The following is a 72,089-nucleotide window of genomic DNA, read 5'->3' on the forward strand; positions in this document are numbered from 1 at the left end:
TCATTTATAAATTAACAGACATATATTGCTGTGTACTGTTTTTTTAAATTGAGGGTCATGAGAAAATTAAGTTTGGAGATAGGATTGGTCTAGATAGGTGGTCTTTACCTTGAGATCATTGACCCGTTTTGGAATGTGATAATATCTATGGATCTTTTGTCAAAATATTTCACATTTTATGTAATTTTATTTGGAATATAAATTAAAAGGAGAAAAAGAAGACATATTTAAATATAATATTTTAAGTACAATTTTAGCAGGTTTATAAAACATCTAAAGCCAAAATAATGAGAGTTTGATCTGCGGTTAAGGAAGTTTGGGGTGGAGAAAATAGAAAAATTAAAGAAATATTTATACAGTCAGCAGAGATTTGTTAATAAATTGGGTTTTGTGAGTGGCGAAAAGAAGTAGCTGTGGTTAAATCTCAAATTTCTCCTTTGAGCTTATATAGAGACAGATGGTGATATTACATTAGATAGAAAAGAGAAGCACGTTTTGGGGGTATATGAGTTGGGTTTGGGATATTTTGAGTTTGTGAAATTGAAGAATACCAGTGGGAGTGAAAAGATCTGGGATTTAGGAAAACAGTGAATTTGGAGCTATATATTTGAAAATGAATTGCACATATATGATAAAATCATGGACAAAGATGAGATCCCCCACAAACAAAAATGAAATGCCCCAAGAGCATGCAAAATGTGAGAAATGATGAGGGTTCTAGTAAAGAAACCTAGTAAAAACCACACTTAAGGGGAAGTCAAGTAGATGACCGAGAGTAAAAGACAGACAGAGACAATGCAGGGAAGGAAGAAGAGAAGTAGAGTAATAACATCATAAATGAGTCAGTAGAGTAGACCATCTGACAATATAAGGCCAGCATGTTCAAATGCATAGACATCAATTAGAAAGAAGCTATTAGGTTTAAGGATCCTAAAAAGAATATTCTCAAAACTTTAAAAGTCCATTTGTTATGACTAAAGAATAAAAAAGCAAACAGAAAATGTAGTTTATGTTTTAAGAAGATGGATGGTAAAGGGAAGAAATACATTAGGTTAGCACCTCAACAGAGAGGAAGAATCAGGTAATGTTTGTCTGTCTGTATTAAATAATTGAGCACATTATCCATGAGCTTTTAACTGTGAATCTCTGGATACATGACTCTTATTGATGGTACCTTCTCTTCACTCCCACAGCTTTATTTGATTAATGATGCTTATTCGGGTCTTAGCTAAATAGTTCATTCTTTCTAGGATGCCTTCCCTGACTTCTTGAAATGGGTTAGAACTCTAGAATCTCTTTGGTATTCACCTGCAGCTCCCTCTAGCTTGTCTTTCATGGAATTCATTATACTGGCCCATAGTAAGTTTTCAGTAAATGACAGCTATTACATTGAATCATAGGTGTCCTTGAGACTTCTAAGCAGAGCTGTCAAATACATAGTCGGATTTATAATCTTGGACCTCAGAAAAAACGGCTAGTTGGAGATAAAATTTGTGGGAGACAGACAAAAAGGGACAATTGGAGCCACTGGTTTTAGTAAGATCCCTAAGGAGACAGTGGGATATAAGGAAGCCTTGGATAGAGCCTCGGCCCGCACAATTAAGTAGCCCTGTAATTGAAGATGACTGTCCAAAGGAAGGGAGAAGCCAATGAGTTCCAATTCCCACTTGTTTATTTTTGTTTCTGTTGCCTGTGCTTTTGGTGTCATATCCAGGAAATCATGGCCAAGACCAATGTTATGAAGCCCCTCCCCTGCCGATCTTTTCTTGTAGGAATTTTGTAGTTTCAGATCTTATGTTTTAAGTCTTTAATCCATTTTGAGTTGATTTTTCTGTATGGTGTAAATTAAGAGTTCAATTTTATTATTTTGCATGTGGACCCCTGTTTTCCTACCATGATATGTTGAAGAGACTATCCTTTTCCCATTGTGCATTCTTAATATTCTTGTCAAAGAGCAGTTGACTTTATATGCATTCATTGATTTCTAGACATTTCTCTGTTCTGTTCCATTGGTCTATTTGCCTGTATTTATGCCAGTATCATACACTTTTGATTACTAGAACTTTGTAATATGTTTTGAAGTCAGGAAGTGAGTTGCCTTCAGCTTTGTTTTTCTTTTGCTTGATTCTTTTGGCTATTTGGGGTCCTTTGTGATTCTACATGCATTTTATGATGTTTTTTTCTATTTCTGAAAAAAATAACATTGGGATGTGAATAGAAATTGTATTGAATCTGTAGATGACTTTGGGTAAAATGGATACTTGAACACAATTAAGTCTTCACAATTAAGTCTAACACAATTAAGTCTAACACAATCCATGAACATGGAATGCCTATCTTTGTCTTAATATCTTTCAACACTACATAGTAGTTTTTAGTGTACAAATCTTTCACCTTGTCTTAGTCTGTTTTGTATTGCTATTACAGAATATCTGAGACTGGGTAATTTATAAAGAAAAGTTTATTTAGCTCATTGTTCTGTAGTCTATGAAGTTGAAGGGCACTAGCTTCTGGTGAGTGCTTTTATGCTGCATAATAACATGATGTAAGGTTAAAGGGGGGAAGCAGGTTTGTGTGAAAAGGGACCAAACACAAGGGAAAACCTTTCCTTATAACAACTTACTCTTGCAAGAACTCATTTATTACCACAAGAGTGAGAACTCACTCATTTCTGCAAGATGGCATTTAATTTATTCATAAAGGATCCACCTCCATGACTCAAACATCTCTCACTAGGCTCCATCTCCCAACACTGCCACATGCAATTAATTTTCAACATGAGTTCTGGCAGGGACAAATCACATTAGAATTACGGCACACATCCTGGTTAAGTTGATTCCTAAGCTGGTTTTTTTTTTTTTTTTTTTTTTGATGCTATTATAAATGAAGTTGTCTTCTTAATTTTCTTCTTGGATTATGTTATAAATTCATAGAAATTCAACTGGTTTGGTGTGTCAATTTTGTATTCTATAAATTTGCTGAATTTATTTACTTTTAAAAGTTTTTTTGTGATAGTTTTAGGGTTTTCTATGTATAAAATGATACCTGCAAAAAGTCATCATTTTACTTCTTCTTTTCAGAGTTGATGGCTTTCATTTCTTTTTCCTGCCTAATTGCTGTAGGATTTCCAGTGCTATGTTGAAAAGCTTTTAAATTGTGCACATTGCATATGTTAGCTGTGAACTTTTCAATATGGCCTTTATTATGTTGTGGCAATTTCCTTCTATTCCTAATTTTTTGAGGTTTTTATTATAAAAGAGTGTTGAATTTTGCCAAAGGGTCTTTCTGCATCTATTAAGAGGATCATGTTATTTTTATCCTTCATTCTGTTAATATGATTTATCACTTTGATTGTTTTTGGTATGCTGAGCCATCCATGAACCTTAGGGATAAATCCCACTTGGCAATGGTGTATAATCCTTTTAATATCCTGTTGAATTCAGTTTATTGACTTTTGCTGAGGATTTTTTCATCCATATTTATTAGGCATATTGGCCTGTAGTTTTATTTTCTTGTAGTATCTCTGTCTGGTCTAGGTATGGGGAAAATGCTAGCCTTATAAAATGAGTTTGGAAGTGTTTTCTCTTCTTCAGGGTTTTGGACGAGTGTGAGAGGATTGGTGTTAATTCTTTTCGAGTGTTTGGTGGAATTCACCAGTGAAGCCACCTGGTCCTGGGCTTTTTGTTACTGTTGTTGTTGGGAAGGTTTTGAATACTGATTCATTTTCATTACTAGTTATAGGTCTGTCCAAATTTTCTGTTTCTTCAAAATTCAATTTTATATGTTTCTAGGAATTTATCTGTTTCTTCTGTTATACAATTTGTGGGTGTATAATTCTTCATAGTAGTTTCTTATAATTCTTTATATTTCTATGTAACATCCCACTTTTATTACTGACTTTATTGATTTGAGTCTTCTATCTTTTTTTCTTAGCTAGTATAGGTAAAGTTTTGTCAATTTTATTGTTCGTTTAAACAAACTACTCTTCATTTCATTAGTTTTTTTCTGCTTTTTTTTTCGTACTCTATTTCACCTATTTCATCTGCTTTAGACTTTACTATTTCTTTCCTTCTGCTAACTTTGGACTTAGTTTGTTCCTTTTCTAGTTCCTCGAGGTGAAAATTATGTTGGTTATTTAATATTTTTCTTTATTAATGTAGGCATTTACCACTATAAACCTCCCTCTTAGTACTGCTTTTGTTGCATCCCATATGTTTGATATGTTGAGTTTTAATTTTCATTTGTCTCAAGATACTTTCTAATTTACCTTTTGGTTTCTTTTTTGATCTATTGGCTGTTCAAGAGTGTGTCATCTAATTTTCACGTATTTGTGACTTTTCCAATTTTCTGTCTGTTATTGATTTCTAGTTTATTTTCACTGTAGTCAGAAAAGATAACTGGTATGATTTCAATCTTCCTAGATTTTTAAAGATTTGTTCTGTGGCCTAAATTGTGATCTACAATGGAGAGTGATCCATGAGCCCTTGAGAAGAGTTTGTATTCTGTTGTTGTTAGATGATATATTCTATTTTGTCTGCTAGGTCCCTTTCATCTAGAGCATTGTTCAATCCTATTTCCTTATTGATCATCTGTCTGGATGTTCTTTCCATTACTGAAGCTGAAGTTAAAATCTCCTATTATTAATTGTCATTTATTTCTCCCTTCAGTTCTATTAATGTTTGCTTCATATATTTGAGTGCTCTGATGTTGGCTGCATGTGTACTTAGAATTTTTATATCTTCCTGGTGAATTGAACCACTTATCATAATATAATGTCAATATTTGTCTGTTGTGACAGTTTTTGATTTACAGTCTATTTTTTTCTGCTGTAAGTATGGCCTTAGCCTTTTTTGGTTACAATTTTCATGGAATATTTTTTCCATCTCTTTACTTCAGCATATATGTGTCTATAAATCTAAAGCAAGTTTCTTGCAGACAGCATATAGTTGAATCATATTTAAAATCCATTCAGCCTTTATATGCCTTTTAATTGGACAATTTTATCCATTTACATTTAAAGTAATTACTGATGGGGTGGATTATTACTATATTTTGTTAATTGTTTTATGTCTGTCTTAGTTTTGTTGTCCTCCTCTCTTGCTATCTTCCTTTGTATTTCATTTATTTGTCATAATTATGTGCTTTATCTTTTCCTTTTCTTTTTGTATCTTCTATAGGTATTGTCTTCATGGTTATCATAGGGCTTACATAAAATGTCTTATAATTATAACCATGTATTCTAAGGTGATAACAACTTTAATTACATATACAAGCTCTGTACTTTTAATTTTCCCCTTCTGGAACACTTTATATTATTGATGTCACAAATTACAACTTTGTATATTTTATATCCATTTTACATATTTTATATGCTATAGTTTTTTATACTTATTTTTAACTTCTATACCAAATGATTTATGCACTATTACTGTATGAGTATTCTGTGTCTGTCTATATATTTACTTTTACCAGCTAGTTTTACACTTTTAGATACTTTTGTGTTACTGTCTAGCATCTTTCAGTTTCAGCTTGAAGGATTCCATTTAGCATTTCTTGGAAGGCAAGTCTGGTGGCAATCACATTTCTCAGCATTTATTTATCTGAGAAAGTTTTTATTTCCCCTTATTTTTGAAGCATAATATTGCTGGCTATAATATTCCTGGTTGACAATTTTTTTATTTTAGCACTTTGAATTCATCACCCATACCTCTGTTTCTTTAGGGTTAGTTGTGGAGATTTATTTTATTCATTTGAATGGGCTATGTCTTCTGTTTCTTCATGTGCCTGATGACTTTGTGTTGCAATCCGCACACTTTAAAAAACAGCCTCCTCTACCAGTCTTTATGGAATGGCTTCCTACAGGAAAAGACCTTTACTAATCACCCTGGCTGGAGATTATGGGAACTTCTCAACTTTTTTCTTTTTCTTTTTTTTTTTTGTGGATGCATCTTCCCTGGATTGTGCAAGTAAATTCCTGATTTCAGCGATTTGCTGGTTCCCCTTAAGGGAATTTCTAATATCTTGTTCCCTCTGGTGTCTGTCTGTGGTACTGCGGTTATGTGGAGCTGTTACAAATTCTTTTGTTTGCTTTCAGTGTCCCCCAGGCTTCTAAAATATACTAGATCTCATCAGTGATACACATTGGGTGAGACAGAAAACAGTTTCTTGGGTAGTTATCCTAAAAGCTGGAATGATGGATCTGTACTCCACTCCCCTGTCCAATGGAAAGGGCCATTAATTTGCTTTAACTTCTGTCTGTTGTACTACACATCCTCTGGAACAACAGCAAATCATCCAGGTTTCTTTTGTTCTTGGTGGCTTCCAAGCTCCTACAGTATGCCAGGTCCCATCAGCACTCTGAGATAGATGAGACAGAAATAATTTCCTTGGACAGGCCCCTTGAAAAACTGGAATGTGGGATGTACACTCCAACTCTTTCCCTCCCCAGAGAGAAGCCAGGTTTGGGGATGTTCTCCTGACTATTCCACACTGAGCTGGTGAAAGGAACTATGGCAAACGAGTGCATACTAGCCCAGTCTGTTGCCTTTGTTATCAGTATCATCAACCCTGATGCCCTTTCCTGTTAGCTCTTAGATTTAAGCAAGATAGAGCCAATCCCTTGGGCAGTGCCTCAATTGCAAAGTATGAACACTGGATGTATGGTCTGGTCTTCATTTTTCTCCCCAGGAAGAAGTTAACACCTGGGAGTTTTCTCCCATATCAGTGCACTGTGGTAGGGGTAGGGACTATCATGAGTACCATGAATTTTTCTACCAGTGTTGATGTGGCTGGATTGACATTTGCCTGGGGTTCGGGAGCCTCTTAACAGGTTTCTGGATTTTTCTCAGAGGGAATCAGTCTGCGTATTGTTCAGTGTATTTGCAGAGGATCTGGGGTTTCCTATTCCACACTGCTGATATCACTCCTTATTTTACTATTTATATTTGGAAAATTTTAGCAATCACTTTTCAGGAAGCATATGATTAATATTTGGTATCACTTAAAAACTTAGAGTAAAAAATATTTTAAGCTGCATTTATTATTTTAATATGTTATAGTTTTTTTTAAGTACTTTAATTATCAGACAAATATTCCCAAATGCTTAAGGAGATTTCCTAATGTAATACATTAAGCTTTTTCTAAACATTAATTTTCCCTAAAGTCTTAAAACTTTTATTTTGTATATTATAACTTTATGAGATTTTAAAACTTAAACATCAATTATTTAATAATACGTTGTAAATTTGGAATCATAAGACTGATTAGCCAAATTCATTTTATATTGCATTTAAATATCAAATGCCTATCTTTTAGGACCACAAACTCATAATTCTACTTACAATTAAAAAATGGAAAGTGATTATGCACAGCTCTTTTAAGCACTTGTTATCGGATATTTTCTCAGCTATCTTGCCCCCTACCCACCCAAACTGTAACTTGTTCCTTTATCGAACTGAGCTTAACCTAGCATGACTTGGCTTTAGTGAAATGTGATGTTTTCTATTGATCAGAAATTGGTTTCCCATATCTTGAGATTGGATTTTCTCTTCGTGATGTTTTACACTTTGTGGCTTGAAAAGCAAGCTCCTTTGATTTCAGATTCTCAGGCTTCTTTTCTGCTGTCAGCCAGCGGCAGGGACTTCCGGTCCCTGCTGAAGGGGATCTTGCTCTTGTGACTGGCAACAGTATCCCTGAACTTGATCTCTTTCGTGGGATGTCAGTGGAATGGCTTAGGTGGTTTTGATGTTTTCAAGAGTAATATTCATCATCTTTCTGGCTCTTCTGGCACTGAAGAGTTTTGAGAGTGGCCACTCTCCCCTTCTGCCCCTTCAGTGGCAGATGGACTTCAACTCCTCCAGATTGAAGTAGGCGGAAACATATCTTCAGCATTCTTTACACAACTCTCCAATGTCATTTTGAAAATCTTAGCTTACCATAAAGCTACGCATGCAGCCCCATTATTTTCTTTAATATTTCTTTTTCTTTCATTTTAGAGTTTTTTCTACCATTTTCACAAAGTTTGGTTGACATTTGTTTCAGATTCACAATATTCTGTATACTCTCATATCATTAACCAATAATTATTTGTTGTTATAAATTAATATAAAATGAATATTTTAATTTTTGTTTCTTTTTCATGCTGGTATATACAATGGACTTTAAGGCACCTTAGGAATATACCTGATAGATGTGACTTTAGCAGGATTAGACCTTGATCCTTTCCCTCCACAGTAATTATATCATTGTTAAATTTTGTTTCTCTAAAAATTCCTCTGGTATCATTATCTGCAGCTTCCATATTTACAAAACTGGAGTCTTACATAAATAAAAAACTCTTTATCTCTTATCACATGTGAGATTTTCTAAATGCAGTTAATTTTTTCTCATTTGTTAAACAATCTTCATGTATTTATTCTCCTTAGCACATAAAATGCTAGTAGATAGTTAGAAAAGCAATATAATATTAGAAAAACAATTTAGGCTAATTCATTTTTTAGTATATGTAAGATTGCAATAAAAAAGATGTTTCAGGCTGAGTACGGTGGCTCACACCTATAATCCCAGCCCTTTGGGAGGCCAAGGTGGATGGATCACTTGAGCCCAGGAGTTCGAGACCAGTATAAGCAACGTGGCAAAACCCTATTTCTACAAAAAATCCAAAAATCAGCCAGGCATGGTGACACACCTGTAGCCTCAGCTACTCGAGAGGCTGAGGTGGGAGGATCACTTGAGCCTAGAAGGTTGAGGCTGCTATGAGCTGTGATCATACCACACTGCACTCCAGCCTGGGTGACAGAGTGAGATCCTGTGTCAAAAAAAAGAAAAAAAAATGTTTCAGAAGAGTGCCTGACTAATGTCCATGTGTTCTAAAATAAGTACTGTAAGGCATTTATAAGAAGGAGATACAGTATCAGGGTGAACTTGACATGTCTGGCCTTAAGAAGGAAGCAAGGGTAAAGCCAGTGGAAGGAAAGTGAGATGCAGAGAAGCAGAGTAACAAGGAATCTGAACAAAGACTTGAAGATCTGAAAGCATAAGGTGAGATTTGGAGAAAGCTGACCTAGTTGGCTAGACTGGAGCATTTGAAGTGGGTTGATGTAAGATATAAACCTGTATGAGTTCAGGTGCAAGAGGAACAGAATCCCAGAGATGGTTGAAGTATTGATGCTTAGAGTACTGAAGCCTGAATGACACCGATCCCTGTGAAAGGAAAGTTTGGTATGTAGAGAGACCATGTGGATAAAGAACAGCTTTGGCTCTGTGATATTTAACATCACCTGGTGTTAAGCCATTTTGTTTGAGATGGCTTACAAACTGGAAATAAGACAGACTGGATGAAAGAGACTGTTCAGGGGTTTATCTGTGAACGCACTGTCTACAGCCATTTTAATACACTCATTATGTCTTGCTAGTATAAATTTTTTTAAAAAAATTGTTGATACTCCTTGTCCTCATACTGCTTTGCTGCCCACCTGGAAGGTTATGGTACTTATAAAAAAGGGCTCATGTCATGCTCAGCATCTCAAGAGCCAAAGATGGATCTTATATTAGATCTGAGTTTGGCTTGCATGGAGAGATGAAGAGATGTTCTCGTCCAAGTTTGGCAGCTGCTTAGATGTTGAGGTCCCAATGTTTCAAACGCAGCTCAAAACCCTTTAGTGTTTTGAGTTTGGCTCTTGGCAAGGCATGATTTCCTGTTTCTAAGAAAAAAGACACATGAGAGAGCCTTAATAAAGCTTCTTGGACATCAAAACAACATTTTGATGAATTAATTGTAAATGAATCAGAAACATATGGATTCGTTCTCTTGAGACACACACATGTTTAAAAAGAGGGGGAAAGGATTGTTGCTCAGAGCTAAATGTGTTTTGGGTTTTATCAAATGAAGAATGCTTAGGGGAAAAAAAAGTAAAAAGGATGAATTGGAACTCCTGTTTTCTCTTTAAATAGACAGACCATTTACAATCTTATTTGCTGCCACCTATTGTTGTTCCTGAAGAAATTCAACAGTGATGACAAATCACAACCAGCCAGGCCTCACAGTTTATATCAGTACATTAGTCATAGAGGCTTGAAACCCAGGGCAAGGCTTTGGGAGTTTAGGAGAGAATAGGTTTTGTTTTCATGTTATTAACAGAGTTCAAGTCAGACTGTCTGATAAGGATTGTTTTCTCTTACAAATCACTTGTAAATCTACTAATCTTTTATCGAATACTTCTTTCTCCTCTTAAACATCCTCTGAAATACAGAACAGTTTTCTGAAAATTCTATTTTCAAAACAAGTGGAGCCACAAATAAGATATTACTTCACTTGCACTAGGATGACTATTATCTAATAAACATACAATGACAATTGTTTAAAAGGATGTGGAGAAATTGGAACCCTTCTGTACTGTTGGCGGCAGTGTAAAATGGTGCGGCCACTGTGGAAAATAGTACCATGTGATCCAGCCATCTCACTTCTGGGTATATACACAAAATAATCGAAAGCAGGGACTTGAAATGTGCACACCCATGTTTGTAGCATTATTCTCTACAATAGCCAAAAGGTGGAAACAAACCGGTATCCACCAACAGATGAATGGATGAACAAAACGTAGTTTATACATACAAGGGAATATTATTCAGCCTTAAAAAGAAATGAAACTTTGACACATGGTACAACATGGATGAACCTTGAGGACATTACGCTAAGTGAAATGAGCCAGTTCAAAAAGACAAATACTGTATGATTCTATTTCTATGAGGTACACAGAGTAGTCAAATTTATGGAAACAAAGTAAAATGGTAGTTCCCAGGGGCTGGCGTGGGGAGGGGGTAATGAGAAATTATTGTTTAATGGGTACAGGGTTTCAGTTTTGCAAGATGACAAGCATTCTAGAGATTTGTTGCACAACAATGTGAATGAGCTTAACATTACTGAGCTGCAAATTTAAAAAATAAGATGGCAAATTGTGTGTTATACCTCTTGACCACAACAAAATTTTTTAAAAAAAACAACGAAACTTTATTTGAATATTGTTGGACAGAGTAGTCTCCAGAATATGTGACTCCTGCAATCTCAGGAATTTTGTCTTATGGCCCTATGGAGTCTGATTTCTGGACTAGAAGAATTTGGTTTTACCTGTGAGTGGATGAATACACATGTGGGCACACACATACACATACAAACACGTATCTCCTGCCCCAATCCCCTCATACTACAAGTTCTGTGACCTTTCCCAGTACATTCCACTGGCCCCAAAGACTGTGCTTAGTGTCAATTTTAATGAACCATCGCCTGGAAATTGATTGTGTGCTTGGAGGAAGGAGCACACTTTGATTTGCCAAGTTCTGTTCATTTGAGTGTATTCCTATTTCTGCTCATTATCATGGAACATAGGTAAATTCCCAAGAAAATCCCCTACATCCGGAGAATAAAGGAGAATAGTACAGCTTGGTTAAACTTCATGAATAGCATTTTCACCACTGCATAGAATACATTTTCCCCTTGGGTTTTTTTTTTTTTTTTCAGCTTGTGCCCAGGAAGAGAAATGATAAAATGTATGGTTTGTGGATTATATGTTTAATTTATACTATTCCTCACTCCAAAAATGATTTGAAATTATAAATCACAAATAAGGGAGAGTGAAAAAGAGAAGAACAAGTTGGAGCTAGGGTTGAGATTAGAATAAAAATACATGCAATAGACACTATATTATTGCTAGAGAGAGGCCATAAATTTGACTCTGAGTTTTCTAACTAGTAACTCAAGGAGGAAAATACACATTATAAGATTTGTAGAGACGAATTTTTCTCTACCTGACAAAAAAGATATCTGGACACACAATGGAAAACTTAGTCTGATTTTTATTCTTCATCTTAATCCAGTTCAATAAAAAATTCATTTGGTGCTACCAAGTGGCTGAAAGACCCTTGGTTTACCAAGTTTGACTACACTGGAGTGTATACAGTCTAAACATTATCTAATTTTTTGAAAATGATCTGCATTTTTTATTTTCCTTTTACTTCCTATTTCTCCTCCATTTTTTATTAGTATCTCCTGGAAAGGAAATAAAGGTTGCATGAGAGGAGAAAAATTCAAGTGTGTTATTTTTTTTCCTCTGTTTACCTGATTCCTGGGAAAAAAGAAATCTCAGTTTAGTCAGTACTTGATTCTTCTTGCCTAAAGTATTTGACTTGAGGTCTAAACAACTAAGTGGTTTTAGGCATCTTCTCTCATCCTGATTCACTGCTAGGTCAGCAACTTGGTAGACTGACAAAGTAGAAACGGTGTTAGATGAAGAGTTAGCCGGGGCTAGTGCTTAAGTGACAAGTTAGCTTAGAATAGAATAATCTGACCATTGAAGCCTTGGCAGTGCCTCTTTGCTGGCCTTTAACACAGGAAAGGTGAACTAGACAATCTCTTTGATCTTTCTCAGCCCTGCATTATATTAGCTGTTTAATTTTTCTACTCAGAGATGACTCAAGTACATGGAAATATCCTTAGGTGTAGTGTTATCTTTCAATAATATCTATTCAATAATCTCTAGCTACAAAATGTTGGTAAGAAAAAGATCCCTTAAAAATGCTTCTGAGTTCTTTGGGGCAGAAGTGCAAGAAGAATGCTTTCTGTAATTAAAAGGGCAGGGGCATTGGTGAGGGCCAGGGAGAGGAGGCTGGGATGTCACCCTAGGCTGAAAATGACTACTATATACACAATGGAACTTGGCAGTCTCGATTGTTTTGGCTTTATTTCCATTCACTTAAAACAAGTATGTGTGGGAAGGAGCTTGTGGGAAATGGGAGTGGAAGAGATATAATTTATTTTGGGTATTGTGTATTAGTCATTTTTTTGTCCACGAAGTCACCACCTGAAAGAAACAAGACAGCAATAGACGTCATTCATAAGTAATACATTTTGTTTTAAGAGAGACTTTTATGGATGTGATTAAGCCCTGTTAAACATCCTATGCCACTGGGGCCGGAAGCATTCTCATTGTGTATTCTCACTTGTGAAACGCCGTGACTCAGGAAATACATGAACTTTTAAAACTATTCTGGCTGAATCCATATATGCTTTGGAAACTAGGAAAGGGCAATAGAATAATCTGATCATTGAAGCCTTGATTATGTAAAAACTGAGTCATAAATCACTCAGATAATTTCCAAAATTTGCTATATCCTTTTTTTGAAAGTAAATAATGTTGCTTTAACATTCAAAAGCAACTTTTTTTAAATTTAACTATAATACTTCAAATTCTGTCCACAGTAATTTACTGGTACATTTGGAGCAATCATTATACACACATTTACAGTAATTCTTCACATTGTTGCATGTAATGGTCTTAATCTAAAACTAGTGGACAGGATTATTTTTGGAGTAACCTCAGTATTTTGCTAGAAGGAAAATAAAAGCCTGTATAAAAAGAAAGAACAAATAGCTTTTTATTAAAGTAAAGCCCTGGGTTAATATATGTATCCAGAGAACTTACTGACTAAACAGATACTGCAGAGGACAATCTGAAAGGGTGACAACCATGGATTGGGTGTGTGATGTGAGTTTTTTTCCTTTTTCAAATATGGCCATAATTACAAAATATTCCAGACTACATTGACACTCCAAATAATGAAACCCATATTTGATTTACATTTTCAAATTTAAAAACACTTTAACATTCTTTTGAGAAACAGCACATGGTAATTAACACCATTTTTTATAAACTTGATTAAGTAGTGACTTGTCACTTCATTTGGGCATAAAAATCTCTCTTACAGCCTAGAGGTATATATGTATCACATGTTGTTTGTGAAATTAGTTCCAAATACTAGATTGATTTTTTTTTACAGCTGGTTCTATCCACAGGATATATAACTAAATGTAAAATACCAAAATATTTAATTTGACCTACCACTTCTGAGTTTAACAAACACCATCATGTAACGAAGATCTAAAACCAAATGGCAAAAGCCAGAACAAATAAATAAGGTCATGTATATCCAAAAATCAAAAGAAGCCACTTAACATGACTTGTAAGTTTAATGCTTTTATAAGTTTTTTATTGATTCAAAGAAAACCTCAAGTATAATAAGTTCTCGTAGAGGATCTAAGGTTGGTTGTGGCAGCACTTGTTATCTGGGTACTCTTTGACATACTCAAGATATAAAATTGATGAGTGACCGTGGAGAGTAAGATACAAGGTGCTCCTGGAAGGCTTATTTTTCTAATCTTTGTTAATTGACTTAACTAACCTTTGAATTTTAAAGGTTTCAGGCTATCTTCTGATTGATTTTTTTTTGTGCCAATCTCTCATTGTATGACACTTGAAGGTATAAAAAATTTTTCAAAAGTTTGTAAACTGAGAATGTTGAAAGATCTTTCTAAGAGTGAGCTTTGATTTCCAATGATTTGTTTACCTTCACCGTCTATTTTGGAAACATTGCATGTAGTTGAATTAAAAGTATACTTCATCTTATTTTTTAAATATTTAATTTTGTTAAAATATACATAACATAAAATGTACCATCTTAATCATTTTTAAATGCGTACTTCAGTGGTGTAAAGCACATTCACATTGCTCCAGAATGCTTTTTATCCTACAGTCAACCTCCAGAATCCTTTTTTTCCTAGAAGACTAAAATTCTGTACTCATTAAACAATAACTCAGCATTCCCCGATACCCTTGTCAGTCCCCATTCGACTTTGTTTTTAGGGATTTGACTATACTAGGTACCTCATATAAATGGAATCATACAGTATTTGTCTTTTTGTGACTGGCTCATTTCACTTAGCATAATGTCATAAAAGTTCATTCACGTTGTAGCGTGTGTCAGAATTTCCTTCCTTTTTAGGGCTGAATAGTAATATTTCATTGTATGCATAAACCACATTTTGTTTATCCGTTCATCTGTTGGTAGACACCTGGGTTGCTTCCACCTTTTGGCTATTGTGAATAATGTTATTATTCACAATAGTAGGATGTGAACAAGGGTATATAAATCTCTTGGAGATCATCTCATATATTTGTTTATTTATTATACTTTAAGTTCTGGGATATATGTGCAGAACCTGCAGGCTTGTGACATAGATATACACATGCCATGGTGGTTTGCTGCACCCCTCAACCCGTCATCAACATTAGGTATTTCTCCTAATGCTATACCTCCCCTAGTCCCCCACCAACAGACAGGCCCCGGTGTGTGTGTGATGTTCCCCTCCCTGAGTCCATGTGTTCTCATTGTTCAACTCCCACTTATGAGTGAGAACATGCAGTGTTTGGTTTTCTGTTCTTGTGTTAGTTTGCTGAGAATGATGATTTCTAGCTTCATCCATGTCCCTGCAAAGGACATGAACTCATCCATTTTTATGGCTGCATAGTATTCCATAGTGTATATGAGCCACATTTTCTTTATCCAGTCTATCATTGATCGACATTTGGGTTGGTTCCAAGTCTTTGCTATTGTGAACCATGCCACAATAAACATACATATGCATGTGTCTTTATAGTAGAATGATTTATACTCCTTTGGGTATATACCCAGTAATGGGATTGCTGGGTCAAATGGTATTTCTGGTTCTAGATCCTTGAGGAATCACCACACTGTCTTCCGTAATGGTTAAACTAATTTACATTCGCACCAACAGTGTAAAAGCATTCTATTTCTCCACATCCTCCCCAGCATCTGTTGTTTCCTGACTTTTTAATGATTGTCATTCTAACTGGTGTGAGATGGTATCTCATTGTGGTTTTGATTTGCATTTCTCTGATAACCAGCGATGATGAGCTTTTATTCATATGTCTGTTGGCCGCATAAATGTCTTCTTTTGAGAAGTAGCTATTCATTTCCTTTGCCTACTTTTTGATGGGGTTGTTTTTTTTTTTTTCTTGTAAATTTGTTTGAGTTCATTGTAGATTCTGGATATTAGTCTTTTGTCAGATGGATAGATTACAAAAATTTTTTCCTCTTCTGTAGGATGCCTGTTCACTCTGATGATAGTTTCTTTTGCTGTGCAGAAGATCTTTAGCTTAATTAGATCCCATTTGTCAATGTTGGCTTTTGTTGCCATTGCTTTTGGTGTTTTAGTCATGAAGTCTTTGCCCATGCCTATGTCCTGAATGGTATTGCCTAGGTTTTCTTCTAGCGTTCTTATGGTTTTGAGTCTTATTTTTAAGTCTTTAATCCATCTTGAGTTAATTTTTGTATAAGGTGTAAGGAAGGAGTCCAGTTTCAGTTTTCTGCATATGGCTAGCCAGTTTTTCCAATAGCATTTATTGAATAGGGCATCCTTTCCCCATTGCTTGTTTTTGTCAGGTTTGTCAAAGATCAGATGGTTGTAGATGTGTGGTGTTATATCTGAGGCCTCTGTTCGGTTCCATTGGTCTATATATCTGTTTTGGTACCAGTGCCATGCTATTTTGGTTACTGTAGCCTTGTAGTACAGTTTGAAGTCAGGTAGCGTGATGTCTCCAGCTTTGTTCTTTTTGCTTAGAATTGTGTTGGCTATGCAGGCTCTATTTTGGTCCATATGAAATTTAAAGTAGTTTTTTCTAATTCTGTGAAGAAAGTCAATGGTAGCTTGATGAGATAGCATCAAATCTATAAATTACTTTGGGCAGTATGGCCATTTTCACGATATTGATTCTTGCTATCCATGAGCATGGAATGTTTTTCCATTTATTTGTGTCCTCTCTTATTTCCTTGAGCAGTGGTTTGTAGTTCTCCTTGAAGAGGTCCCTTCACATCCCTTGTTAGTTGTATTCCTAGGTATTCTATTCTCTTTGTAGCAATTGTGAATGGGAGTTCACTTGTGATTTGGCTCTCTGATTGTCGATTATTTGTGTATAGGAATGCTTGTGATTTTCGCACATTGATTTTGTATCCTGAGACTTTGCTGAAATTGCATATCAGCTTAAGAGAATTTTTGGCCGAGATGATGGGGTTTTCTAAATATACAATCACGTCATTTGCAAACAGAGGCAATTTTACTTCCTGTCTTCCTGTTTGAATACCCTTTATTTCTTTATCTTGCCTGATTGCCCTGGACAGAAATTCCAATACTATGTTGAATAGGAGTGGTGAGAGAGGGCATCCTTGTCTTGTGCTGGTTTTCAAAGGGAATGCTTCCAGTTTTTGCCCATTCAGTATGATATTGGCTGTGATTTGTCATAAATAATTCTTATTTTGAGATACATTCCATCAATACCTAGTTTACTGAGAGTTTTTAGCATGAAGAGGTACTGAATTTTATTGAAGGCCCTTTCTGTATCTATTGGGATAATCATATGATTTTTGTCATTGGTTCTGTTTATGTGATGGCTTATGTTTATTGATTTGCATATGTTGAGCCAGCCTTGCATCTCAGGGATGAAGCTGACTTGATCATGGTGGATAAGCTTTTTGATGTGCTGCTGGATTCAGTTTGCAATATTTTATTGAGGATTTTCACATTGATATTCATCAGGAATATTGGCCTGAAATTTTCTTTTTGTTGTTGTTGTGTCTTTGCCAGGTTTTTGTATCAGGATGATGCTGGCCTCATAAAATGAGTTAGGGAGGAGTCCATCTTTTTCCTACAGTTTGGAATACTTTTAGAAGGAATGGTACCAGCTCCTTTTTGTACCACTGGTAGAATTTGGCTGTGAATCTGTCTGGTCCTGGACTTTTTTTTGGTTGGCAGGCTATTACTGCCTCAATTTCAGAAATTGTTATTGGTCTATTCAGGGATTCTACTTCTCCCTGGTTTAGACTTTGGAGGGTGTAAGTGTCCAGGAGTTTATCCATTTCTTCTAGAATTTCTAGTTTATTTGTGTAGAGGTGTTTGTAGTATTCTGTGATGGTAGTTTGTATTTCTGTGGGATCAGTGGTGATATCCCCTTTATCATTTTTTTTTGCATCTGTTTGATTCTTCTCTTTTCTTCATTAGTTTCGCTAGCGGTCTATCTGTTTTGTTGATCTTTTCAAAAAACCAGCTCCTGGATTCATTGATATTTTGAAGGGTGTTTCATGTCTCCATCTTCTTCAGTTCCGCTCTGATCTTAGTTACTTCTTGTCTTCTGCTAACTTTAGAATTGTTTGCTCTTGCTTCTCTAGTTCTTTTAATTGTGACGTTAGGGTGTCCATTTTAGATCTTTCCTGCTTTCTCTGGTACGCATTTAGTGCCATAAATTTCCCTCTAAACACTGCTTTAGCTGTGTCCCAGAGATCCTGGTACATTGTGTCTTTGTTCTCATCAGTTTCAAACAACTTACTTATTTCTGTCTTAATTTTATTATTTACAGAGTAGTCATTCAGGAGCAGGTTGTTCAGTTTCCATGTAGTTGTGTGGTTTTGAGTGAGTTTTTTAATCCTGAGCTCTAATTTGATTGCACTGTGGTCTGAGAGACTGTTTGTTATAATTTCCGTTCTTTTGCATTTGCTGAGGAGTGTTTTACTTGCAATTATATGGTCAATTTTAGAAAGCATGATGTGGTGCTGAGAAGAATGTATATTCTGTTGATTTGGGGTGGAGAGTTCTGTAGATGTCTGTTAGGTCCACTTGGTACAGAGCTGAGTTCAAGCCCTGAATATCCTTGTTAATTTTCTGTCTCATTGATCTAATATTGACAGTGGGGTGTTAAGTCTCCCACTATTATTGTGTAGGAGTCTAAGTCTCTTTGTAGGTCTCTAAGAACTTGCTTTATGAATCTGGGTGCCCCTGTACTGGGTGTATATATATTTAGGATAGTTAGCTCTTCTTGTTGCATTGATCCCTTTACCATTATGTAATGCCTTTCTTTCTCTCTCTTGATCTTTGTTGGTTTAAAGTCTGTTTTATTAGGGAGACTAGGATTGCAACCCCTGCTTTTTCTGCTCTCCATTTGCATGGTAGGTCTTCCTCCATGTCTTTATTTTGAGCCTATGTGTGTCCTTGCACATGAGATGGGGCTCCTGAATACAGCACACTGATGGCTCTTGACTCTTTATCCAATTTGTCAGTCTGTGTCTTTTAATTGGGGCATTTAGCCCATTTACATTTAAGGTTAATATTGTTATGTATGAATTTGATCCTGTCATTATGATGCCAGCTGGTTATTTTGCCTGTTAGTTGATGCAGTTTCTTCATAGCACCAATGGTCTTTACAATTTGGTATGTGTTTGCAGTGGCTTTTACCAGTTGTTCCTTTCCATGTTTAGTGCTTCCTTCAGGAGCTCTTGTAAGGCAGGCCTGGTGGTGACAAAATCTCAGCATTTGCTTGTCTGTAAAGGATTTTATTTCTCCTTCGCTTATGAATCTTAGTTTGTCAGGATATGAAATTCTGGGTTGAAAATTCTTCTCTTTAAGAATGTTGAGTATTGGCCCCTACTCTCTTCTGGCTTGTAGGGTTTCTGCTGAGTGATCTGCTGTTAGTCTGATGGGCTTCTCTTTGCGGGTAACCCAAACTTTCTCTCTGGCTGCACTTAACATTTTTTCCTTCATTTTAACCTTGGTGAATCTGACGATTATGTGTCTTGGGGTTGCTGTTCTCGAGGAGTATTTTTGTGGTGTTCTCTGTATTTCCTGAATTTAAATGTTGCCCTGTCTTGCTAGGTTGGGGAAGTTCTCATGCATAATAACCTGAAGAGTGTTTTCCAGCTTGGTTCCATTCTCCCTGTCACTTTCATGTACACCAAGCAAACATAGATTTGATCTTTTCACATATCCCATATTTCTTGGAGGCTTTGTTCATTCCTTTTCATTCTTTTTTCCTAATCTTGTCTTCACACCTTCTTTAAGTTGATCTTCAATCTCTGATATCCTTTCTTCTGCTTGATCGATTTGGCTATTGATACTTGTGTATGCTTTACGAAGTTCTCATGCTGTGTTTTCCAGCTCCATCAGGTCATTTATGTTCTTCTCTGAACTGGTTATTCTAGTTAGCAATTCATCTAATAACCTTTTTACAAGGTTTTAGCTTCCTTGCATTGAGTTAGAACATTACCCACCTTCTGAAGCCTACTTCTGTCAATTCATCAAACTCATTCTCCATCCAGTTTTGTTCCCTTGCTGGTGAGGAGTTGTGATCCTTTGGAGGAGAAGAGGCTTTCTGGGTTTTGGAATTTTCAGCCTTCTTGTGTGGGTTTCTCCCCATCTTCGTGGACTTATTTACTTTTGGTCTTTCATTTGGTGATCTTCTGATGTGGTTTCTCAGTGGATGTCTTTTTTGTTGATGTTGATGCTATTCCTTTCTGTTGTTAGTTTTCCTTCTAACAGTCAGGCCCCTCTGCTGCAGGTCTGCTGGAGGTTCACTCCAGATCCTGTTTGCCTGAGTATCATCAGCAGAGGCTGCAGAACAGCAAAGATTGCTGCCTGTTCCTTCCTCTGGAAGCTTTGTCTCAGAAGTGCACCTGCCAGGTGCCAGCCAGAGCTCTCCTGTATGAGGTGTCTGTTGGCCCCTGCTGGGAGGTATCTCCCAGTCAGGAGACATGGGGGTCAGGGACCTTCTTGAGGAGGCAGTCTGACCCCTAGCAGAGCTCGAATGCTGTGCTGAGAGATCCGCTACGCTCTTCAGAGCCAGCAGGCAGGGACATTTAAATTGGCTGAAGCTGGGCCCACAGCCACCCCTTCTCCTAGGTGCTCTGTCCCAGGGAGATGAGAGTTTTATCCATAAGACCCTGACTGGGGCTGCTGCCATTTTCTTTTGGAGATGTCCTGCCCAGGGATCCAGCTCATATTTTTAATAAAAATTTTATTCCTAAATATTGGAGAAGAAACAACTTTTGCAACAGTCAATCTAAAATATAAACTTAATTCTTTCTTAATAAATTCTGAGCAGATTATATAGATGAGCTATTCCCTGAATGATCAGTGTTATGACCTCTCTTCCTTGTGAGGACTTCCTGTGTGATCACACAAACTATATTGACCTGATATTGACCTTTCCTTTGCATTTAATGCATGAACAAAAATGTTATAGTTGAGACCCCTGATTTTTAAAGCAAAATCAAAACCTGTACTTGATTCTGCTTTGAGAATCATAGAATAATTGAAATGAACATTGGGATGATCTTTAAATAGATATGTTCCCAATGAAGTAAAATGTGTTCTCATTTCACCTTTTAAATTTTACCTGACTGACTTAAGAGCACTCCCTTCACTATTATCATTTCATTAATTCAGTCATGCATTCTATTCCATTCTATGAATCTCCATAGAGCTCCCACTGTTTCAGGCACTTTTCTAGGTGCTCAGCATATAGCTATAAACAATACAACAAGGTCCTAGACTATATAATTACTTATGTTAGATACTGATATATATTTACAATAAACAAGTAATAATTCATAAATAACAAATCGCTTGGTGGAAAGTAAGTCTTACAAAGGAAATACTGTGGGCAATATTGTAGCTTTCATTTTACTGGCAGTGCAATAGGAAGTTCCTGGCTAGTTCTGAGAAGCAGAGTACCATGCTCTGCTTTAAGCTTTTAAATGCCACTCTGGCTTTTGAATGGAGAAGAGAACTTGAGGGCCCAAGAGTAAGGACAGAATCCCAGGGACCAGTTAGGAAGCGTTGCATTAGTCTAGATTAGGAATAATAGTCACCTATTGTGGGACTTCACCTTGTGATCGTGTGAGTCAGTTCTCCTTAATAAACTCTCTTTCATATATACATATATCCTATTAGTCTGTCCCTCTGGAGAACCCTAATAGAAGCATATTGATAGTAGTAGTGACAGTTACACATGCCAGTTAAATTTGAGGTGTCTTACTTGTGGCTCTCAAGTCCCACGATAGGTCATCGGCAAGCTGAGGAGCAAGGAAGCTAATAGTGGCTCAGTCCAAGTCCCAAAACCTCAAAAGTAGGGAAGCCAGCAGTGCAGCCTTCAGTCTGTTGCCAAAGATCCAAGAGCCCCTGGAAAACCACTGGTGTAAGTCCAAGAGTCCAAAAGCTGAAGAACTTGAGTCTGATGTTCAAGGGCAGGAAGCATCCAGCACGGAAGAAAGATGAAGGCTGGAAGTCTCAGCAAGTTCGCTCTTTCTACCTTCTCCTGCCTGCTTTTTTCTAGCTGCACTGGCAGCCAATTGGATAGTGCCCACCCACATTGAGGGTGGGTCTACCTCTCTCACTCCACTGACTCACATGTTAATCTTCTCTGGCAAAACTGTCACAGACACACCCAGGAACAATACTTTGCATCTTTCAGTCCAATCAAGTCGACAGTATTAACCATCACAATGCTTAAATGTGCTTTTGGCCATTTGTGTGTGTCTTTTGTTTTTTAATTTACCTCCTGTCAGATTGCTTATTTTTTCTGGTTTGGTTTTTTCCTTATCAATATACAATAACTTTTACTATATTAAAGAAATTAAACATTTTGAGCAAAGTATAATGAGAAGCATTTATTTTTCACATCTTAAAATTTGCCTTCAAAGTTTTAATGATTTTACCATAAAGATATTTTACATTTTTATATAGTCAAATATAAAAATATCATTTTGAATTCTTTTCAGTTTTTCCTGAAGGTGGAGGGTGGGAGGAAAGAGAGGAGCAAAAATAAATAAATAACTATTGAGTACTAGGCTTAATACCTGGTTGATGAAATAATCTGTACAACAAACCTTTAGGACATGAATTTACCTATATAAGTAACCTTCACATGTACCACTGAACCTAAAATGAAAGTTATGAAAAAGAAACAATAACCCTCTCTACCTAGAGGAGACTAAGTAATTTCATATGTGTTTTCTTCTATCTTAAAAGATTTATTTGATTTTTTATAATATTTATAGAAATATTATAAATACACCTTAAAAGTAAACAAAATTATCTTTAATCAAACACGATAACCCATTACCTTGATATTTATAATTTCAGAGTTTATAAACAATGTTATATTGTACTATTTTAATGTATTTTCACCAAATACATATATTGCACATTTTTATATCATCTCATACTTTTTATAACATTTTAATAACTTCAATATGCCTTTATTTTGCTTATTACATTCAGGTATGCTCTGTGTTGGATGTTTTCAATTTTCTTCTAGTGTAAACGGTGTTGCTAAGATACATTGGTAATGAAATCTTTATGGACGTTCATAACTATTTCCTTAGCATCTTCTTCTAACGTAAGTTTGTATGTCAGCAGTACTTCTATTGTAAAACCTTGAGCAGGGTGACAGAAGAGTACTTTTGAAGTTGGACTGTGAAGGCAGCCTGCCTTAGATGCCTGGTCCTGCCCCCTGCTAGCTATGTCACCTGGGAATGTCACAAATACCCTCTGTGTGTCATTTTTCTCACTTCTATAGTGTCCACCATCTATAATAATACCTACACCTCAAGACTGTTATGAAGATTAAGTGAGCTAATATACACAGTAGCTTAAAAGAATGTCTTGGCATTCAGTGAGAAATTTATTTCTTACTATGTACTGCTGAATTGTCCTAAATATGGTATCTGTTTACAATTTTTAAAAATATATAAAAATTCCTATTTATACAGTCCTGTTATTTTATTTTTAAAATCCCATTTGAAAATTTAAAATGTTGTATTACTGTTTTAATTTGCATCTACTGAGCTTTCTAGCAAAAATGAACATTTTAAACCTATGTTAATTGCTGATATATATTTATCCATTTCTGAATTGCTTGCTTAGGCATTTTCCAAAATTTCCATTGGGATATTTATTTGTCCCTTATTTATTAAGATTTTAAAGATGTATTGATATTAACTCTTATATGCTGCAAATATTATCTCCTGTCAGATTTTAATTTGTATATGTGTTTTCACCCAACATTTATTTAGGGGAAGAAACTGTGGTATCACACTCTTTTATAAAAATACTTTAACACCAGCATGTTCACTAAATTGCTGGAAACTTGTAGACATTATATGAGTTAAGTATAAAGTTGACAGATTCAAGTTAATAAGGCAAAAGCTTGAATTTAGAATTAAATTTAGAATTAAATGTTTTTTAATGAAAGAATATTTCGTAAAATATTTTAAGTAGGATATGTGTATGAGAGAGAGAGAGAGAAGAGAAAATTGAGTCTTCTTGGCAATTCTTGATAAGATTTAGACCGTACCTAGTTGGCCTTATAAACAGAGACTTCCAGGTGGCTGTCTGGAGTAGTTCTATGAAATAAGATAGGCACTTCACCAAAGCTCAGTTGTTTGAGTGTTAAGACCTGCAAGGGGAAGTAGAGTGCCTTCCCTGGGAAGACAAGACCCAGTTTTCTTGGAGACACACAGGCAGCCAGATTAAAGTCTAATCTCTTTTCCATTGGTGTGCACCAATTCAGCTGAGAGTGTGAAAATCTCTATTCCTCTCTACTATCTTTAGCTACCACTCCCTGCCATTTCATTACCCACAGGAACAGTCTAGGAGGAAAAATTAAAACTTGCTTAGTTTCCTATCTTGTGAGCCTATATTTCTAGTGTAAAATCCCACTCATTTGAAGGACAAAATATCCTCTAGATCCATCTTTGAAATTTAGAAAGCTAGTCTTTATTACAATAAGGCAAAAGTAATCCCTAAAGCTGAAATTTTAGAAAGATTTACAAATACATTCATCTTAAAAATTAATGGTTCCATTATTTATGTTTGTGTTCAGTTCATCTGCTGCATATTTGGGCTCATGCAAAATAAGATTCTTAATTTACTTTCAAATGATGAGTCAATCTTTCCAGTTCCATTAATTTGAAACACACTAATTCAGCATGCCTTCAGAATATGATATTTATGATATTGAAATTCATATATAAAGTGAACTTTATATACTACTACACCAGTACAAATACTGTTTATATCATCATGAATTTTTTGTATGTTTTACTGTCTGGGAGGCCAGTAAAGTGCCCTCCTTCTGACTCTTGTCCTTTAACATTTTATTGGCTGATCTTTCTATTCTTCCCAAAAAGAAGTGTTGAACTTAGGAGAAAAAAATTAAAACTGTTCCAGAAGGAATTTTTCTTCTAGTTTTTGAAAAAAATCTATATAAATGTGTTGGGGATAGCTGTTTATGGCATTTTCCCATCTGAGAATATTACACACATATATAATTAAGATGTTATTTTATGTCCCTGAAAAGAATGTAATAATACTCTATATATTTTGATAATATATGGATATACAATGACTATGCATTTTTGGATATTTAATATTTTAAAATTTGAATAATCAATGAGATATGGCCTTTCTCATGTATTCTACTAGAGAGTTACTGATTAATAGCAAGAGTACTAGTTTTCACACATTTATTTTTTCATCTGGATATATGAGCAGATTACCTTGGTTTAAATAGTACTTTATTCTTTTTAAATTTCCAGATAGATAATTATGTCATCTGCAGACAGGTGATGTTACTCTTTCCTTTTCTAATAGCAATTACTTGTTTTCTTTAGAACTCTCTCACCTAGCATGAACTTACAAGATATTGTTAAGTAACTGCAGTGAAAATTAATTTAAAGTTTTGCTGTAGTTTAAGACTTTTTATCATATTAAAGAAAAAATAATCTTCTTTAACAGTTAGGAATGGGAGTTCATTCTTATCAAATTTTAATTAAAAATGATTATTCAGTCCAGGCACAGTGTCTCACACCTGTAATCCCAGCCCTTTAAGAGGCTGACGCGGGCAGATTGCTTGAGCCCAGAAGTTCTAGACCAGCCTGGGCAACATAGTGAGATCCTGTCACTACAAAAAGTATTAAAATTAGCCAGGCATGGTGGTGCACGTAGTCCTAGCTACTTCGGAGACTGAGGCAGGAGAATCACCTGAGTCCAGAAGTTGAGGCTGCAGTGAGCCATGATCACACCACTGCACCCCAGACTGGGTGACAGAGTGAAACCCTGCCTCAAAAAAAAAAAAAAAAAATTATTCAGTACTTTCTATGACCCCTATCCTAAGAATTTTACCTATGTGATTCCACTGCATCCTCACCTCTATAAATCAAGACTCTTATAACCCCAGTTATACAAATTAGGATATTTTAAATAATTTAAAAAAACTTTTAAAGTACTATGTTTGAAAGTGGTCGCTGAGTTTCAGAATTCTACTCTTAATATTCTATGCTCTTTCTTATTGGGACATTTATAAACATAATTGTATTATTCATCTCCTTTGATGTATCATTGTAATGAATTATAGTAACTAACACTTAGATTAAAATTTTTTCTTTGAATTCCCAAAATTGGTCATGCTAGTTGCTATCTACATAGTATTGGACTTGGTAAGTCAGTCCCACTATCTTGAAATTCTGTCTTCATTTGGCTTCTGAAACCAAACACTTCCAGGTTTTCTTTCTTGCTCACATACCAAGCCTTTCAATTTTCTTTTCTGGGTCATTTTTCTCTTCCTTGTGTCCACATGTTAAATATTCCTAAGACTCAGTGCTTATATTCTTATTTTCTCAAATTATATCCTCTTTGTAGATCATCTTTTCTGGTATTGTGGCTTTAAATGTCACCTGCATGCTAACGCTATTTAAATGTTTCTGGTTTCAGTTTACCCCACTGAGCTCCAGGAGTGTTTATTTAACCAACTTCTTGATTTCTTCATTTGGATTATCTAAGAGAAATTCAAAATTGGCATAGTCAAAATAAAACTTTAGATAAGTATATATTTTAGTGATTAAAAAGAAGAAAATATGTTTTATATCTACATTATTTTTACCATTTCAAACACTCTTCCACATGTCTGTCTAGTATCATATGCCTTCTTCCTGAATAATTTTCTTTAACATTTTGTGTAGCTCAGATATTTTGGCAAGTAATCTTTTAAGATTTTGCTTGTCTGAAAATATTTTATATTTTATCTTCATTTTTGAAGGATACTTTTGCTGGGTAGAGAATTCTACGTTGACATTTTTTTCCATTACTGTAAAAAATGTCACTGCATTGTCCTCTGAATTAAATGATTTCTGCTGTTGTTCTTATCTTTGTTTTCTGTATGCAATGTGTTTTGATTTTTTCCTGACTTTTGTAGATTTTTTTCTTCTTCTTTGATAGCTTTACGATATGTCTGTTTGGTATTTATCCTGCTTGGCTTTCTCTTAGCTTTTTGGACCTATGGTTTGATATCTTTTGTTGTCTCTTCAAATATTTCTTCTGCCTCATTTTTCTCTCCTAGTATTTTAACTACATCTTAATGAGATAAGGAAATATTATCCAATATTGGGTGGTCTCTTGTTTTATGATTTTTTTCTCTGTGTTTCAATTTGAACATATTAAAATTAATCTATACTGACATATTTTTAGTTCACTGATTATTTTACAGCTTGTGGTAAATCTGATGATCCCATCAAAAGAATGCTTTATCTCTGATATTGTGTGTATGCATATGTATGTGTATTTATAATATTTTCATTTGACTTTTTCTAATTTTTCTACTGACATTTCCCACGTTTGTTCATTTTTTTCCATGTTTTCTGCTAAGGGTTTTGGCATATTAGTCATACTTATTTCAAATTCCAAACTCTCTCACTGTTAATCTCAGTGCCTGAATTATCTCCGAATCTAGTTATATTGTCTGCTTTAGCTCTTGACCCAGTTGTTTTTCCTTGCTCTATTTTTCGTCTCAGGATTTTTGATTGAATTCTGAAAATGATGTAGTGAAGACTGAGATAAACTGTATTCATGGCTGAAAACAGGCATGTCAGGCTGTTATTGTGGAGGGTTGACTTATCCTAGTCAGGAGTTGAGTTATCTTTGGGTTTTGTTGTTGCTATCATTACCTCTAGTAAACCACAGGTTTCAAAGTTCTCTAACAATGGTCTGCTGTTATCTTGTAGTAAGAGTGGGGAATGGGATACCAAAAGGTTTTTATGAATGCCAGAAATCATGGATAGTACCAACTCTTATACTATATATATTAATACTATACCATATGTTTTCCTAAACACACATACCTATGATAAATTTAATTTATAAGTTAGGCATAAGAGAGTAACAACAATAATAAAGAAAAGTTATAACAATATATTGTAATAAATATCATATGAATGTGGTCTCTTTCTCTCTCTCTCTCAAAATATCTTCAGGTATTATACTCTTCTATTTTCAAACCATGATTGACTGTCGGTGGCTGAAACTGTGCAAGGTGAAATCATGTGTAAGGGGGCACTATTGCTTTTCTTTTCCACCTTTCCTTCAGTTTTTAACCATCCTGGCATGTCTCAACCACAGAGAGGGCTCTTCCAAAGCTCTTTCCCTCTCCCAAAAGTAGACTTCTCTTGTTACTTAGTACTAGGTTCATGGTAGGGGAAGCAAAGTCCTCTGTTACCCTGCTCCAGTTTCAGTCTTAGCCTCATTCAGTGCATGTCAGTCTTATATTTACAGCTATCTCAATGTTCTTACCCATCCTCTCCATTGCAGAAATTATCTGTTTTTATCTGTAGTCATTTCTGGGCAAGAGAGAGTTTACTGCCCTTCTGCTAGTGGTAGCAGACTTCTGCTTAGCATTGGTGTACGATCCTAAATCAGAGGTGATGTTCCACCCTTCTGCCAGAGGTAGAATAATATTTTTTAAACATATTTCTCCAAGCAACAATGGTTTCTCCAAGTGTCTTTATCTAGAAACAGCAACGTGTTCCATGGTTAGAAAGGCTTCCTATTTCTCCCTGAGAGGGAGACAGATTTTTTTCTATTCATTTCCTAGAATCCATCATTCTTTGCCTGTGCTCTGGTCAAAAATGTTTGCTGCTGTCTTCCAGTAGCCTATGTGTTTGCTTCTGATGAGAATGTTATGTAAGTAGTCCAAAGACATCTTCTATTGGCTGTAGATTGTTTATTTCTTCAAAGCTCATGATAATGGTATCATTAGCCCAGAGGAAAACTCAAATTTTTACACATCCAATTGCTTAAAAATGTAGTCCAAATAAGCATATTTTTAGTGAGTTAGAGTCTCCCTGCTTTGCATATCCCAGAAAATTTCACTCAACATCTACTAGCCTTAGTTAGATAAGACGAATTCTGGAGTTATAAAAGACTCCAAGCCACTGCTGTCCTTTGAAAATCTTGGTCCTAGAGGGTCCTCATGTTGCTGCTTTGTGACATCATGTAGACACACAAGCCCCTCACCAATTACCCTCTCTTGCCGTTGCCCTATTTTCCTTCTGGATGGTAGTCCTGTGCCATTGTCACTGGAAGGTCTCATGCTGTAATATGCACCCCTTCTGCCCCACCACACCTACACATGAAAACCTGTGAAGCTACCACCCTAATAAAGCTCATTGTTTGTTAATGCCCCCTTGCTATCGTATATATTTTTTTATCAGCCCTGAAATCCCTGAACTCGCTTCAAGTGGCAATGAAGATGAGGTGATTTTTGATTATGATCAAGGAATTCATATGGGGGTCTACCCAGTTAGTGAAACAACCATTGGAAAGCCCATACGTTAGTTTGGTATAACATTGCTCCATGCTGTATTGTACTGTTAATATTTTACATGTACCCCCATACCTTATTAGCCTGGCCAAGCAGGAGCACCAATATCTGAGTAAATCCTCACCATTAGAATGGACTTTTGGAGTCAGAGGCCCAGGAAGAGTGGTTAGTGCTCCTGTCTGCGTCCCCCACTAGGAAGGTGCTGGATGTTGTAAGACCTGCAGGCCTAAATAGAAAAGAGGGAGGAGTTACACACCTCTAGACCAAGGGTTGCCTATCTGTGACCCTGTAACAGCCTACAGTGGCAAGAGCTCCTTTTAGCCAGTGATTTGGGGTATGCTGAGACAAGAGGATATCCTTATTCTTGAGGACTGCTACAGCAGGTAAATGAGACAGTGAGGCAGAGACATCAGGCTGAGGCCAGGCTCCTGAGCCTAGCTGGAGGAGTAGCCTTTTTAAGCAGCTAGCATACTTCCATGATACTCAGTTATGCTGTGTGATGTTGTCATTATAGTTTCTCCTTGGAGGGATATTGAGATCCCAAACCTGGGGCCAAACTAGCCTAAGTGTTACTTCAAGTGAATAAAAGCAAGGCAATTTACATCTTTGTTCCTTCCAGAACTTTAAAGAAGCCACTGCCCTGGTGAGCAGATGCTCCAAACTACAACTCATGTGCTGGTCCTTGTTCATGGCAGCTTTTTAATAAGAGGCCACGCAGAGAGTGAGGAGGGGCCTGAAGTCCTGGGGGAGATGATACAAAGAGTGGAACCTGGGCAGGAGGATTCGTGCTCTCTAGCACAGTGTCACCAGGACTGGGACTGAGATAATTTACCCTCTACTTGACAGTGACCAACCGCTAAGTAATGAAGACAGAAAAATCAGAAGGAGAGGGCCAATAAAGAGGGGGTGGTCATCACTTGGATGAGGAAACATGGCCTTTCTTTTATACTGAGACCCAGTGTCTCTTTAAGGAGCTAGTCTGGGAAACAAATGAAAAGGGGCAGCCTGGCCACCTAGAATGTATTTGGTGGAGAGTAAGCTCTACCTAACAGGAGCTAAATTTAAACCATTAGCTGCCATAGTATTAGATGCAAAAATGGTATTCCTATTAAAGGATCCTGTAAAATTAGTGCAGAAGGTAGGAATGACCCACATATGAAGCTCTCGTCTTGGCCCACAGTGCCTTGCTGATGTAGAGTTTATGACTTGGGCAGGTATTCAGCCTACATGAGACCTCATAACAGCCTGGGCAGAGTGTCAACGGAAGATTTTAGCTAAGGCCAAAAATCCTCTCCATCAATTGGGGATATTAGAACGGGCTTATCAGTCAACAGACGGCATGTAGTATGATGACTTGGCAAGTCTGGCTGAATCTGAAATAGGTCAATTCTATCCAGCTGTTTCTTGGGAGGCAGGCGGCAGTGGGGGGGGCGGTGTCCTGAAAACTATAAGTTGTCCTTACTGGCAATGATGGCTAATGCTAAAATAATTTGAGAGGCCATACATACCCTGGATTTAAAAGAAGCTCAGATAGCCACATCTCAGGATAACCTGCAAAAATTAAATAGCCCATGGACTGGAACTCATGGCCAAACCTCATGCCTGGATTACTTACTGGCTGAAGAAGCAGGTGTACCTGCTAACACATCTTTCTGTAGGTAACACTCACTAAGTTTTAGAGATAGCCAGGAACAGATACCAAAGGGGCCATAATGATACTCTACTCACTAAAAGATTAAATGAATCAAAGTCTTTTCCTCTTCTAATCTATTCTCCAGACTTTCTTCCACTAAATGGGCAGACTACCCGAAAACAGAATTTGAAACTGTAGCATGTGCCCTTATAGGATTCTGGGTCATTAGAATGTTTTACCACTCACTGGCTCCAAACTCAAGCTTTATGAAGTAATACACAACTTGGATTGTAAAACAACATGGGGCAAAGGGATGGGTTGCTATGTACATAAGCCTAAAATAGCCCTGTGTTGTTTATTTCTTCACACCAGGCTGGGACCACTGAGCTCAGAAACCTGTCAGAACTAAATCCAAATTTTTGTATATCCAGTTGCTTTAAATATATCCCAAATGAGCATATTTTTAGCTATTTGTGAACCTGCCTTTGCATATTCCATAAAACAGCACCCAACATCTGCTAGCCATAGATTACACAAACCCTAGGATTTAAAAATACCTCAAGCTGCAGAATTCTCTGGCCTAGACACTGGCCATCATGCTGGACACTTAAATTCCCTTTCCAATTTCTTTCCCCCGAGAGATCTCTTGACCTCTTGCCCCTGTGTGTAGTCCACACCACCCCCACTGTCTCTGGAAGATCTCTTTCAGAGGGGGAATTTACCTCCTCAGGCCAAATTATCAAAGTACCCGCTATCCCCCAAACAGAGCTCCTGTGTGTTACTACTGCTTGGTGGTCCTATCTTTCCCGTTGATCAGCCTGCAAATTCCTGAATTCACTTCAGGAAAGAAAGGTCTGGGGAAGTAGGGCTTTTTACTCCCTCATCCCTACCCCAAAGCCTGTCTGCTAAGACCCAAATGTGGAAGAGATTCCCAAAATAAATAGATGGATACATTATGGGGACATCTTGGGAATGACCAGGTTTCCATCCACTTTAAGTAAATGATGAGAGATAAAATGAAGCTGCGTTTTATTACATATCATGAATTGGGCTTAAGTTCAGTGGCTAGGTTATATTCACAGTATCTCTGGAGTTTGACCACATTCTACTACTTCCTCTGCTGCCTCTCCAGATTAAAGCACTGTGATATTTTCTTTGGACAATTACAACAGTCTTCCTGGTATTCCTATGAAAGGATCCTGTAAAATTTATGTCCTTGCAACTCAGATATCCTACTCCCATGATGTCTGATGTCTATTCTCTAAGTGACAGTTTTTAAAAATATAAGTCATATTATTTCGCTTGACTGCCAAATCCCCCCAAAGTTTTCTCATTATACTTGCTAAAAGTTTCAAAGTCTTTACTATTTGTTCTCCCACTTTATCTCCCATCACTTTCTCGTTTGTTCTGTCTTCTGGTATTAACGTTCCTCCTTGGTTCTCTTAAACATATCTGTCATGTTCTTGCCTTAGGCATTTGCATTGGCTGTTCTCTTTGCCAGGGATGCGCTTTCCTACTTATTTCTGTGGCCTTCCCCAGGACGACTGAGAATAACCTTCCTCCTGTCCATTCCTTACCCTGTTTGCTTTGTCTTCATAGCATTTTAGACATCTAGTGTGTCTTTGTTTCTTTCCTATCATCTCCTACTGGAATGTAAGCATTGGAAGGGTGGGAACAGCCTCTTGGTCTTATTCACTGTCTCTCGAAAGCCTGATACTTGGCAGGTCCTCTGAACATATCTTTGGACTTAATGGGCCAGTGCTTAAAATCAATATTTAGCAAAAGGCAAATCTTACTTTCAGAGAAGAAACTTCATGATATGGGAATTAGAATACTGACAAATTAACCATTATTACAATTTTTAAATTGTAATTGAATAGTCAAATTTTATAAGTTTGGCATTCAAATGGAAGAATGTTAATTTCCCGGTACCTTAATCTACAAGCTTGCTTCTGTCACTGTACCGAATGTTTGCCTTACTAAATACATGCTTGCTTTCAACTGAAACTGGTGAATGATCAAGATCATTTTTTTTTTTTTTTTTTTTTTTGAGACGGAGTCTTGCTGTGTTGCCCAGGCTGGAGTGCAGTGGCGCAATCTCGGCTCACTGCAAGCTCCGCCTCCCGGATTCACGCCATTCTCCTGCCTCAGCCTCTCCGAGTAGCTGGGACTACAGGCGCCCGCCACCACGCCCGGCTAATTTTTTGTATTTTTAGTAGAGACGGGGTTTCACCGTGGTCTCGATCTCCCGACCTCGTGATCCGCCCGCCTCGGCCTCCCAAAGTGCTGGGATTACAAGCGTGAGCCACCGCTCCTGCTGCTGACAGTGTCCAAGTGGTAGTGATGCTATCACCTAATTATTACATTTTTCACCCATCTCCTGACATAACCCTGAACTTGACTTGTATTATATAATGCAATTTCTTTGAAGAAATCTTATAAACTAAAGTTTGATATAGTATTTGAAAAAAGGATGTTTTCTGAGTATTTTCAGATTTCAGGCTTAGAATTACTGCGTTTACTTATATATTTTATTTCTAAGATTGTTTTGCATTCACTTGCTGTTTTACATAATTACTGTGGGGAAAATGCCCTTAAACTACAGACCCAGAAATGCAGAAATGAAAGCAATGTAATTAGTTTTCAAGATAACAAAAATTGCCTTTGATTTATTGTCTGTAGCTCCAATGTAGTTTCCATTTAATGAATATTAATTTTAGCATTTTACCTGAGTGGAATAATAGAAGGATGTTTGCAGCAGATAAAATATAAGAAATTGATAAAGTTTTGAAATTCTTCTATTTGGTTACTTCTTCAGCAGTGCCCATCACACTCACTTCATTTTCTGTAAGAAACTATTGATGAAATAGGTCATGCTGGTTGGTTATGGGTTGTCTGTAAATAAATTATTAAATATTTATTTTATTCAAGAAGTCTTTTTGACCTGTAATTGCAATTTTACCACATTTGAATATCTCGCATAGGTATTTGATAAGGCAGTACTCAAATCTCTTATCTATTATGTAGTTTGTCTTCAGCTAGAAAAAAATGCAAAATTCCCAGTACATTCCTGATAAGGCAATGGATTTTTTTTTTTACAATATCTTTTACTACAATTTCTTTCTGAATATACAATCAATGTGTGTTAACAAAACAATGTATGCTTTTGGCTTAATTACTTAAAGCTTAGACCACATCTGTGCCATTTTCAACATCAGTTGCATAACATTGTTTTATTTTCCATTTTATATGAATTTCTTCAATGAAATTCACTGTGTTAGTTTATGTGGGATACAAAATTCTCTGAGCAAGCAAGCAAAGCAGACATATAGTGGAAATCATTGTTACTCCACTGAGCTGTCAAACCTTCAATATTTTCTTCTAGAGTCAGAACTATAAGACAAATATTATTAAAATGCTTTTGTAATAGTTTTGAAATTTACTTAGTGAAAAATAATGGTGCCTGGGATACCTTTATTTGTTTCTAATTTTTTCCTTCTTCAGACTATTTATTTATAGTGTTTATTGCTTTGAATCAAAGTAATTTAGTGTGAATGTTTAGGAAATTTTTCTTTTCCTGGAAATGTGGCTTTTAATCCATCCTTATAGATATGAAAATTCATGAGTAGGATGCTTTTAAATAAGCTTTGGAGTATAGGTGGAATTATCTAAAAATTATTAAGGATTGCTTCATATACTATTAGGAATGCCAGGATAGAATTACTTTATAAATTACTAGAATTATAAAGATTTTTTTCTTTTTACAATTTCTATTATATCGATTTTTAAATATTGATGTTTTGTATTAGAACTATGTTTTCCATACAGTTAGATAGTTCTGCATAATCTGTCTAGTATTCTCAACTTAACTATAAATATATTACTCTATTCAACTACTTGAAAGTTAATATTTTTATATATAAAGTTAACAGCTTTCAGTTATTAATTATAGAAGCATTTTCCTTGCAATAATACATAGATATATTTACATTTCACCCAACTGATAGAATCTTAAAATATAGCATATAAAGGGTTTCATTCCAAGTTATAGCTAGAATATTTACCTTCATTTGATTATGAATATTTAGACATTAATAAATTTCAATGTTATGCCTATTCATACTACTGAAGCTGTTACATTGATTAGATATAATTATATCAATGGATTATGGATTGTGTACAAATTTGTAGATACCAGTAATAACTCTGGAGTAGAGTTTGAGCCTCCCGAAGAAGCCACACAGCAGCTTTTGGCAGGATTCCAGCACTGAAGGTAGACTCCGGTACACCAACAACCAAGTGTTGAACTAAGAATAAAAGAACAGTCACACCCTTCTCTTACCTAAAATTCACACAAGGAGAAAGATGATGTGACATGATCCCAGCATACACACTGGGAACGAATATGTTTGGAAAAAGCATCTGTTCATTCTGCAAAGCTTTACATGCATCTTCTCCATGTCAGGCACGTTCTGTTAGGCAATGGGCATACACCCTACAGCAAAGAAACTAAGACCACATTCTAGCGGAGGAGACAGACAATATACAGATAACCAATCAGTGTTTTCCCAGTCAGTTTCTATGAAGACAAATAATACATTTCAAGGAAACAAAGTGACTGCAGCTTCGATATTAGACAGGGGTCAGAGAAGTTCTCTCTGAGATTTTCTGATAGTTGACTAAAGATCTAAATAAAGTGAGGACATGAATTTGTGAATATCTGGAGGAAGAGTTTTCTAAGCAGAGAACAGCATGCACAGAAGCCTATGGTGTGAACATGCTTAGTATATTTAAATAACTGAAAGGAAGCATATTTGAATAACTGAAAATGGTTGCAGTATATTACAATTTTCAGTTACAAGGCCTTTTACAATGTTTCAATTCCCAGAAACTCATTTTTAACAACAACAAGAACAAGAATGCAAAATGCTTAAATAAAAACTATTTTTAAGAAGCAGTAGTGTATAGCTGTATAGCAGCAATTTTCATAGTTTATGGGTATAAAGTTAAGTCTGTCGGGGTGCCATAGAGGCAAGGAGCTGTGTTTTGACCTCAAACCAACTGTGCTGATGGAAGGACTGAGTGACACTTTGAAGTAAAAATTGGAGGTGTGGTGTCAGATTATGGCATTTAAAGATTAATTATAATAGGGTCAAATTGTACCTAAGTGTTAGTTTCTTTGTCCCAATCTGTTGCTTACTTTGTTGTAGTTCTTATATTTTAATAAAATTACATATATTCATTAAGCTAATATATGGCAATGTTTTATATGTTTAATCACCTAATGTTCAAGTGTGGCATTTAGGGCCTGGTGAGCAAATTACCTACTACTTACTTGTATCACATGTTCAAGTGCAAGATCAAATAAAATAAATATAGTTAAAAAAAAAAAAGCAGAAAGGCCACTCTGTAAATCTATCAGTCTAAAACAGTAATGCTACTATCACCAAGAAGATCTCAAACATCTGACCTTTTTACGAGTTATTTCCCTCAGTAAAACAATTACTCTTGCTATATTCTCAACCCAGATCAGAGTAACTGGTACTATAAGATCCTCATTCTTCTGTCTTTTCTGCCTTTGTCTGGTTTACAACATGGATGTACCAAACTGTTTGAAAGGAAGAGAGGGGTTAAAAGAATTCTGGTTTCTGGGCCATCAGAGAAGGAGCTTAGAAGCTGCCACTCTATCCCAACAATAAGTAAAAGGCTGAAAAAGTAGTAACTCTTCTTATATTCATCAGAGCACTGAGGTCACAGGGCAAACTTGCTGCCCTCAGAAATGGAGAGACAGATAAGCATACCCAAAGAATCACAGCTTACTGGAGCTGACACCCACCTGCAGGACCCACCCCAGAACCAATGCTGACATGGGAGTATCTGAACTGTAGTTGAAATTGCTGGAGGTGCAGTGTGGAGAAGTTTTTCCTGAAAACTTCCAGGGAGATCCAATTGTAGGGGGTCCCACACATTTATGAGTTTTTCTTCCAGGAGCTCTGCTAGCTTCTCACAGTGAAGATTGTTGAAAATTCCCTAAGACTGTTCCAGCAGAGGTCTAGGGGAAGAAGCCATTCCCGAAATGCAGCAGAGCACTCTGCTGTCTGTCAATAGGCCTGCCTTCAAGAAAAACTAACCCACTGGGGCTTTATTAGAGCATAACTTACCTGGGGAAGGAAAATGCCTAACTTCTTTACCCTTCCTGGACCACCTAAGAAGTTGGGGGTTGGGGGTGGAAATTCCAAACAAACTGAAAAGCATTAGTGAAGTTTCTGGTCCAAGGCACAGGCTTACTAAAAGACTGAGACCTAATCATAGGAGTATAAAATGCTTCTCCTCCCCTACATAGTACATCACATTACTAAAGGCTTATTTATCACAGTTCTGTTTAGCTAGTGCATCATGTCTTCTATCAACAAGAAATTACAAGGCACACCAAAAAGAAAAAAAACAAAACAGCATAGAACAAACATCAGAACCAGATATAGCGAGGATGTTGGAACCATGGATTTAAAACAACAAGGGTTAATATGCTAAGGTCTCTAGTGAAAAAAGTAGACAACATGTAAGAAGAGATGGGTAATGTAAGCAGAGAGACAGATATTCTAAGAAAGAGTCAAAAAGAAATGTTAAGAATCAAAACATTATAACAGAATGAAAAATGTCTTTGATGAACTCACTAGTAGATTGGACATAGCTGAGGAAAGAAACTCTTAGCATGAGGATATGTCAATAAAAACCTTCAAAATTGAAAAGCGAAGAGAAAACCAGAACAAAAAAGTAATAGAATTCCAAGAACAATGGAATAACTACAAAATACTCAAAATGGGAATACCAGGGGAGAATAAAAAGGAAAAGAAACAGAAGCACTATTTGAAGCAATAATGACTGAGAATTTCCACAAATTAATGTCATACAACAAACCACAGACCTGGGAAGTTCAGAAAACACCAACCAGGATAAATGCTCACCAAAACTTTGCACAGAGGCACATTTGCAGGCATGCTGTATTTGAAAGTAAACTTGGATTACCTAGTGAAATGTAACCACTCAGGCAACTCCTGAAATAAATTATAACACGTAGTATAATATTGCTAAGGAAGGAGAAAAAATAAAATCATACAGAATAATATAGATCTTACTATATTGATAATCCCTTTGAATGTCAATAGTCTAAAAGCACCAATTAAAAGATGAATATTGTCAGAGCGGATTAGAAGAAAAAAGACCCGATTATATGTTGCTCATAAGAAATACATTTTAAATAAGAAACGTATAGATCAAAAATAAAAGGATGGAGAAGATTATAGCATGCTAATTAAAATAAAATATAGCTATATAAATTTCAAAGGAAATGGACTTCAGAGCAAGGACTGTTATCAGGAATAGGGAAAGGCATTACAAAACAATATTGCAGTCAATTCTCCAGGAAGACATACCCATTTTTACTGCTTATGTGCCTAATGACAGAACATCAAAATATGTGAGGTAAAAATTAATAGAACTGTGAGGAGAAATAGATTAATTCATGATTATGATTGGAGACTCAACACACCTTTATTCAAAATGTATAAATCCAGCAAGCAGAAAATCAGAACATAGCTGAATTCAGTGACTCCATCAATCAACTGGATATATTTGACATCTACTGAATATAATTGACATTAACTGTATATAATTCACAAACCACTTTTTTCAACAACAACAACAGAATCAGTCTTCTAAAGCTCACATAAAACTTTTACCAAGATAAACATTTGGGACCATAAAACACATGTTAACAAATTTAAAAGAGTAGAAATTATACAGTGTATGCTAAGACCACAATAGAATTATACAAGAAATGACTAACAGAAAGATAGCTAAAATAAATCCCCAAATACTGAGAGATTAAACACATATCTAAACAACACATGGATCAGAAAAGAAATCGAAGAGAGTTTTGAAAAGATTTTGAGCTAAATGAATATGAAAATATAACTTATCAAAGGGGATATAGCAAAAGTAGTTTGTACAGAAAAATTTGTAAAAAGGAATGCATGTATTAGAAAATAAGCAATAGCTAAAATCGGTAAGCTTCCATTTTAGAAAACTTGAAAAAGAAGAGCAACTGAAATCCAAAGTAAGCAGAAGAAAATAAATAATAACAATTAGAGCAGAAGTAAATGAAATGGAACACAGGAAATCAGTAGAGAAATTAATGTAACCAAAAGCCAGCTCTTTGAAAAGATCAGTAAGATTGATAAGCCTTTATCTGCCTAAGAAAAAAGAGAGGACACAAATTAAGGTTAGAAATGAAAGAGGGGACATCACTACAGGTCCCATGGACATTAAAAGAATGATCAAGGAACACTGTGAACAACTCTATGCCCAAACATTTGATAATCAGATGAAATAAACCAACTCTTTGGAAGACAGTCTTCCAAAGGATTAAATTATTTCTCACATAAGAAAAATTTACCCTCTGTGTCTATCAAAGAAGTTGAATAACTAATAACTTTACAAACATAAAGTACTAGGTCCAAGTGTTTTCACCAGTGAATTCTACCAAACATTTATGATAGACTCTGGATCAATTTTTTACAATCTCTTCCAAGAGATAGAAGCAGAGGGAATACATCCTAACTTATTCTATGAAGCCAGCATTACCCTAATCCCAAAACTAGACAAAGGCATTTCAAGAAAAGAAAATGGCAGTTCGATGTGTGTCATGAAGACAGAGGCAAAAATCATCAACAAAATATTAATAAATTTAACAATGTATAAAAAGAGATACATACCATTACTAAATGAGATTTATCTCAAGTATGTAAGTCTAAATCAACACTTGAAAATCGATGTAATCCACGACATCAACAGGCTGAAGAAAAAAAAAAATCACATGATCATATCAATATGTACAGAAAAAAACTTTTGACAAGATTCAACACTCATTCATGATGAAAGCTCCCTACGAACTAGGAGTAAAGGGGAACTTCTTCAATTTGATCTACAAAGAACATCTCCAACAAATGGCTAACATCATATTTAATGACGAAAAATCTGAAGCTTTTTCATTAATATCAGGAATAAAGCAAGTATGTCCCCTCTTTTTTTTTTTGAGATGGAGTCTTGCTCTTTCACCCAGGCTGGAGTGCAGTGGTGCAACCTTGGCTCACTGCAATCTCCACCTCCTGGGTTCAAGCAATTCTCCTGCCTCAGCCTCCCAAGTAGCTTGGACTACAGGTGCATGCCACCACGCCTGGCTAATTTTTGTATTTTTATTAGAGATGGGGTTTCACCATATTAGCCAGGCCAGTCTCGAACTCCTGACCTCGTGATCTGCCTGGCTCAGCCTCCCAAAGTGCTGGGATTACAGGCATGAGCTACCATGCCTGGCCTATGCCCCCTCTTAACACTGCTTTTCAATATTGTACTGGCAGTCCTAGCACATGAAATAAGACAAGGAAAGGAAATAAAAGATATACAGACTGGGAAGGAAGAAATAAAACTTTCTTTGCCGTTGACTTGATTGCCTATATAGAAAATCCAAAAGAACTGACAAAAAACTCTTGAAACAAATAAGTGATGATAGCAAAGTTGCAGAATGCAAAGTTAATATACAAAAGTCAGTTCCTTTCCTATATACTGTCAATAAATGATTTGAATTTTAAGTTAAAAACACATTACCATTTACATTAGCACTCCCAAAGATAAATACTTAGGTATAGATCTAGCACAATACAAGTATGTATACAATTTACATGAGGAAAACTACACAATTCTGATGAAAGAAATTTTAAAAGAACTACATACATAGAGATTCCATGTTAATAGATATTCCATGCTGTATTGTAGAGATCTCAGTTCTTTCCAACTTGATCCATAGATTCAGTGCAATCCAAATCAATATCCCAGCAAGTTATTTTAAAACTAGCTTTAAAGTTTATACAAAGAGGCAAAAACTTCAACTCAATATTAAAGGTGAACAAAGTTGGAGGACTGATACTACACAACTTTAAGACTATAACGTTATAATAATACACTATGCAGGATTGATTAAAAAAAAAAACTGGCAGAAAACATTTAGAAAAGACACATCTGGTAAAGGACTGCTATCCAAAATATGCAAACAACTCTTAAAATGCAACAGTAAGAAAACACATGACCAGATTAAAAAATGGGCAAAAGAGCTGAACACACACCTCAGTAAAGAATATATACAGGTGGCAAGTAAGCATGTGCAAACATGTTCAACATCACATGTCCTTAAGGAATTACAAATCCAAGTAAAACAACGAGGTGCCGCTACACAACTATTAAAAGGGCCAAAATGCAAAACAGGATGTGGAGCAACAGGAACTCATTCCTTGCTGGCGGAAATAAATACGAAATGGTTACCCACTTTGGAAGACAGTTTGATAGTTTCTTAGAAAACTGAACATAATCTTACCATGTGATCTGGCAATTGCCCCCCTTGATATTTGCCTTAATGAATTGGAAAGTTATATTCATATAAAAACTTGCACACAGATGTGTATAGCAGCTATATTCATAGTCAGCCCAATTTGGATGCAACCAAGATATACTTCAGTGGGTAGGTGGATAAACTGTTGTACATCCCAATATGGAATGTTATTCAGTGCTAAAAAGATACGAGCTATCAAGCCATTAGATGGCAAAACTGGCTAGCCATATGTAGAAAGCTGAAACTGGATGCCTTCCTTACGCCTTATACAAAAATTAATTTGAGATGGATTAAAGACTTACATGTCAGACCTAAAACCATAAAAACCCTAGAAGAAAACCTAGTCATTACCATTCAGGACATAGGCATGGGCAAGGACTTCATGTCTAAAACACCAAAAGCAATGGCAACAAAAGCCAAAATTGACAAATGGGATCTAATTAAACTAAAGAGCTTCTGCACAGTGAAAGAAACTACCATCAGAGTGAACAGGCAACCTACAAAATGGGAGAAAATTTTCGCAACCTACTCATCTGACAAAGGGCTAATATCCAGAATCTACAATGAACTCAAACAAATTTACAAGAAAAAAACAACCCCATCAAAAAGTGGGCAAAGGACATGAACAGACACTTCTCAAAAGAAGACATTTATGCAGCCAAAAAACACATGAAAAAATGCTCATCATCACTGGCCATCAGAGAAATGCAAATCAAAACCACAATGAGATACCATCTCACACCAGTTAGAATGGCCATCATTAAAAAGTCAGGAAACAACAGGTGCTGGAGAGGATGTGGAGAAATAGGAACACTTTCACACTGTTGGTGGGACTGTAAACTAGTTCAACCATTGTGGAAGTCAGTGTGGCGATTCCTCAGGGATCTCGAACTAGAAATACCATTTGACCCAGCCATCCCATTACTGGGTATATACCCAAAGGACTATAAATCATGCTGCTATAAAGACACATGCACACGTATGTTTATTGCGGCACTATATAGCAAAGACTTGGAACAAACCCAAATGTCCAACAACAATAGACTGGATTAAGAAAATGTGGCACATATACACCATGGAATACTATGCAGCCATAAAAAATGATGAGTTCATGTCCTTTATAGGGACATGGATGAAACTGGAAATCATCATTCTCAGTAAACTATGGCAAGGACAAAAAACCAAACACTGCATGTTCTCACTCATAGGTGGGAATTGAACAACGAGAACACATGGACACAGGAAGGGGAACATCACACTCTGGGGACTATTGTGGGGTGGGGGAGGGGGGAGGGATGGCATGAGAAGATATACCTAATGCTAAATGATGAGTTGATGGGTGCAGCACACCAACATGGCACATGTATACATATGTAACAAACCTGCACATTGTGTACATGTACCCTAAAACTTAAAGTATAATAATAAACTGAAAAAAAATTAAAAAATGTTGAAGCCAGGAGGCATCGATTTTCCATTGGAAATGCACATTCCAAAAATGTGAATCTACACTGGCAAAGAAATAGGATGGGCTCCTATGTGTGCTGCGGAATCCCATGCATATTTCCTCACCCTTTGGGCCTCACTCACTGGAACTGTCTCCGTGAATCCCTGAATACAGAGTTTTGGTTCTGCCTTTCTACCTTACACATTAGGAACAGCAGCTCTTAGTAAGTTTCTGTCTTCTGCAGTGGAAATACTACTACTAATAATAAATCAGCACTTGAGCTAAAAAAAAAAAAAAAAAAAAAAAAAGATGGCATGGTGAAAACTGAAGTATATATTACTAAGCAAAAGAAGCCAAATTGAAAAGTCTATATACTGTATGATTACACCAACATGACATTCTGGAAAAGGCAAAAGGCATCATCTATGGAGATGATAAAAAAGGATCGGTGGTTTGCAGGGGTCACAGGGAGGGATGGCTGAAGAGGCAGAACACTGAGATTTTTAGGGCAGTGAAACTAGGCTGTAAGATACTGCAATGGTGGATTCATGTCATTCCACAGTTATCAAAATTCATAGAATATACAACACCAAGAGTGAACCCTAATGTAAACTATGGACTTTGGATGATAATAATGTGTCAGTGTAAGTTCATCTATTATGACAAATGTACTACTCTGGTGGGACATGTCAATAGTGAGTGAGATTGTGCATGAATGGGTACAGGGGCCATGTATAGGAGAACTCCCTGTACTTTCAGCTCAATTTTTCTATGAACCTAAAAGTGCTTCAAAAATCGTCTATTAAAAAAATAGTACAGTACAAAAAGCACTTTTCAAAAACGAGTTTTGGGAGTTTTGTTGTTATTAACTGCATTTTATTGCCAGCTGCTGAAAATAGTAGTGTGGAGAGTGGGGGAGCCATTGAGTTTTTGGTGAAGGCTTTCTGGCTTCTTACTTTCTCCTGCCCTTCCCCACCCAACTTTTTTTTTTTTTTTTTTTTACTGGTGGACTATAGAACGCAGTGCTTTACAGTGGTGTCAGTGTCAGACTGACTACATTCAAACTCCGGCTCTGTCCCTTACTTATTGTATAACTTTAGGAAATTTACTGACCTACTCTAACCCTCATTCTTCTCAGATATACAATTTCAGGGGAAAATAAACACTTCCTTATTTACTGAGGAGCACTCAGCTAATTTTCAGTTCATAGCTACTGTTAATATGGATGTTGTCACTGATGAGTAAAATGGGATTGCCCTGGAGAAATAGGTTCATTGTATAGACACGACTACCGAAACCCCTGATGAATGTCCATTGCTCAGTTGTAAATACAACAATTATCCTAAAGAGGAAATTCTACCTTTTAGTTTAGACCCACTTTTCTATCCTTAAAGATTTATTTATTGCACAAAATTTAGACTTCTTTTGGGGCCCCAAAGGATGAACTAAGAAGAATGTGTTTACTTCACAATAAGCAAGAGCTTTGTGAGAATAACCATAATTAGTTCTTACTAGCTTTAGAGCCCTAAGAAGCTTCCTGCAGCTTTCTGAACCTCACCTTCTTCTTTAATACAGTCAGAAAGATGAGACCAGTCTTAGAAGGTAGTTGCAAAGGTTAAGATTTACAATGCCAAGTACTAACTGAAAATGTTAGTACCCTTTGCAAATCCTTGTGATTATCTTCCCTTTGGCGTATCTGCAAGGAACATATCTCAATTTCCCACCTATCCTAAACATCTATAGTTGTCAACGTATAATATATTCAGTGCAGAAAGGTCCTATTTTCACTGTCTGCTTTAACAGGGCACCTATTCTAGTGAAGCTAAGGCAAATATAAAGATAGATGCACATACTTCAGGATAGAACTTTGCTGAAAACTTAAAAACATTCCACCACCATCCTACACTATACTCCCATTCCTATCTTTCAGTGGTGGTGGGGTGTGTGTGTGTGTGTGTGTGTGTGTGTGTGTATGTGTGTGTGACAAGAGAGTGGAAAGAGAAATTTAGACAAATACAAACTTCCCCTATCAAGGAAGGGGGCAGCATTAAGTACTTCACACAAGCATGCAGGAAGATGAATGGCAGAGCAGTCAATGAATGGAGGCCCCAGACAGAAAGCAGAATTCCTGTACATGCTTCCTAAGTCTGCCTCAGAATGAAAGAGTTCTCCCCTGTCTGGGATCAGCATGCATAGTTGAAATAGCCATTAAAGAGTAAATGAGCTTTGCAGTCAACAAACCTGGGTTGGAATTATGACACTGTCACTTACTAGCTATGTGGCCATAGCAGTTTCACATACGTGAGCCTGAATTTCTTCATCTGTAAAAATAGGAATTATACCTGCTTCACAGTGTCAATGAGAGGAGTAAGTGAGATAAAGCATGTGCATAGAAAAGATAAGTGTTTGTTTGTTGATAGAACTCAGCAAGCTCTATGTAAGCTTGTTAGAATATACACTATCCAAATGGGAGAACATTTCTTAAATTCCTCACTGGATGCTGCTACAATGGAAAATCCAACTTTCAGACCAGCCCCAATTAAGACCTGATTAGTTCACTTAGTATAAATAGTTGGTTGCAGAATAGCAACAATTTTAGGTTCATAATTTCCATCTCAAAAAGAATGTTTGTAAGTGAAAACCAGTATGCGTTTCTAAGCAGATTGTTAATAAGAAAGTGCATATTAGAAAAATCCATTCACCTCTCTGTTCCCAGAAAATATTAGATATGGCCATTTAGCCCTATGTGCTAGCTCCAACCAGAGGTGTTTTGTGAAAGCATGTGATTATCTTCTTGATAGCTATTCTGTAAATTTAGAGAGTTCCTTGCCCCCAGTTTTATGTCCTTTAATTAGTACATATGGTGCTATAATTGATTTATTTATCACACCCCTTAAAATCTTTTCTGGCTGGGTGTGGTGGCTCACAACTGTAATCCCAGCACTTTAGGAAGCTGTGAAGCAGGAGGATGACTTGAAGCCAGGAGATGGAGACCAGCCCGAGGAACAAAGTAAGACACCATCTCTACAAAACTTTAAAAAATGATCTGGCCATGGCAGAGTGTGCCTGTAGTCCCAGCTGTTTGGGAGGCCGAGGCAGGAGAATTGCTTAGCCTAGGAGTTTAAGGCTGCAGGGAGTCATGATCATGTCACCGCACTCCGGCCTGGACAACCGAGTGAGCCCGTCTCATTAAAAACAAACAAAAAAACAACTCCCCATAAAAGCCAACCTTCTTTTCTGAAGAGAAGCAAAATAGTACAGGGTCGGGTGGCCCACTGTGCCACATGTATCATGGCTTCTCCCTCCTGGGCCTAGAGCAGACATCACTGATCAATAAAGAAACTCTTATTCTCAGAATTCTTTGCAACCCAGTGTTTCAAGGAGCCACCACCAATCTATATGTTTGGCAAGTAAAATGAAACCTGGGTGTTACCCTGTTTATAGTGAAAAGAAGAATACCTGGAAAGTTAATAGGATTTCTTTACTCTCAACTTCTTGAGAAATCTTAGCCATGTCACACAACCCATCCAAAACTGACTTTTCATGTCTATAAAGCAAGAGAATTACAGTGGCTCTGTGACAGGTCAACTTGGGTGGGCTAAATTATTAGGTTGGTGCAAAAGTAATTGTGTTTTTCCATTAAATTAATGGCAAAAGGCACAATTACTTTTGCACCAACATGTACATTTCCCAGCATTTTCTTTCCTATATGTTTCCAGTTAGCATTGACCAGCAGAGAAATTCTTGTGGGAGATCTGGAGGACGGACGCGAACCAGCAGCCATTTCATAGATCGCAGGCATTGCTGCTGATCTGCTGACTCACCTCACAGGCATGAGGCAGCAGAGAGGCTCACAATGGCTCCGCTTTGCCACAATCCCCTCCATTTGTTCAAAGCCTAGGCCAAGTGTGTGTGTGTTTAGCCCTGTGACAAACGGCCCCAGCTTCTGCAGGATATCCTCATCATCAAGTTCAGTGGCAACAAGAACTGATGTGGGTTTCACACTGTCTTTCCGATTGTGCATGAGTGTTCCCACTTGATCTTGCTGTCACTCATCTCATATCCAACTTTCCTTCCCAACTACCTGTTGTGTGATCTTCAGACTCCTGCATTAGACACAAAGACAACAACCTTATGGAGATGTCTCATCCAGACCCACAGTGGCATAAGGTCAAGTCCCTGCAACAAATCTATCTATATCCTAGTGATTCTGATTCCATGATTCAGCCTTGACTAACATAATAATTCAAATCACATGGATAGTTTCCAAAATTTATTCCATTTCCTGATCTCCCTTACATAGGGGGAGGACCAAATTAGCAGAGTGTTTGGGGTCCCAGGCTTTGTAGTCAAGGTTAACCTAGGTTCAAATCTTAACTATGACATTTGCTGTTCATGTGTCTTTAGACAAGTTTTAAACCTCTTTAAGCCTGAGATTTCTTGTCTGTAATAGAGAAGTAATAATATTTACCTCTATCATAACATCATTATGAAGATTAATAAAAATAATCTTTGTAAACCACTTGGAATAGTGCCCGGCACTCAACAAATGGTAGCTTTATAAAGCTATATGTACAGGTCTAGTCTTACAATACTTTGAATTGACAGAGGGGGCTAAAATAACAAACCTAAAATTTCTTTGATTACCTTAGCTGAGAATAAGCAATGTAGGAAAAGAAAAAAAATCAAAATAATTTTATTGACAAAAAGAACATATTGCTTATATTTCCACTTTATTTTCTTTAAGCCATAATTTGATATTTGATTTATAATGTTATTTAAAACAAATTAGCTTCTTTGCATTTTGAAGCAAAATTCTTATCTCTTGATTACTTCTTCTTTTTTATGGGGTCCTAAGTCCTAAGTCTGTGTGTGTGTGTCGTACAGTAGAAAGTGTATACAGAGGACTTCAAAGTCCTGGATTCAAGCTTGACTTCACTGCGCTCGTAAGTGACTTGCACAAATAATGTAGCATTACCGAAACATGCTTCCTTATCTGTGAAATGAGGATAATATCTTCTATGACTACCTGTCTTGAAGGGTTTCAATGAGGGTTAAATATGAAAGACCTTTGGTAACTTCAAATGATAAACAAATATATATGATATTGTGATTCTTGGATGTGTTCTCATTCAAGTCCAATTTGAACTGTTCTCCTGGCTCTGTTTAGCCAAACAGCAGCATTTTTATTTTCCACTTTTAAGAGATGATGTGGGAAGCATAGAGTTTAAAGGGAACCAAGTCTTGCTCCTATTCCCAAAAATGATAGAGTAACATAACATATTGTGTCTATTAATTGTTTAACCAACTGGAAAATGTGGGGAGAAAAATAGAACCTCCAAGTTTTCCCGTTATACTTATTTCAGATTGTAGGTGTTTATTCTGAATAAATGAATAGCTGAATGCTAGCATGAGGAAAACAAAGTTAGCACACATTTTTTTAATGCTTAGAATGGTCAAAATGCTTGGCGAGGTGTAATAAGAACTCCAAAGATGATCTGATAAAATCTCTGTCTTCAAAGAGCAAGGGACATAACAGAATAGATCACACCACAGGTACAAGTACATATAATTAATTCACAAGAGAAAATGAATGTCAGCATTCACAGAAAACCCGTTTAAACAATCTTTTTCTCACAAAGGCAGTTTTATATGACTTTATACTGTTACTATGCATTTACTAAAATTGAATTAGCATGTGTAACTGAACTCTAAGCTAGACAATTAGACCAAGGCCTGATATCTTGATCAAAAAGAATAAAAATAGAAAGTGAAAGAAAAGATGGTTCCATTGCATGTGTCTCTTAGTGAGGCTGTACAGAAGGCTGGGAAAAAAATCTTAAATTTAAACAAATGTATTTCTTGATCCTATTTGTGTAGAGAAGAATACTATGTTTGATAAATGTAGGCTATTTAGACAATTACACTGGCTAATGAGAGGAAAGATTTTCCTAGTGTGTAGTCAGCAATATTTAGGAGAGGAAGTCTAACCTTGGGAGTGGGCAATAGGCCTTAGTGGAAGAAAGTATTTGATAATTTCTCATATTGATAGTTCCAACATAGTAGATATGACTTCCAGCTATTAGAGGCATAGCTGGTCTGCCTCCACTAAACCCAGAGGGCATATGTGTCTCCAGTTTACTGTCTTGACACAGTCATCCATCCCAGATCTCTCTAACAACCCCCTCACAAACCCTAAAATACTTTCACATAAACTAAGATTCACTTTATCTCTTTTAATCAAAACTTCTGATTTGTGTTGCTGCTACGTAGGGGCATTACTGATTTTAATTTCTTGATTTTTGGAAATATTTCCCATACTTTGTCAATTCTCATGAATTTAAATTTTTCAAGTTTATGAAATATAGCACGTATTCAAAAAGTGAAGAAAGCATAAATGTCCCATACAATAAGTAGCAAAAATAAATACCTATATCATCATCACCATGCAAGTGAAAAAAATAGAAAAAATATATTGTCATTATCTCAGCTCTCCATATATAATTCTCTTGAATTTTCTATGTAGAAAATTATCTATTCGTAGAAAAAAATTTATTTCTTCCTTTTCAATCATTTTACAGAGAAAGAATCAAATCAATTCTTTCTTGCTTTGTTGAACTGCATAGGACCTAGATGATTACATTGACCAATAATTTAAGTTTCTTGAGTCCACATTTAAGTGATGTGAAACCCATGTAGAGATTTTGATATATATTTTCCCAGGCACAACCTGGCTGGTGGCATCTCTCTTGTGGTGGTTAGAAAATCCCTTTCAGTATCATGGATTAGTAGTGACCTATTTCTCATTTACTTCGGTATCATTACTTTTCATTTATTAATTATGGTAATTTTCATTCTTTTATTCAGTAAGTATTAACTTAGCAATGAATCAATGAACTCACTCATCACAAAACTTTTGATATAGCTAGAGAGATAAAACATATAACTTTAAAATTTTTACTTAATTTTTGACAATGGTATACTGTAATTACATAATAATATAGGCAATAAATGCTTTGAGTTTTCTGGTGAGGTGATATGTGGAGAGAGAGCTGGTTTACAGATGGACTAAAAATATTTTATCCTTGGGGACTCCTGGATGTCTGGTTTTACTTTTGACTAAGATAATGGCAGTGGTGTTTATGATGTGCTACTTAAATCCAAACTCCCCCAGTGACCGCCCCCCCAGGGTCAATTTCTTTACTGAGGGTTTGCAACTGGCCTAACCGGTTTGATAACCTGGCAATGACTACTTACAGAGCTAGTGAGACCATTGGGGGGATTTCTCAGCAGGATTCCTTGCATGAAGTTGGTTCAAACCAGAGGCTCAGCCCATCCCTAGTTTACAAAGGCAGGGCCCTAGGGAGTTTGTGCCTCCCGATGTCTCTCCAACCTCGCATGCATGTCTGTATTTCCTTTCTCCTGCTGCCTTGAAACTTTTGCCTTTAAATAAAACCTCAGATGAGTATACTCTATGGCAAGTACTTTTCAACATACCCAAACTGGGGAACACTATACAGTGAGTGACCTAGACCGGACATTTGAAATGACCCTTCCCGTTCTGTAATTTATGTTACAGCCAAGGCATTGCTTAGGAGAAGGAAAGATGAGTTAAGGTTGGGGGGATGAAAGCATTGGTTTCTGCTGGCTTCTGACCGCCCACTCCTAGGCTGAGGTCACAAAAATATTCTGTCCACAGATGGGTAGAAAAGCATTTGTGGACCAGGGCCAGGGGAGGTAGCTAAATGGGTAACAAAAAAGGTTTACACTGAGGAGAAGTCAGCCAAGAATAGGTGTCTTGGCTGCTCCCATCTGTTCTAGCTAAAGTGACGATCCCAGAGAGGGAGAGTGAAGCTGCAAGAGCCTCGGTGTTAGGTCCTGTGTCTGCCTGTGAGGAGTGGAGTGTCCACAGGGGACTAGTCAGATATTTGCTTTGATTGGAGTCTGGTCTGTTATAAAAGAGTTAATCTACTTTTTAGGTTCATTTTGCAGCTCTTTTCACAATTGCTTTTGCAATGGAAATTGAGTTTGGGGGATCCTGGGTAACTTCATGTTGGATCTTACTCAGGATCCTAAATTGGCTTGCAGCTTTCACAGAATTATGGTCCCACTCTGTTAAGTTGCATAAAGGCAAGAGTATGTGATTCATGCCCTGAAAAGGAGAGTTGTCTCACTCCTCTCCTAGATATTAAGTGGAGTACCCCAAAGCTACTGAAATGCTAAGGATGCAGGTAACTTTATATTGGTTATGTGATGATGCATAACTTAATGCTATGACTCAGGGGTTCCCAACTCCTGGGCCACGGACCAGTCCATGGCCTGTTAGAAACCAGGATCCACAGCAAGAGGTAAGCAGCAGGTGAGCCAGCATTACCCCTTGAGCCCCACCTCCTGTCAGATCAGCAGGCACACTAGATCTCACCAGAGTGCAAACCCTACTGTAAACTGTGCATGTGAGGGATCCAGGTTGCATGCTCTTTATGAGAGTCTAATGCCTAATGATCTGAAGTGAAACAGTTCCCCCTAAACACACTCCACCCACGCTGGTTCATGGAAAAATTGCCTTCCATGAAACCAGTCCCTGATGCCAAAAAGGTTGGGAACTTCTGCTACGACTGGCCTAGGTGAGGGTTGATGTTGTAATAACAAAAGTTGCAACTTCATGGACTCCTTGGGTGCCTACATTGGTTGGGGGGACAAAAGGATGTGAGGGAAATTGCAGCTGATCTCTTTACTCAGCTCCCCCAAATAGGGTTTTTAATGACAAGAAAAAGAGCAGGATTATTCAGAAGAAATGAAACAACAAGAATGCAAAAGTTGGAAAAAACTGGGACAATTGAACCAGGTGGAAATATTTTATGGTGGATTAAAATACGGCATGAAAAAGGAGGAGATAAGCGGAGTAGTCACTACAATGTTAATGAATTGCTATAAAAGATTATAAAAGCTATAATACCAACTCAGATGATAAAATGAATGAGACCGATTCACTCACTGTATCCTAGAAAATTTATCCCAATAAGTTCATCCTAGTACATTTATCCTAGTAAAAATGTTATGGATTAAAAATTTGAGTATTACACAAAAGAAGAGTCTAACATCTCTTCAGGGCCTACACCAGTGTCAAAAGTGCAATGCAATGAGAGAGCCCAAGTCTCTTGGGAAAACTCTCAGCCAGGGACCCCTAGCTATTTACATTTGTGTAGGTCAAGTGGCTCATGCATAGTGTAGAAACTTTATCAGGATTGCGGAACATTGGTACTTAAACCTGCGAATGAAGTGTTAAATGTTAAAGGGCGATGTAGTTAAATTAGAAGGTTGTGGTGTTGCAACTAATGAAGGCGAGCAAGTGAAAGTGTGGCTTAAAGTGGAAATTTATGGATGAAAATGTGCACGGTGTTGCCCTACTCTGATCAAAGTATCACTGCAATGGATATGATGTCTGAGGACATTTTCCTTATCAAAATCACTGGGCAAGGGATTTTGTGCAGGTTTCCTCCTTCCATTGTTTTTAGGCATGCTGCATCACAAATTGTTAGAATGAAACCACTTAAGTCGTAATTTAAAACAATAGCGGATGCCCTGGCGGGCATAAAGTTTGGCCTTAATTGCAGATCTGTTATATGTGGTAATATTAGTGCCCATGAATCCCTTTTGTCATAGTGCAGGATGGTCTATATTCTTATAGAACAGAATATTCTACATTCTTGTAGAAATTCTATATCTTATAGAAAAGCTGATGGATCCAGGAGGTGAACTGTAGATGAAAGAGAACTGAATGAGATGATTTGGGAAGTTTCTGCTACTTGCAGCTATGCTGACTGGAGCTTCTGGTAAAGGCCTGTGACTGCCACCCAGTGGCAACAGCTAGGAATTTGAGCTAGGAGCTAGCAGACTGGCAATGTGATTTGGAAAATGGGCCTTAGATGACTGGAAGATAAAAGGAACATCAGGTGGGGTGCTCTGTTATAGAAAAATCTGTGGACTTGAAGGGGGAATTAAAGTGGGACTCATATCCATGCCCATTAAAAAGCCCCCTTCTTATTTCTGAGGAGACTGGGACCAATAAGTCAATGTCCTCCAGTGCACTTTGGAAGTGGCCTTTTAAGTATGCAAATTGAGCTCTGAAAAGCCATAGAAGCATTTGAGCAAGGCAACAATTACAAGGGATGAGACGTATTCAACTGTCTCCCTTAGCAGCTTGAACAGTGACTAAAAATTGCTCTATTTGTCAAGAGGAACATCAGAGAGGAGATACAGCCATGGGCTTCATACCAAGGTGATCTGGGCTAGTCTGTAGCTGGCAAGTGGATTCCCAACCTTGTGGTAGACACAGTGGGTCTTCACTGGGATGGATATTCATTCTGGATTTGGGTTTGCACATCTGACAGCTGAAGCAAATTCCTTTAACACCATAGAGGCCTGGAGCAAATAGTATTATTTCAGTTTGGACTTCCTGCTTATATACTATGGAATCCAGGAATCAATTTTTTTAGAGTGCCCTGCACTGTGGGCTAAAGAGCATCATATACAAGGAAGTTGACTACCTACAAAGTAGCGGACTCACTGAAAATGGGAATGGGAAATTGAAACACTGGCCTAGTAAATTGGAGGTGCTAAGAATTGAAGGGATGCTACCATGATTGAATACATAGGTGTTAAAATGTAGAACGTGTGGAAGTAAAGAGGGTTTGCCTTTGAATCGATTGTTGAGATATTGTGGGGAAGATAGGGAAGAAGGAATGGGGCATAGGAAGTTACATAAACTTTTTCTCTACTTCTAGCTTCTTCTTCTCTGCCTGATCTTGTAATGCCAGTAATTGAAATACATTCAAGAGTTCCAGAATAAGGATCAATTGCTAACATGTCACCATGACAATGTCCCTCAATGTCACTGTACAATTCCCTCAGGGAATAACAAGTTGTGTTTCTCTTGACTTGCCTGAACTGGATTGGTTTCTGCTTTCCTACCTTGTGGGTGAGCCAGTGTTATAAGCGTATATATATTCCAACCCTAGTCTATTGGAACGAAATGAATAAAGGGGAAGGCATTGGCAGGACTCATATTGCCGCCCCCTCTATAGGTAAGTCCTCTGCTGATGCTTATGTCTTTACTTCAGGGGTAGAAGGAGGATGTGGCTGAAAATCAAAGAAGAAGTGCTTGCTAATGTAAAGGGAGCCCATAAATGGATAATGCTAAGAAGAAAAAGCTAGAACAGAAAATGATATTTACCTTTAGATATATTTACAACTGCCCATGAGAGTGAATGTGTAAGCCTGCAGAAAACTTCTCCTTTGCTTGAATCTGAAGGTCCAGGATGAGCTTCAGGGAATTAAAGAGGCATTAACATGTGTTCATGTATATGAAGCAACCCAGTGACATTATCAACACCCTGCGAAAGACAACTTTTGGGAAGTACCATGCAGGAAAGAGCCATAGATCACTGTGTAGCTGTTAAACTAAATGATGGCCTGTTGACAAAGATGCCTAAACATGGTGAACAAATTTGTTGCATGTTCAATTTGTCATAGTATTATGTGGCCTAATGCATATAATCCATGTTTATGTGGATGGAGGGAAATCATCAATGTAAAGAGAATACTTTTCAAACAGATTTCAATGTCCATTTAGGGGCGACTTGGTGGGCCCATACCTCCTACTGATAGCCCCAGTGTCTGCCAAGGGAGTATATAGCAAACTCTGGCATACTCAAACTAAAGTGTTTTGGGGGATGACTACTGATTATATGACATTATCCTGAGGAATTTACCATTTTTATGTCCTAAATATGTACTCAACTTGTATGTACTCAATAAGACTATGGCAACAGCATATCCAATCAGTAAACCAACATTGTCCAAAACACTATAAAAGAGCCCTGGATGAAACTGGTATAGTCCTAGGATTCCTAGGACAAGCTAAACTTACTTTTACTGTATATAGAAAATATACTGAAGAAACAGACTTATTGGCCCATATTAGCCTATTAGATAGGATGTCATTTCAAGAGAAAGGGAAAAGGTAGCAAGAAGCCTGGGCAGATAACACAGCCTTGGAGAAGTAGGTAAACAGACTCAATAGATAGGCAGCACCCTAGGGAACAAAGGTAGAAAAGAGCATGCACAGTAACCAAAGAGGAGCTGTGAAGTATGCTCCTCCAGATGGAAGCAATTAGCTTAAGGGCAATGTTCTGTGATCCGGGGATGAGTTACGGGAGACTTATGGTCTCCTGAGTGCATGGAAATTTCTAAACGGAGAATACAGTCTACATGCCTGCTCCTTAACTGTCAAAGTCCCGTGCATAAATAAAAACAGATGTACCCATTGGTGAAGTTAGTTAAAACTAATTAAACTTCAAGATTTTACCAGCGGGGGAAAGATAGACATTTCTTAAAAATAAACACCCTGGGAACATGTATCCATAAAACCTTGTAGTATGAAACAGAGCATATAACTATGCCCATAAGGGACTTGGAATCCATAACTAACTGCAGCTTGGCTCTTGATTTATACTTCAATCCATGACAATGTTAGGTATATGGACAAAGTCACTTTTTGCTGGGAAAGCCAGGGAAATGTGACAATAATTTTAACTGACTTGTTTTGTAGTGATTTTAATCTAATTCATAATTTAATTGCTAATTGGTATAATGCTGGTATAATTATAAGGTTAATTTAATGGATTTTTACTAAACCTGTAACACTGATATTGATGACCAAATGTATTGTCAGATTGAATTAAAATCTCTACAAGATTTTCTTCCAATAGAAGCTGATTGAGCAAAGGAGGAACTAGATTTAGTTAACAATGAATTCATCGTTCCATTGGATCAATCCACTGATACCCTTTATAAAGTTTACATTTTAGTGGCAGAGGGTTGTCAAATTGTTGTCAAGCTTGTGCATGATTATGAAGAAGTTTGCACTGGAATCTTCTAGAATCTTTGGCAAACTGAAAGCTTTCTTTACGGTTATACCCACGCTTCTTTGTTGATACAAATAAATAGTATTCTAGCAGTTGTTCTTTCTTTCTGTAAATAATATGAAAGATAGAGGAAAAGGAACACCCATCAGCAATTTGTACTTGCAATGCTTTGACCAAGAGTTAGAAGGCTGTTGGAATACAGCTGATTTACAACTGTACTGGAAATATTCTGTTTTTAATCTTTGGGGATATTTAGACAATGGATGTTCTTAAGGTCAGTGGCATTTATGATGTACTGTTTAGGGACTGAAACATCCTTGGCATATTCCAAGTTTACCTTCTTAACTTATGGTTAGGCAACAGGACTAACTGGTTTGATAAGCCTGGTATGACTAAAAGAGCTACTGAGATTTTTTTGGAGTGCTCTCCTGGAGCCAAGATTTTTTACACAGATGACAGTTCAAATCATGGACACACTAGGACACTGCCCAGTCCTAGTATGCAGATGGAGCCCTGGGGAGTTCAAGCTATGGGATATCTCTGGAGACTTCCAATACCTGCTTGCATTCTCTTTCTCATGTATCCTTTAAAAGCCTCAAGTGAGTACATACTGAGTGGTGATATTTCTTTTGAAATATCCAAACTAGAAATGTATATGCACAGTGGACATGATGTTTTCTTGGAACAGGTAGGAGCCACCAAAGCAGTTTCTTATAAAACACAAAAGATTTGGGGCTGCTTATGTTTAGACAGCAGGTATTATTCACTCATCAGAACCAGTAATGCCCAGGACCAAATGGGTTCAGGGTCAGCCCCAATAGCCTGCAAATCAGGTCAGTAGGCAAAAAAAAAAAAAAAAAAAAAGGAAAATAAAATATAACCTCAGGGGAGTCCTGAGGTCTCTAATCAATCTGGTTTTTCAAATACTCATTTATTTAGAGTCTTCTAATAGTTGCTTTTGTATTGTGTTTGAAGTGTTAAGTTATAATTAGCAGGAGAAAAGAAGTAGAATGCTCTTAATCTCATCTATCATTGGAAGCCCCATGGAAATCGACTTTAAAACATATCTCAAATTGTGTGACTCTACTTACCCTCCAATGGATTGCAATTACACTTAGAATGAAATCTACCATTTTCCCATGGCTTCAAGGACTCTGCTGAATGGCTCCTGCCTACTTCTTCACTCATGACGGCTCCTTCCCTAGCTCTGTGCTCTCCTATCACAGTGGAATTCTTCCTGATCCTGGAAGATGCCAAGCCTATTTCCACGTAGGGATTTTATACTTGCTATGCCTCTGCCTGAATATATATCTTTTTCCAGATACATAATCACATACCTGGCTTATTTCTTACAGTGGTAAAGGAATAGAACTGGAAGATAAATCCTCATCAAAACTATATATAATGTTAGATGCAGATGGACTGAAGGTCAAATTTTAATGGTGTAAACCATAAAGTTATACAATGTATTTCTGTCTAGAATTGAGGAGCAACTCCTTGACATTCAAGATCAGGACATAAACTAAAATATTCTCTTCAACACTTAACTAAGATGCTATTTGAAAAAAAAAACATACATTAGGTACTCGGTACTCTACAATTTTAAAAATAATTAACACTTGAGATTTGATAAAAACCTCAAATGCAGAAAGCATCAGGGCAAAATTTAATTACATAAAAATTAAAGATTTATCTTAAATATAGAACATGGAAAATTTAGACTGAGAGAAGATGTTTGCAATGTCTAAAACTGACAAGGGATTAATATATAAAAGTTATAAGAAACACTTGCAAATAACAAGAAAAAGACATGAACCCTAATAGAAAATGGGTAAGAGATTTGAACAGGAAATTTGCAGAATAGAAAATCTCAAAGAGATGCTCAATTGTATTAAAAATAAAAATAGAAACACCCATAATTATCACTTTATGTCTATCAGAGGGTGATAAATTAGACAGCTGGTATTGGGAAGTGTGGCTCTGGATATACTATGCCCTGTTCATGGAAGAGTGGTACAGCTTATTTTGCATAACCACCCAGCAATATTTAGTCTAATTAAATCCATCTATTCCACATGACCCAGGGATCCTTCTCCAAGGCATATGATCCTAGAGAAACTCAAAAACATGCCCTCTGATACTCATTGCAGCAGTATTTGTGTTAGTGGGTAGCAGAAATGTAGAATGTTCATCACTGGGGAAGCCATTAGGTAGTGTGTTGTAGGTAAACCCCATGGAGGTCTGAGTTAATAATAACGCACTAGATATACACACAGAAACATGGATTGACCCTAAAAGCAGTGATGAAGGGCAAAACTAGGAAGCTTAACACAATCCTTAAAAAAAATAAATTTAAAATTCAAAATTACATGTCTACAAAACAGCAATGAATATTTATAAGAACAAGTAAAAGGCTATACATCATATTAGAATAGTTGAGACATAGTGAGATATGAGAAAATCAAGAAAATGCACAAATAAATCAATGGATGAGTCAAAAACAAGAAACCAGAAGAACAGGTTGTGCAGATCAATGATGATAATGTTCCATTTACTGAAGACTATGATTAAATTAGCTCTTTGTACCAAGGATTCCTCCTACCCATCAAAATACACATACACATGCACACACGCACACGTGTGCCATCTCAAAGAAACAGCCAGTATTAGTCTCTTTACCTTCAAGATCAAGACAAAAATGAAGATTCTCTTCAACACTTAATATCCTATTTGAAAAGCAATACATTAGCTACTCAGTAATGTGACAGCTTGAAAGTGGGGTATTATAATTTGGCCATATTCATTTTGGCCTATTTCATTTTTACTTGTTTTACAACTTAAAAATATAAGTAAACAAATATCATTGAATACCAATATAGAGCAAATACAGTCTTAAGAACTAGAAATATATCTGTGTACAAAAGAAAAAAATATATTAGATGAATTTTAAATGTTACGGAGATATGATCAAGATGTTTCTAAATAATTTCACTCGTTTAGAAATTGTATACACTGTTTAACACTTTCAATATATGTATATATTTCTCAACTGCTTTATTAATGTATAATCCACAAAGCTTACAATTCACTCAAAGTTTAAAATTCAATGGCTTTTGGCAAATTCACAATTATGCATCCCTCATGACAATAAATTCTACAATATTTTCCATATCTTAAAATGAGACCCTGTATGCCTTAGATGTCACCCACCAATCTCTCCATTTCCTTGCTAGTTGTAAGTCCCTAAGAATCTAATTTCTGTCTCCAAAAATTTATCTATTTGTGACATTTTGTATAAATGGAATCATACAATATGTGGTCATTTCAGTCTATCCTCTCTCATTTAGTATGTTTCCAAGGTTCATCTATATTATAGCAGGTATTAGTACTTCATTTTATTGCTGAATAATATTCTACTGTATGAATGTAAGATATTTACCCACTAATCAGCTGATAAACATTTGTGTTGTTTCTACCTTTCGGTTATTATGAATTATGCTGCTGCAAACATTGTGTACAAGTTTTTATATGAGCACATTTTCATTTCCCTTTCACTTCATTTTATTTCATTTAATCCCTCTCTCGCATATATAGCTAGGAGTGAAACTGCTGGATCATATGTTCTGAGGAGTTGCCATACTGTTTTCCAAGACAGCTGCACCACGTTACGTTCACATCAGCAATATGTCATTGCAGTTTCTCCACATCTTTCCAACACTTGTTATTCACCTTTTGGATTATAGCCCCCTTAGTGGAAGTGAAGTGGTATCTCATTGTGGTTTTCTGCATTTCCCTCATGTTTATGGATGTTAAGCATTTTTTCATCAGCTTTTTGGCCATTTGTATGTCTCCTTGAGAGAAATGTCATTTCAGTTCCTTTGCTCATCTTTTAATTGGATTATTCATCTTTTTATTATTGAGTTGTAAGTTAAAAAAACAAAATCTATTCTAGATGTCAGGAGCTCAGCTGAGCTGGGAGATAGGCTGAGCTGCCATGCATGAGAGGAGCCAGTCAAAGCAGCAAGTCCAGTATGAAAGTGTTCAGCATTTAATTACTTACTGTAATGGCATAACAAGAGGCTAAAACTCAAGAAAGCACAGCACTGCCTATTCCATCTTCCTCTCTGGAAGGATGCATCAATGATGGGTGCTGAAGAGAGGGCAATGCTCATTTCTCATGTTGGGATAAGGCTATGCTCAAGTTTTACTCTTCCCTGTAGAGTAGGACTTTGTCAGAGCAATGCTGTAAGCATATTTCACAAATGTTACCTTGCCCTTTCCTTAACAGATCCCGGAGGGAATCTTTCTCAATGCTTCACCAGGAGAGCCTGGTCAGGAGTTTATTACAGGCTATCCAAGTCATGTTCCAGCAATTTAGGAAAGTAGCTATTTGGGTGTTACTGGAGCTCCAGTGGCTTATGTTCTGCAGGTAGGCGGGCCTCAGCTGCCACTGTCTGTCCAGATTTGGCGGTGGATTTTTATTTTGCTCAACTTTTTCTTGTTGTAAAAGGTGAGAATGATGACTTGCAAGCTCTTTGTGTCAGAGATGCTTGAAGACTTATCTTGGATTGTGGACTATTAGAATATAAATCTGTATTCTCTAATTTTCAGTGTGGATGCATTATTCCCTTTAAAAATATCTTATTACAACTTGTTTTTGATTGGAAGTGGCTGAAGGTGATATTTCATGTCACCCCAGGCAATAAGTACTGCAGTTGAGAACTTGACTCTGAAGTCAAAATATGGGATTTTGAATTCTGACTTCTCTTTATATTCAGGTGTGTAACTTTGAGAAAAATATTTCACCCTGCTGCTCCTTAGTTCCTTAATCTGTAAAATAAGGTGACAAAACAGGTAGTAACCTTCTCTCAAAAAGAGGTTTCATCATGTTAATACCTATAAACAATAGTGCCTGGTACTTAATAAATACTGGCCATTATTAAATGTCCTAGATATGTGAGAATACTGCTATGGTTTTAAGATGTCTCACTTCGCCTTTAGAGTTTGGAAACCAGGCTCAGATTGGCATCAAAACTGATGTAAGTCACCAGGCAATTTCAAGTAATGAGGCCAGGCTATAGCAAAGGGTTATCAAATTGAGAGACACGCCTTTGTCCCTGACAACACAGGGCAAAAATCCAACAGCTTTGTCTTATTTTTGTTGAAATCATTGTGTGTTTGAAGAAGTCTCTTCATGAATAGTTTATGGATTTTGGAAAACTTCCCACAAAAACAAGACTCTTTGATCCACAAGGATATTTTTTTCGTCTTAAAAATGAAACAAAAGAAAAAAAGAACACCACCAACAATAAAATAAACCTCATACAACTCTAAAGTAAAAGTTTTTGAAGAGCTTTGAGGGCCCATTCTTCCTAGAAGTCTTCTCACTATTATGATAACACAAAATTGCCTTGCCATGACTGAGAATGTGACCAGGTCCTTTGATAAAACTGGAGATGTCTGTAAATAGGAGAATTCTCTGCTCTGATTTGACTGTTTGGTTCCATGTTGACTTTCTTACCCATGCCAAGACTAAGATCAAATCTTGAAATAAAAAAGATTATCTTCTACTGTACCCAACCTTTCCTGTTCTCGTCTCACCTGTTTCATCCTCTCTTCAAGTCTATCAGTTTCTAGTATCATCAACAAGAAAAATTGTTAACTGCCCATAAGTTGCATGTAAATATGTGGGAAATTCATTTTACATCTAGGGAATGTAACTTGCTATTCACAATGTTCTGAGTGAATGCAAGTTATCTATTCTGTGGATATTAAAGAGTTGTAGTCCATAGAATGTGAACAAAAATGGTACAAGTCTTTTTCAGATCTCACTCCCAAACCATCCTACAAAATTTTTCATGCTTTCTCTCTGTTTGAAAACCAAAAATGAAGGATGCCAAGATGAGACAGTCACAATATGTAAGGAAATGGTCCCTGAGTTACTTCTTGGCAGAATGCCACCCCAAGTGAAACCCAAGAGTCACCTGATATAGAAAATCCTCTTTGGACCTTGTGTCATTAGGACATATATTTTGTTATGTTAACTGTCAAAGTTTTGTAGTTGTTTGTTACAGTGGTTATCATTAAATAATACAGTTGTCCTTGAAATCATTGGGGATTGGTTTTAGCATTCCCCACAGATACAGAAATCTGCAAATGATCAAGTTGCTGCTATAAAATGTTGTAGTATTTGCATATAACCTATGCATATCCTCCCATATACTTCAAAGCATCTCTAGATTACTTACAATGGCTAATATAATGTAAATGTCATGTAAATGGTTGTTATACTCTATTATTTTTCTTTGTATCCTTTTTATTATATTTTTTATTTTTTCTGAATATTTGTGATCCAAGGTTAGTTGAATGCATGGATATGGAACCCATGGATATGGAAGGCTGGCTGTGTACAGATAGAAAAAGAAATCTCAGAAAATTGAAGTAATTTATTCTAGGCAACATATGACTTAATGCCAGGGCTGGAACTAGAAGTTTCCAATCCCTAGTTTAATGTATTTATAAATCTCTACTATACTACTTTTATTGTCCAATCCCAGCTAGTTATAAAAAAAAAAAAACATCAACAGATAAGGAATGGAAACTGAGCTATTTAATGTATAGTAATTCCACTCAATGCCTTTCCGCATTCAAAAAATTACTGAATTTTAAGGCATTCGTTCTTTTGGATACTTGCCATTGCTTTGCACAGAGTGTTTTCTGAAATTGTTGATTTCAAGTGGTATAGCTAACGTTGGGGGAAATCTGTAAAGACACCGGATAGTTATTCAAACTCAAACCACAAGAGTTACCACCAACTCTGTAGACTAAGTCTATTTTCAAAATGATAGTCACATGAGATCGTAAATCTTTAATTCCATTTAACACTCTATCCATGCCAATGGGATGAGTTGGACAGTGAAAGGTATCTGACCAACGGAAATGACTTAGGGCCAAAGTAAACTGTCAAAAGGAGGCTAAATTTAGCTTTGCAACAAAGCAGATGTAAATCTCAGTGAGTTTCTCACCGTCAGCTAAGAAAATAACAAAACATCCGTGTCACATAGAAGCATTTTAAAAGGTTGAATACAGACAGGGCAAGGTTTGTACCCTGTTTCCTCTAAGCTGCAAGTTTGAGATCAGTTCCAGTAAAAGTCGAAGGTTACTTGAAGGAGTCTGACCTATTTCACACTGGATACATAAAGTGTTCCCAAATAAAACTCGTTAGTTCAATGGCTCTGAAAGTGCATGCTTATGTCTAAATCACAGAACATGACAGCTTTTGGTAGCCATGCTGTTACCTCAAATGCTCCAGGGAGTTTATAAAGAATTCCAGAGGGAGGAAGAAGGATTCTCTTTCCCAATTCTCCTTTCCAGCATAGTGAAATATTTGCATACAGTGACTCAATCACAAGCAAGCTAAATGTCTGTTGTTATGAAATCTTACATTCTTCCACAGTGATGGGAGAAAAAAATGAAAATAAAGCATAGGGGAAGGACATTTTTACTTTACAAACAAAAAAATACACTCTTGCTCTATAAGCCTTTCCTTAGAAAGTTGACAGAATTCTATAGCTGTTATTAACTATATTTCAGTTGTGACTGTTGAGTTTGGGTTTTGCATTTTGAGAAAATTTCCATGTTCAGATTTCTTAGTTTTCTTTTTTAACATTTGTAAAGTAATTGTGTGAAATAACTTAAAAAAATCTTTCCAGAGTTCTCTGCCAAAAATATCTGAGCAACTTTTCCCACTGTTGCATTCCTACAGATATTTCTTCAGAGCTGATGAGTTTCCCATTTGCCCTAGGACAGGGCTACGTGACAAGGTAAACATACTATGGCTTTTGAGAGGTATTAATTCGTACTATTTTGGGATTATATAAAAAAATACAATGTACATCACAGTATTTCTATATAGTAATTGTCTCACAAAATATGTCTATATAGTATAAGAAAAATTACTACAAAAATCTCAACATGGGGGATATTCTAATATGAGCCTTGGGGCAAGTATTTTGGAATAGACTAAAATATATACAGTATATAAATGTTGTATAATGTTAATTTACGTATTCATAGTATGTATAATCAACACTGAACTGTGAACAAGATAATAATCTATATGTCTTATACTCCATTAAAAGTAAAGAATAGCGTCATTCAGTCCTCAGAGGATAGGAGAGATTTGCTACTAATGCCCTTATAAATGCTGACAATCAGGCTGACTTTAAGCTTTGACCTAAAGGGTAGTGGCTCTGCCCTATCAACTAAGGAAGCAACTTCAGTTGGGACAACCAGAACCCCAAAGGAAAGCCACGCCTGTTCTTCAAGGGAAAAACAGATGAGGACTAACATGATGGACTTTCTCTCATAACCATTGTCTTTTTTTCCCCTTCTGTAATTATTCAAACATAGGCGGTCCCCAACCTGTAAGTTCACAAAGTTCACTTATCAAGAGAACTGTTGGAACTCAGAACATAATGTTCCATAAAATCAATGTTATGCTGCTGGTTTCTAAGGTGCATGAGTTTTGTTTTTTGTTTTGTTTTGTTTTTCTGCCTAAACCCCTCCCTTTGTCTACTGTTGACAGTACCCCTTGACCTCCAGCTCCTTGACCTCCAAACCCTTGCCTCCAAACCCTCCTTGCCTCCAAACCCCTTGACCTCCAGCTGTTTGGTCAAAGTTTAGTAATTAGTCAAAGGAGTGGACACAATTCAAGTTGGGGCAACTGTAGTAGCTCCCTGCTCAGCCATAGTGATTTATCCACTGGTGGCTAGGTAGCTTAAGCTGGGCCTGGCTAACTAGATTCCTTTCCAAGAATATTTTCAACTGGAGCAATGGGGACAACCCCCAATTTCTCTAGTGTGAGGTTATGAACCCCTTGCTGTTAGAGTCACATCTCCCACTGTATGAAGACACCATCTTATAATAAGAAAGAATAAAACTATCAGGCCAAGAGAAACAGAGATGAGAGAAGAAGCGAGGGAGGTGATGACAACATTGGAACTCTGTTATTTGTTTTGTTTTGTTTCTTTCCTGCCTGAGTACCAGAACTGCTTTGATTCCAAAGTTGACTGTTTAACTCTTTGAGGATGGAAGCTCCCTGTCACCTTAAAACAAGACCAAACAAAACCTCTCTCCCTTTTCCATGTTTGTTTCCCCTAAGTCTATTTTTAATTGTATTTCTGCCTCTTATAAACAAGTGTCCTACTTGAAATGGTTGGAGTCTCAGGGAAGGATTTAGAAGCCTATTTTGACCATGATGTAAGAAAGCAAACCCCTAGTATGAGACTGGGGACCCTTTCCCTCCTTGTTCCTCTTATCTGCTTTCAACAAGTGTTCAATGAGATCAGATAACTTAAACAGAGAAAGTTCAGGCCCAGGATTTTGAACTCAATATCTCCTTCTCTTGCTGTAAACATGACGGTAAACTGTTTGGTGTAAAGGGAGCATACAGATTCACAGCACTCATCTAATTTTCTGGGGACCTCAACCCAAGTAAAGAGTGTAGGAAGACCTTTAAGTAACATGGTGTGACTCGCTAATAAATTCAATATTGTGCTGGCTGACTATTCATAACATAGCTTTTTTGAAAGGGTGTGTATAACAGTGGAAACAGCTGACAGGGTCATAGCTTTAATTATCTGAGGAGGGCATTCAGGTCACACTCATCCACTCATTTGTACTTTTATTTTTCTTTAAATAGCTGAGTCATCTCAGTCATGGAAAAAATTTAAAAATACTGCTGAAAATAGCAATTACATTATGGTGATGATAATAATTGCTAATCAACACTGTTAGACCGATTCAGGTTGCATGAGAATATTCCTCATTTCTGGAAAGGCATGAATTCTCCCGGTTTCTGGAATAATATTTTATCACACTCTGAAACAAACAATTAATTTGTATTATTTTTCAAGTTATAGATGTTTATCTTACACATATGCTCTATCATCTTCAAGTCCTCCTGGAAGCATACACACAAACACACAGACTAACATAGGTCCATTCCCCTTTTCAGCCACAGTCTCCATGTTTCTTAGTATAATCACACTCAAACCAAATACATCTGCACAGCAGCATATTTGGTGAAAGGTGGGGACAGGTCACACTTTTGTATTCATTTATTCCTCCCACACATTTTCTAATTCTCTATCCCTGGGGTGGGTTATCCAACTTTCTTCGATGGATATATCTGCCTATTTAATAAATCCTACTAAGTACCTGTTGTGTGTTAGACACTATGTTACACTCCAGAAATTCAAAGATTAATAGAAAAGAGCCCTTGGAAGTAAGTTCTCAGCCCCATGGAGAGGCGATCACAGAATCAGAAAATTTTAATAGTCACAACAGATGATTTTGAGAGTACAGAAGAGTGACACCTACTGCCTTCTGAGGTCAGAGCGTGCTTTCTATAAGAGGAAATAGTTTAACCACTACATAGAGCATGAGTAGAAGTTGTTAACTCAGAAAAGGCTGAAGAATAGAGGGATAAGAGGTTACTGGCTAAAAGGAGGACTTGGGAGAGTCTATTTTAGGAATAGGACACAGTATAGAGGGAGTGACATGGTGTAAAAGTGATCCTCAAGCAATTCCATGTTGCAGGGGTGTAAAATGAGGAACAGTTAATGACTACAACAGAAAACTAAGAGATAGATAGGGGCCAGATGATTGAAGGATTTATCTGCCATTTTATGGTATCTGAGTTTTTTCTTTGTTGATGGGACCCACTAAGGGGATTTAAATAATGGATAAGTAGCATAAACAGACTTGCTGGTTGGATCAGTTGCTGTAGCATCAGGCTTGAGGACGGATCTGAATCGGATGTGAGAACCTTACCTGCTCACATGGAAGGGGGGCTTATCTGCTACAATTCAACAGAAGTCCAATAACCATTGCAAAAATAGCCAAAGTATATGAACACAAACCTTATGGAAAAGGATATACAGATGACTTCTAACACTATTAAAGCTCGGTCTCATTCATAAGAGAAAAGAAAATTAAAACTCCAATGAAATGTTATTTTTTCCTGTTGGCAGAGGTCAAAATTTATGAGCACACTGTGCTTACGAGAGCATGAAAATAGACACATTCTTGCATTTGTGATAAACTTTAAATCAGTAAAATCTATATAGAGAAAAATATATATCTACATATATAACATGCATATATACTTTGAACCATAATTCCACTTCTAAGAATTAGCTTATACTCTCATATAGAATAAAAGTGGTTATATACAAGGTTCTTATTGCAGTGTATTGTTTGTAAAAGCAAAAGATTGAACACATTTTAAATTGGCAAATAATGAATAGCTGACAATATGTACATGTCTTGGAATAGTATGCCCCACTAAGAAGAATATTGATACTTCTTTATATATAGAGAGAGAGTGACCTCCAAAAAGGTATTTTGGGAAGAAAAGAAAATAGTACACAAAGTGATGTATTGCATGGCTACATATGTATGGGAAGAAACCCACATGAGTGTGCATAGAATATTTCTGGAAAAATACATACGAAATTGACAATGAGGGTGGCCTCTAGTGAGGGACGAATGTAGTGGGGCTTCAGGCATAGACTGACTTATTTTTACAAAGTCTTATATAAAATAAGACTGTGACTTATTACAAGAGAGTAACACAATACTCTCGTATTTTAAAATCTATATCACTTGCATTTGTTACCTAGTCAAGGATGAAAGAGAAGGGAAAGATGGGGAGAGGGAGGAAAGCAGAAAGAAAACAACAAAGGAACAAAGAAGAGAAGGAAGAAAAAAAATAGGGAAATTGAAGTGTAAACTGTATTTCTGCCCTACATGGGGTCAAGAGCTGAGCATTGGAATCCACGTGGAGTAAAGAAATGTACTTCAGGCAACCACATCACACTCTGATCCTCAAAGTGCTACAGCCTCACAGCCTCAGACACACAGTGCCTAGAAAAGGCACACACATCAGCATTATGGCATCTTTTCTCACTTATAGAATAGAATCAAAAAATAAAATTTTCCTTAGGAATTCATAATCATAAACTTTATTTGCATTTGAAGACTACTTTTTATTAGGCATTCCTATGCCAAGAAGGTAGGACAAAAAGAGGTTTGGGGTTGGTAATATCTTGTGATACATAGCAGAATCAAAAACCATTCTAGCAGGACACAATGTTAGTCTAAATTTCTTAGTCTTCATTGATAAATCCCTTAGAATAATGACCACATGACCTAAAAATGGCCAAAGACACCATAAAACAAAATATCATGAATGAGAGATGAAAAGTTTAGGATTTCAAGAGTGTCACATAACAGAGCTATTAAATAAGAATGTTTAGGCTGGGCGCGGTGGCTCATGCCTGTAATCCCAGCACTTTGGGAGGCCGAGGTGGGCGGATCATGAGGTCAGGAGATCGAGATCATCCTGGCTAACACAGTGAAACTCCGTCTCTACTAAAAATACAAAAAATTAGCCGGGTGTGGTGGTGGGTGCCTGTAGTCCCAGCTACTCAGGAGGCTGAGGCAGGAGAATGGCATGAACCCGGGAGGCAGACCTCCTTGCAGTGAGCTGAGATTGCACCACTGCACTCCAGCCTGGGCGACAGAGCAAGATTCCGTCTCCAAAAAAAAAAAAAAAAAGAATGTTTAAAACTATTAAACACATTTTTTCAAAAAGGACCCAAAACCAAAAGATAATATAAAAACACTTGGCAGCCTGTTAAAAGAAATCAAACAGAACTTCTAGATATAAAAATGGGTTTTGGAATTAAGGGAGAGACATGGAAAGTATGAAAGATGTTAAGAGTCATGAAGGAGATCATATTTTCAGCAAATAATTGTTCCTTGCATCAACTAAAGAAGTTTAAAACATTGATCTGGAAGAATGTCAAATTATTATCCTGTCTGGAAGATATTTGTGGGATCCCAATAATAGTAAAAATGGAGATCCATATAACGGATGTCTAAATATTTAAAATTTATCAAGCTAACAAATTATTGAATGATTTCTATCTTCCTTCCTTGACAGATATAACTTTATAACAACATAAGACTTTCATATGACTAAAAGAATAGCAAAGATAACTAAATTACTAATGTGCATGTTTGGATTTTCTGTTGATGAACTAAGATGTTTGAGTATATAATATACAATAATATACACAATTTATGAATTATATAATTTATAAAATTTTTCTTATTTCAAAAAATTATTATATTCATAAAAATAAGATTATTATATAATTTTGTTCCATTGACAGTAATGTCAGACAGCTCTCCTTTATTGTAGTTCTTCTATAATATACTTAAAATTAATTTCATTTTGAATCTAATAGATTTGGAAATAATCTAAGAACTTGATATTACATTTAGACTTTTTATTAAGGATGCCTATAATATATTATTGTTGCAGAAAAATGTTAAACATTTTAATCAAATGCATTGCTCTCACATAGTGAGTTTCACCATCTCTTAACGTGGTATCTAGAATTCTACACTAATAAAAAGAATTGTTATATCCAGACATACATGAATACAAACTTCAGAATAATAAATTAGTCAAGGTTCTCTAGAGAAACAGAACCAATATGATATATATACATATATCTACACATACACAGAAGAGGAGATTTTTGGGAATTGGCTCACATGATTATGGAAGTCAAGATGTCCCACAATATGCAATCTACAAGCTGGAGAACGAGAAAAGCCAGTGGTGTAATTCTGTCTGAGGCCAAAGACCTGAGAACTTGGAGAGCCAAGACCCAGGGGTTGAGCCAAGAATCAATAGCTCTGATGTCTGAGGGCAGCAGAAGATAAATGTCCTGGCATAAGAAGTGAGAGAGCTTACCCTTTCTCTGCCTTTTAGTTATTATTTTAAGGCCCTCAAAAGATTGGATGATACCCACCTGTATTGGTGATAAAGGAGCTTCTTTACTCAGTCTACTGACTTAAGTGCTAATCTCTTTTGGGAACACCCTCACAGGCACTCTCAGAAATAATGTTTACCAGCTATCTGGGCATCCTTTAACCCAGTCAAGTTGTTACATAAAATTAACCATTCCACAGAAATTGCTTGGTATTGCAAAACGTTGCTCAGAATGAGAGGTTTGGCTCTATTTCCCCCCCTAAATCTCACCTTGAATTGTAATATCCATAATTCCCATGTGTCAAGGGTGGGGCCAGGTGGAGGTAATTGGATCACGGGGCCAGTTTCTTCCATGCTGTTCTTGTGATAATGAGTCTCACAAGATCTGATGGTTTTATAAGTGTCTTGTATTTTCCTGTCTTGCACTCACTCCGTCCTATTGCCCTGTGAAGAAGGTGTCTACTTCTCCTTTGCCTTTCACCATGATTGTAAGTTTCCTGAGACCTCTTCAGCGATGCAGAACTGTGAGTCAATTGAACACCTTTCCTTTATAATTTACCCAGTCTCAGGTATTTCTTCATAGCAGTGTGAGAATGAACTAATACAGTCACTAAGTTCAACTGTTGCTAACCAGGCTAACTGCTAGGTATCTTGGAACTATGCATGGAAATAAGAAGATAAGCAGGAGAGTAGACTCAAGGCACTACTTGGAAACGTATTGTGTTACCCAAAAATCTCTTGTATTCATCCTTTCAGAAAAGAAGAATTTGGCAAGTTAGGTAAACTTGCTACCTCAAGTCTGCTATTGCTCAAATCCTCTTCGCATTATAAAGCACCATCCATCTTTGACACTGGCTGTCATACAACCCACAAAATTTAATAACATTTCAAATTAATTGCTTTTTTTGCAAGAATATAATCAAGAAGATTTCTTGGGGCCTAAATGGTGCTAATTTTAAGACCAGATATTTAGTTATAAGTTAAATTGTACCAACATTGAGTACTGAATCCCAAGTGATGATACTTGTTAAATATGAGTGAGAGAGGGATGAAAATACATGTTAAATATGAGAGCGAGACAGGAAGGAAGGAAGAGAGGAAGGAAGGGAGGGACGGAGGGAAAGTGTGTGTTGTGAGATGCAGGACCTCTAAGACATGAAATCCAAGACGAGAACTCCTCTTCTCTAGGTCTTTGAGTACTGTTGCGATAGGAATTCTGGAAGGACAGAATAATAAGAATGAGAAAAACAATATTAAAGAGGTAGTGGGTAAAATTTTCTTTTTACAATTTTTTTTTTAACTTTAAGTTCAGGGGTACATGGGCAGGTTTGTTATACAGGTAAACTTGTGTCATGCATGTTTGCTGTACAGATTGTTTCATTACCCAGGTATTGAGCCTAGTACCCATTAGCTATTTTTCCTGATCCTCTCCCTCCTCTCACCTTCCACCCTCCAGTAGGTTCCAGTGTCTGTTGTTCCTTTCTATGTGTCCACAAGTTCTCATTATGTAGCTTCCACTTATAAGTGACAACATGTAGTATTTGGTTTTCTGTTCCTGCATTAGTTTGCTAACGAGAACGACCTCTAGCTCCATCCATGTTGCTACAGAGAACATGATCTCACTCTTTTTTATGACTACATAGTATTCCATAGTGTATATTAACTACATTTCCTTTAATCTACCACCAACTAATCAACATTTAGGTTGATTCTATGTCTTCACTTTGTGGATAGTCCTGGAATGAATATATATGTGCATGTGTCTTTATCAGAGAACAATTTACTCAGTAATGGGATTATATATTTGGGTATATATGCAGTAATGGGATTGCTGGATCGAATGATCTGTTTTGAGCTGTTTGAGGAATCCCCACACTGTTTTCCACAATGGTTGAACTAATTTACACTCCCACCAACAGTGTATAAATGTTCAATGAATAGAATTTTTTCAGAAATAAAAGAATGCATAAATAGCCCCAATTCTAGAAGCCTAAGGAATGCAGTGAAGGATAAATAAAACTGAATTTAGGCAAACACATCACAGTGAACTTTGAAACACCAAAAGAAAAAGAGATCCTTTAAACAAACACAGAGAAAAAACAAACTTTCTACAAAGACCATGTTTAACATTAACATACACTTGCTGAAGAACATAATCCTGGAAGGAAAACAATAGAAACCAAAAGGAAGACAGACTATGTAATGCAGAATGGTAAGCAAATAAACTGGCAAACATGCAAAACATATGAACTCACATTAACTGTATAAAATAATAATAGTATTGAAGGATATATAAAGGTACAACTAACATACTGGCCAAAATATGATGTAAAAATGAAAGATAGGAAATTGAAATTAAAGCATTCTAAGGCTCTTGAATACTTTGGGTGAAAACTGGCAATTACGATTAACTTTAAGCACTGTTTAGTAAAGATACGTGCTAAAAAGCTGAGGCAATCAGCT

This window comes from Hylobates moloch, unplaced genomic scaffold (genome assembly GCF_009828535.3).
Source record: "Hylobates moloch isolate HMO894 unplaced genomic scaffold, HMol_V3 SCAFFOLD_22, whole genome shotgun sequence".
NCBI classification, from domain to species: Eukaryota; Metazoa; Chordata; class Mammalia; order Primates; family Hylobatidae; genus Hylobates; species Hylobates moloch.